This window comes from Hemiscyllium ocellatum, chromosome 28, assembly GCF_020745735.1.
Source record: "Hemiscyllium ocellatum isolate sHemOce1 chromosome 28, sHemOce1.pat.X.cur, whole genome shotgun sequence".
Lineage (NCBI taxonomy): Eukaryota > Metazoa > Chordata > Chondrichthyes > Orectolobiformes > Hemiscylliidae > Hemiscyllium > Hemiscyllium ocellatum.
This window is the reverse complement of record NC_083428.1, coordinates 21,193,895-21,252,120: the sequence shown is the minus strand read 5'-3', so window position 1 is coordinate 21,252,120 and position 58,226 is coordinate 21,193,895. Positions and strand designations below refer to the sequence as shown.

Genomic DNA, 58,226 nt, shown 5'->3' with positions numbered 1-58,226 from the left:
TGAGTTGACTTGATTTATTATTGTCACATGTACCTAGCTAGTGAAAAGTTTTGTTTTGCGTACAGTACAGGCAGTGCATTAGGGTAATAGAACAAAACAAGGAATATAATACAGAGCACGTGCGCAATGAGCAAGATATACATTTAAGTTTAAAAGATCCATTCAGAAGTGGAGATAATAGTGGGGGAAAGGCTGTTCTTGAATCTTTTGATATTTACATTTAAACTTTTGTACCTTCTGCTTGTTGGAAGATGTTGGAAGAGACTGAACTAGGGTTGGAGGAGTCTTTGATTATGTTAGCTGCCTTTCTGAGGCAGTGAGAAGCACAGATGAACTCAACAGGTGGAAAGTTGGCTCGCATGATGGACTAGGCTGTGTTCACAACTCTTTGTAGTTTGTTAGGGTGCTGGGCAGAGCAGTTGCCATACCAAGTTGTGATGCATCTGGATAAAATATTTTCTGTGGTGCATCTATAAAAATTGGTAAGAGTCTTGATGGACATGCCAAAGTTCCTTAGCCTCTTGAGAAAATAGTGGTACTGTTGTGTTCTCCTGACAGGAGCATCAATGTGGATGGATGAGGACAGATTGGTGATCACACTTTTAGGAACTTGATGCTCGTGACCATATGCTGTTCTCTTAGCTGACCCAATTTTATGTCTCATTACCTTTAGTTTCTAGCTCTAGCTAGTTTGCAATTTCTGTTCTACTAGCATTTGACTGAAACCTCACCTCGAATTGACCTTTAATTCTTCCAAGGAATGGGCTTTCAGTGTGTCCTAAGTTATGTCATTCTCCTCTATGAATGCAATAACATTAACTGTGGACAGCTTTGTATTTTTAAATTGTAGAAACTCTCAAAAACGTTTTGTGGGATTACTTTCTCATAATGTTTTTAACAAATAATTTGTTTCTCCACTCTGCTGCTAGTGTTTGCATGTAGAAAAAGAAAAATGACACAAACATGCACACATTAATGTTCTAAAGCAGAGGTTGCCCCCCCACCTCTGAGAACCAAATCCAAAACACCGGAGAAGCACCTTGCCCTATAATCTGTAAAAAGGATGTGAAAAGTGGTATAACCTACCTTTCAGAAACTTCTAGTAGTTTAATAAAATAAACCCTTGACACTCACTTTAAAATCAACAAGTAACATTTATCTAACTCTAACAGTGAACAAATTAACTAAAATATTAACAAACCGAATAAATCCCTTCTGACTACTAACTATTCCCAAATAAAGCAAGATTCGAATGGTATGCAGTTCTAATAAAGACAAGTCCCACTCATATATATAAAATTTAGTCGCTCAAAATTACAGCCAGGTTGTGTCTCTTCTGGAATGTTCTGTGCCTTCTTCGTCAATTCTTCTGTTAGGAATACTTCTCCATCTGCCGCTTTCTCTAAGACATAGATAAGACAGCGATTCTCTCGAGAGCTGAGGGCTGTTAATGCTGGCAGATGGCAGCTAGGTCTGGGGTCTTTTCCAACAGCCCCCTTCTTTCATACCCTTGATAGCATAACAATATGTGTTAAAATCAGATTGGTCCTATGTTATTAAAACCATCAGATTTAAATTTAATAGGTTTCGGTATCAAAGTTGATTGGCTAAATTCAAAAGCCCGTCGAGTTGGTAAAAACTGCAGCTTGGTCTGCTAACTGTACAGCCTTTCAAAACAAATGTTTCAGTTTGGGCTCTCTCTGTGTGTGCAAACTTTCAAACTGCTACTCAAACATCCAATTCAAATCTCTAAGCACTGAAAAAGTGCCATCCTTTAAAGGCACCATGCAATGCTTTTTCCATTTTACAAACACCAAATTCTAATGTTCTGCCGCCAATCTACACTACCCAACTTCGCAACACTAGCAATGAGCCTGAAAAGGAGGGAAGATATCTAATGCAGGCAGGAAGGTAAAGGTAATTGGAGTTTAAAGTTCTTAAATCTTAAGTTCAGAGAATACCCAAATCCTGACATTCAGCTGTATTTCCTTTCTTCAGCAGTGACAATATTTGCAGGTATCAAGTTCTCAGCGAATGGCTTTTTTACTCTTTCTTTTCCCCTTGGGTTTTTTTCATAAATTAATACATTAAAGTTGTTGTGGTTCTGTTCGTCGAGCTGGGAATTTGTGTTGCAGACATTTTGCCCCCTGTCTAGGTGACATCCTCAGTACTTGGGAGCATCCTATGAAGGGCTTCTGTGATCTTTCCTCCGGCATTTGTAGTGGTTTGAATCTACCGCTTCCAGTTGTCAGTTCCAGCTGTCCGCTGCAGTGGCTGGTATATTGGGTCCAGGACGATGTGCTTATTGATTGAGTCTGTAGATGATACCCTGGTTGGTACCTGGGACTTCGATGTTGTGGCCATTACAGAGACGTGGGTAGAACAGGGACAAGAATGGCTGTTGCACGTTCCAGGGTTCAAATGTTTTAGTAGGATCAGACATGGGGGTAAAAAAGGGGGAGGCGTGGCATTACTTGTCAAAGACAGTATCACAGCAGTGGAATGGACGATGGAAGAGGACTTGCCATCTGAGGTAGTTTGGGCTGAGGTTAGAAATAGGAAAGGTGAGGTCACCCTGTTAGGCGTTTTCTACAGGCCTCCTAATAGTCCTAGAGAAGTAGAGGATAATATTGCAAGGATGATTCAGGAAAAGAGTGAAGGTAGCAGGGTGGTTGTTATGGGGGACTTTAACTTCCCAGATATTGACTGGGAAAGCTATAGCTCGAGTTCATTAGATGGGTCGGTGTTTGTACAATGTGTGCAGGAGGGTTTCCTGACACAATATGTCGACAGGCCAACAAGAGGGGAGGCTATATTGGATTTGGTTCTAGGTAATGAACCAGGCCAGGTGTTAGACTTGGAGGTAGGTGAGCACTTCGGGGACAGTGACCACAACTCGGTGACTTTTATTTTAGTGATGGAGAGGGATAATCGTGCGCTGCAGGGCAAGAGCTATAGCTGGGGGCAGGGAAATTATGATGCAGTGAGGCATGACTTAGGTTGTGTGGATTGGAAAAACAGGCTTCAAGAGAAGAACACTAATGAGATGTGGGGATTGTTCAAGGAGCAGCTACTGCGTGTCCTCGATAGGTATGTACCAGTCAGGCATGGTGTAAAGGGCCTTGTGAGGCAGCCGTGGTTTAGTAAGGAATTGGAGTCCCTTGTGAAAGGGAAGAAGGCGGCATATGTAAAGATGAGGCGTGAAGGTTCAGTAGGGGCGATTGAGAGTTATAAGGTAGCCAGGAAGGAGCTAAAGAGGGAGCTAAGAGAAGCGAGAAGGGGACATGAAAAGTCTTTAGCTGGTAGGATTAGGGAAAACCCAAAGGCTTTCTATAGGTATGTCAAGAATAAAAGGATGACTAGGGTAGGTATCGGTCCAGTCAAGGATAGTAGTGGGAAGTTGTGTGTGGAGGCGGAGGAGATTGGAGAGACATTAAATCAGTACTTTTCATCAGTATTCACTCAGGAACAGGACACTGTTGCTGATGTGAATATGGAATCACAAATAATTAGAATGGATGCCCTGGAAATATGCAGGGAAGAGGTTTTGGGAATATTGGAAAGGATGAATATAGATAAGTCTCCTGGGCCTGATGGCATTTACCCCAGGATCCTATGGGAAGCTAGGGAGGAGATAGCAGAGCCATTGGCCTGGATTTTTATGTCGTCATTGTCAACGGGAATAGTACCAGAGGACTGGAGGATAGCGAATGTGGTCCCATTGTTCAAGAAAGGGAGTAGGGATAGCCCTAGTAACTATAGGCCAGTGAGTCTGACTTCAGTGGTGGGCAAAGTCTTAGAGAGAATGGTAAGGGATAAGATTTATGAACATCTGGGTAGGAATAACGTGATCAGGGATAGCCAGCATGGTTTTGTGAAGGGCAGGTCGTGCCTCACAAACCTTGTTGAGTTCTTTGAGAAGGTGACTAAGGAAGTGGATGAGGGTAAAGCAGTAGATGTTGTGTATATGGATTTTAGTAAGGCGTTCGATAAGGTTCCCCATGGTAGGCTAATGCTAAAACTTCGGAGGTATGGCATTGAGGATACATTAGAGGTTTGGATTAGGAATTGGCTGGCTGGAAGGAGACAGAGGGTAGTAGTTGATGGATTATGTTCATCTTGGAGCGCAGTTACTAGCGGTGTACCACAAGGATCTGTTTTGGGACCATTGCTTTTTGTTATCTTTATAAATGATCTAGAGGAAGGACTTGAAAACTGCGTAAGCAAGTTTGCGGATGACACAAAAGTCGGTGGAGTTGTGGATAGTGAGGAAGGAAGTGGTAGGTTACAGCGGGATATAGATAAGTTGCAGAGCTGGGCGGAAATGTGGCAAATGGAATTCAATGTAGCTAAGTGCGAAGTCGTTCACTTTGGTAGGAATAACAAGATGATGGATTACTGGGCTAATGGTAGGCTACTTGGTAGTGTGGATGAGCAGAGGGATCTTGGTGTCTATGTACACAGATCTCTGAAAGTTGCCACCCAGGTAAATAGTGCTGTGAGGAAGGCATATGGTGTACTGGGCTTTATTGGCAGAGGAATTGAGTTCCGGAGTCCTGAGGTCATGTTGCAGTTGTATAAGACTCTGGTGCGGCCTCATCTGGAGTATTGTGTGCAGTTTTGGTCGCCATACTATAGGAAGGATGTGGAAGCTTTAGAACGAGTGCAGAGGAGGTTTACCAGGATGTTGCCTGGAATGGTAGGAAAATCTTATGAGGAAAGGCTGAGGCACTTGGGGCTGTTCTCATTGGAGAAGAGAAGGTTTAGGGGAGATCTGATAGAAGTGTATAAGATGATTAGGGGTTTAGATAGGGTAGATACTAAGAACCTTTTACCGATGATGGAGTCAGGTGTTACTAGGGGACATAGCTTTAAATTAAGGGGTGGTAGGTATAGGACAGATGTTAGGGGTAGATTCTTCACACAGCGGGTTGTGAGTTCATGGAATGCCCTGCCCGTATCAGTGGTGAACTCTCCTTCTTTATGTTCATTTAAGCGGGCATTGGATAGGCATTTGGAAGTTATTGGGCTAGTATAGGTTAGGTAGGACTCGGTCGGCGCAACATCGAGGGCCGAAGGGCCTGTACTGCGCTGTATCCTTCTATGTTCTATGAGTGCCATGCCTCTAGGAATTCCCTGGCTGTTCTCTGTTTGGCTTGTCCTATAATAGTAGTGTTGTCCCAGTCGAATTCATGTTGTTTGTCATCTGTGTGTGTGGCTACGAAGGTCGTGTTTTGTTTCGTGGCTAGCTGGAACTGACAACCGGAAGCGGCAGAGACAAACCACTATAAATGCCGGAGGAAAGATCACATCACAGAAGCGCTTCACAGGAGGCTCCCAAGCACTGAGGATGTCACCTAGACAGGGGGCGAAACGTCTGCAACACAAATTCACAGCATGGCGAACATAAACACAACAACGAGCACCCGAGCTACAAATCTTCTCACAGATTTTGAATACATTAAAGTTCTGGTTCAGCAGTAAAAATCAAAGTCAGTGAATATTTTAAATAATTGCAAGAGTTGTACGAGTCAAATGAAACTTGAATGTAAAAAAAACCAGGCCCACACTTAAAAATGTTGAAAAATGTCTTTAATGAAAGATGAAGTACAGCAAAGTACTATACACTAGAAAGAAATATGGCTACACAAAATTAAACACAAAATTACTTTCCGTAAAAATTGCATTACGTTGAAAACACAAAATTCTTTGAAAAAAGGTCAGTTAGTAGGAGGAGGAGGAGGAACACGTGGTGGTGGGAGGGGTGTAGGCGCTGCAGATACTGGCACAGAATCACTGGGCAGTGGAGGCCTAATCATAGATGGAACTGTATTAGGGGGAGGACCCTGTGGGGCTGGTGGGAGGCCTTGTGGAGTTGGCGGAGGGGGAAGACCTTGAGGAGTTGGTGGAGGGGGAAGACCTTGAGGAGTTGGTGGAGGGGGGAGACCTTGAGGAGTTGGTGGAGGGGGGAGACCTTGAGGAGTTGGTGGAGGGGGGAGACCCTGAGGAGTTGGTGGAGGGGGAAGACCTTGAGGAGTTGGCGGAGGGGGAAGACCTTGAGGAGTTGGCGGAGGGGGAAGACCCTGAGGAGTTGGCGGCGGGGGGAGACCCTGAGGAGTTGGTGGAGGGGGGAGACCTTGAGGAGTTGGCGGAGGGGGAAGACCTTGAGGAGTTGGTGGAGGGGGAAGACCTTGAGGAGTTGGCGGAGGGGGAAGACCTTGAGGAGTTGGCGGAGGGGGAAGACCTTGAGGAGTTGGCGGAGGGGGAAGACCCTGAGGAGTTGGCGGCGGGGGGAGACCCTGAGGAGTTGGTGGAGGGGGGAGACCTTGAGGAGTTGGCGGAGGGGGGAGACCTTGAGGAGTTGGCGGAGGGGGGAGACCCTGAGGAGTTGGTGGAGGACCTTGCGGAGTTGGTGGGAGGCCCTGTGGGGTCGGAGGAGGACCTTGCGGAGTTGGAGGAGGACCCTGCGGAGTCGGAGGAGGACCTTGTGGTGTTGGTGGTGGTCCCTGTGGAGTTGGTGGTGGTCCCTGTGGAGCCGGAGGAAGCTGTGGTGGACCAGGCGGCACTGGGCCTGATGGTGGCATCGGTGGCATGGGCATGCCTGCTGGTCTCGGAGGTGGCAGAGCATCTGGTGGCATGGGGGCTCTTGGTGGTATACCATTCATGAGTGGTGGTGGTGGTGGTCTGTTCTTTATCCCAGGTGGTCCAATTGGCAAGGTCGGTGGTTGCAATGGTTTTTCCATCTTGAAATGGAACTGAAGAAAAAACTAGGAAGAAACAGCAGGAGGTCAAACAGTTCTGAAGAAAAATCAGATTGGACTCAAAGCATAGATGCTGCCAGGCCTACTGAGTTCCTCCAACACACACTGTTTTTATTTAAGGTCAAACTAATCATGTCACATTACCTTTGTACAAACATCCTGAAGCCAGATTTTGCCAGTGATCAAATAAATTTGTGAACATTTGGCTATTAATATGTAAATGTGTTATCTTTAACCACATTTTCCATAGAAATGAATGTGTCAAGCATGTTGTTAAAACTTTAACATACCTCAAGATGGCAATATATATCACTTTTAAGATTACAATAGAATCCTTGCACATTTCATCCCCAAATAGACACGCAGCAAAGGGTTGATCAGGATGTGATGGAATCAAGCTCATTTCATTTCTCACTCTTATGCCTCGAGCCACCACGCATGGCCTCAGTGAAGATTTTTAAAAATCTATTCTAAGTGTACGCTATGTTTTACTTTAAATTCACAATGCTTAGCTATTGATTTGGCAGGATTCATAAAACCATTGAGCACAGCAGATGACAATTTTCACCATCGTGTATGACCAACATTTTGACGGGTTACCAATTAGATCCAACATTTCATGCTTTTTCCCCACAGCCTTGCATACTTTTTCCCTTTAAATAGCTAGGTAAATTTGTTTTTTAAGTTATTGATGAATCTGCTTCCAATACTCATGTTTCTATTTCTGATATTTTTCCTCACCCTCATTGGTGGCCATTATTTCTCAGCCATTTGGCACTTAAGTCTTGGCCGAATTGACATCTTGCAAAGTCTTTTGATTCTTTAATGGTCATAAGGACTTTTGTCCGGCTATCTCTCGGTTAACAATCCTTCGTTTTTAAAACATAAAATCGGTTACCAGCAATTTTCTGGTCTCACTTTAGGCTCCCTCCCTACATAATAGGTGGCAGCTCAGAAACATACAATAGGTGCCAGGATTCAGAATATGACTCTTTTTTGTTATAGAGGAATCTATTCAATTATGTTCTAATGTGTTGATACAAGTAACAATAGATAGGGTTAAAAGCCAAGGTCTTTTTCCCATGATTTGGGGAATCCAAAACAAGAGAGCCTAAGTATAAGGTGAGAGGGGAAAGATTTAAAAAGGGACCCAAGAGGCAATGTTTTCATGCAAAGGGTGGTGCGTGTACAGAATGAATTATCGGAGACAGTGGTGTTGTCGGATACAATTATGACATTTAAAAAGCATCTGGATAGGTATATGAATAGGAAGGATTTCGAGGGATATGGGTCAAATGCTGGCAAATAGGACTAGATTAATTTAGAATATCTGGTCATCACAGATGAATTGAATCAAAGGGTCTGTTTCCATGCTGTACAGCTCTATGACACTCCATAACTCAATGACACCATTTCCTGCCAATGCACTTAACAGCAAATCAGTGCACTGGCATCATCATTGGTTCCCTCATCTCATTTGTACAGGAAGTTGGTGCCATTGATACCTATTGGTACTATGTCTTATTCAACACTCTGCTCTCTGCTTCACTCACTGCCACATACTCTCCCTTGCTTGTTGCTTCACTTAGAATGGAGGAGGATAGTAAGTGAAGCAATGAGTGTTCAAGGACTGGGAACAGGGCAGTGATCTAACAGATGTCGAAAACATTTTTTTTGTTGCACGCAGCAACCTATGGTCTCACTGCAATACTTAGCACTGAATGAGTGGGGAATGTAAAATTGCGATGGCATTCTTGAATTAGATGTACCAAACACATTCTCCACCTAAACTTATTTTGTGTGGATAGTGAGTGGTATCGATTTTTGAGAAGCTTTAAAGCTCAGGCTGATAAGTATGTAAGCTGGCTCGTTGAGCTTGAAGATTTGTTTTCAAACATTTCATAACCAAACTGGGTAACACCATCAGTGAGAGTGTCTGTTGAAGCGCTGGTGGTATGTCCCGCTTCTATTTATAGGTCTTGTTTCCTTAAGATGGGTGATGTCATTTCCAGTACTTCCGGTAGATAGGATTTAAATCAACATGTTTATTGATAGAGTCTGGTCATATCTCTAAGAATTCTCGTACATGTCTTTGTTCCGTCTGTCCTCGAATGTGTGTGTTGTCCCAGTCAAAGCGATGTCCTTCTTTGTCTGTACTTATGGAAACTAGTGAGAGTAGATCGTGTCTTTTAGTGGCCAGTTGGTGTTCATGAGTCCTGGTGGTAAGTTTGTCTGATGTAGTGTTTTTTTACAGTTCTTGCATGGTATCTTGTAAATGACGTTTAGTTTTGCTGGTGGTTTCTAATGGATCTTTTAGGTTCATTAGTCACTGTTTAAGTGTATTGGTAGGTTTGTGAGTTCTATACTGTGTTGTTGTGTGATCTCTTGCAGGGATTTTAAAGGATTCTGTTATCCGGAGATCTTAAAAAAAAAATACAACTGCATTGCTGAACAGGAGCAAGATATAGTGAAAGAATGAACACATTGTCTATTTTCTGTTTGATTGATGTACAGTAAAAAAATAAGAAACTTTCAATTACCTGTTTTGTTTCTCTATTCCAGTGGGTCCAAAACTTCCCTTCAACTTTATCAATTTCTCTACTTGGTACCTAAATGCAATTAAAGATGTGAACAGCTATTTAGTTATTTGAATAAATTCAATCTACAATAGATAATTCAGAATTCCATCTATTTCCCTTAATAATCTGGACAAAACACGCAGAGTCCAAGATGTGCTTAACATTCACTTAAAACATGCATTTCATTTTATTGTTGAAAACAAGAAATCTGATCAAGCACTATTTAAAAATTCATTCCATTTGTTCAGAAGTCCACAAGAAATATTGTTTTATTTCTTCCTCAGCTTCCCTCTTTCCACTTTGTAAAAGGTTTCCATCAATAACACAAAAAAATTCCCCATTTGTTTTCTTTTCTCTCGCTAACCATCTATGATTGCCAATACTTCTGTCTCAGAGTAACATCATAAATACAAGCAGATCCAAGTGATTCCTGTTACAATGCACAATTTAACGGTCTAATTGTTATATGCAAGCCGGGAGTTGGTTAGTTTGGTTAGCTGGACAGCTGGTTTGCAATACAAAGTGACACCAACAACCCGGGTTCATTTCCAAAACTGGCTGATTTGGAAGGTCACACTTTCTCAACTTCACCGTTCACTGCACAGGGACGCTGACCTCAGGTTAAACTACCACCAATTGTTTCTCTCTAATCAGAGACCTATGGTCCTCTGGAATTATGGCAACTTTTCCTATATGTAACCAAACTAGTACCAGTATTTTATTTTACACCAACTTTACTATATGTTCTTGACATAAAACAGCATGCTTTTTTAATTCAAAACCACCTCACTCAAATTAGATAATAATATAGCTTCTAAATCTCATATTTCTAGTGTGTAATTTAAATCAACAAGGTAATCAAATAATTCAGATTTTCATTGCAAGAAGCTCAGTTTGGATGATCAGGAATGGCACGTGTGTGGAAACAGCATTAAGTTATTTTGCCTGTCACAAAGCTGGTCCTTTTTTCTAAAAGCTGTTCCTCTTCTCAAGGATACTGTGTCCTTGGTCTTTTTTAGAGGGGTCTTAAAACAGTCCGGGCTCAGAATCAACTGGCTTGGTACAGAGATGAAAAGGTTTACTGAGAGGCGTTTTTGTTTATACGTAAGCAGATGAGACTTTAGGCCAAAGGTTTTATGTTTTTGAAGTGACCTGTATAATGAAAGGGGAGTGGTCAGTCCTAAAAGCTGAAGTCTTGTTTGAGTCAGTTCAGCAGTGGGGTGTGCAGAACAGGCTGCTAAACTCTCTCTTCTGCTGTACTTCTAACTTCAACCTGTAAGCCTTTGTTTAATTTTTACTCTATATATAAGGGGTTTGTTTATTGAGACTGTTGTGTATTTTCAGAACAGCATAATCAAGTCTAGTTTGGATTGACTGAGTTCTGTGGGTCTGTTCTTTGTGATTCGTTCTGTAATTTTGTGAATCAATTTTAGTCTGATTTAAAATCCGGTAGTCAACCTAACTAACTTACTCCGGGTAATTTTCAGGTATACTTGCCAAAACAAGTAACAAAGTTTGGGCTGCCTGGTTAAGAATGTTTTGAGTGGTGTGGCTTAGTCCATAATACGCTTCTCATAGAAAACAAACTTATCTGTCTCTCCAAGTTGTCCAACAATCCATGAGCATACAGTACCTTAAAAGAAATGGTTTCATATGGCTCTGCTGCAAACAATAGATACTGCCAACGTCTATCTGGTGGTTCAATTCGTTGCTCATATGCAGACATAAACCGATGGCGTGGAATTACACCTTCAGCAATTTCAGGATAATCAATCTAAGAGATAAAAATGATTATTTTTAACAAATAAACAATTGTACTAAAAATACGTTCAGCTAGCATAAGCTACTATATACGTTGATGTGGAAAACAAAGTTGGCTACTTAGCCTGGTATGTGCTTAGGATTAACATCAAATACCCCAGCAATAGTATGGGGAAAACACATTTTGATATATTGTTGATGATATATTAGATTCTTCCTTGCAGGTCATAACAGTTACAAGTTTAAACTGTTCCTGTTGGTTGCCTCTATGAACTATAGACAAAACACATTGCAGATATGTGTGGTTCAACTTCTACCACAACATTTTAATGAGTACTTGGATCAGACCATTCAAAGTGCTTTGGTTTGATCAACATACCTACCTTCCTGTAAAATTCACTATTAAATATCCCATGGAACTGAAAGTAGCAAAGGGAATAATTTTTTTTTGGCTGAGATAGTGTCAAAGAAGTTTGGAAAGTCTTCTTGGGTGATGAAAGCAAAACTGAAAAATGTGTTGCTGGAAAAGCGCAGCAGGTCAGGCAGCATGCAAGGAGCAGGAGAATCGACGTTTCGGGCATAAGCAAAAGGCATGATAAATTATATGCCAAGTCAGAAGTCTTCATCCGACCAGATAGCTGTTGCTTGCCATGTTTCAAGATACATTACAGTAGAAACTGCTTTTGATACTGAAGATTTGAGCATGTTTTAACTGCCTGGTTTATATTGAATACATTTGTTCAGTGCTATATAGCAGAAAATATAACCTAAAAGTGTACATTATTCTCCCAATGAGAAACAAGGAAATTACTACCAGCAGTTCAGGTAGTCTAGAAGTTGGGAAGATGAAAGTTATATGCTGGTTCACAGGAAGACCAAAGATATAGCTTAAATGCTGAACCCAATACAATGTCTAGTGTTAAAACTCCAAAATGTAAAGGTTTGCCAAGGAGGTGGTAACATAGTGGTAATGTCAATGAACTGGTAATCCAACGTCCCTGACTAATGTCATGGTCATTGGTTCAAATCCAGCCGTTATAATCGATACAGAGAGCACAAGTATAAGTTACCTGAAAAAGAAGACTCTGTTGTCCCACTTCTGCATCCCTCTGTTTGGTCACTACAAAAAGAATGGTTAAAACCTTGATAGTTTAGTCAGTAATTTTAAAATAAAGTCCTCTAAGACAGAGCACAGCAATTTTCTTCTCCACTTGTTGCGATAAACAGTGAGGTAATTTATATTGTAAACTTCTGGATGAATCTTAACTATTGTGTCTTGTTTAGATGCAACACAAAATACATACGATGAGTTCTCCCCAAATATCAAAAATTATCAGTTGTATCAGAATTTTCAGATTGAACATAAGAACTAGGAGCAGGAATAGATAATTCAGCCCCTCAAGTCTGTCCCATTGTTCTGCAAGATCATGGCTATCTGCCGCAAGCTTCAACTCCTTGCCCACGCTAGCTCATCCTCGTTCTCAACTCCTCGATACTTCAATAATCTATCCACCTCCTTTCCAAATACTTTCAGTCACCTAGCCCCCATAATCTCTCTGGGGTAGAAAATTCCACACATCCTCTACTTTGGAAGAAGAAATTTCCTCATATCTCAGTTATAGATGAATGTTTCCTTATTCAGTAACTATTTATCTTAGGCTGAGATTCCCCCATTAGTGAAGACATCATCTCAGCATCTACTTTGTTTAAACTCTCAGAATCTTATACGTTTCAATAAGACAGAGTCATAGAGATATACAGCAAGGAAACTGACCCTTCGTTCCAACTCATCCATGCCGACCAGATATCCCAACCCAATCTAGTCCCACCTGCCAGCACCTGGCCCATATCCCCCCAAACCCTTCCTATTTATATACCCATCCAAATGCCTCTTAAATGTTACAATTGTACCAGCCTCCACCACTTCCTCTGGCAGCTCATTCCATACACGTACCACCCTCTGCGTGAAAAGGTTGCCCCTTAGGTCCCTTTTATATCTTTCCCCTCTCACCATAAACCTATGCCCTCTAGCTCTAGACTCCCCCACTCCAGGGAAAAGACTTTGCCTATTTACCCTATCCATGCCCCTCAATTTTGTAAACCTCTATAAGGTCACCCCTCAGCCTCCGACACTCCAGGGAAAACAGCCCCAGCCTGTTCAGCCTCTCTCTGTAGCTCAGATCCTCCAACCCTGACAACATTCTTGTAAGTCTTTTCTGAACCTTTCAAGTTTCACAATAGGAAGGAGACCAGAATTGCATGCAGTATTCTAACAGTGGCCTAACCAATGTTCTGTACAGCCACAACATGACCTCCAAACTCCAGTACTCAATACGCTGACCAATAAAGGAAAGCATACCAAACGCCTTTTTTGCTATTCTCTCTACCTGCGACTCCACTTTCAAGGAGCTATGAACCTGCACTCCAAGGTCTTTTTGTTCAGCAACACTCCCTAGGACCTTACCATTAAGTGTATAAGTTCTTCACACCTAATTTCTATAAACTCCAATAAATAAAACCTAATCTGTTTATTTATTCTTGTTAAATAAGCCCCTTCATCCCAGGAGTTGGTCCAGTGAATTTATTTGAACTAAAAATTTCTTAAAAATGGGGACCAAAACTGTACCCAGTACTCTAAATGCAGCCTCACAAACACTATGCAGTCATAACAAAACTTCCATATTTTAAACTCCAATTCTCTCGTAATAAAGGCTAAGTTCTGTTTGCCATCTTATTTACCTGCATGCTAACTTTTCATGTTTCATGCACAAGAACACCCAAATCCCTCTGTGCTGCACTTTTTTGGAGTCTGTCTCCATTTAAACAATTTGATTCTGAATTGAGAAGGTGGTGCTGGAAAAGTACAGCAAGTCAGGTAGCGTCCAAGGAACAGGAGTTTCAGGCATAAGCCCTTCATCATTCCTGCTGTGCTTTTCCAGCACCTCACTCTCGACTTTGATCTCCAGCATCTGCAGTCCTCACTTTCTCCTTGTCTTTTGATTATGTCTACATTAAATTCATTTGCCAAGTTTTTACCCATTCACTCAACCTACCTGTATTGTCTTGTAGACTCCTTATGCGCTCATTGCAACATGCCCCCACACGAAGTTTTGCATCATTATCAAATTTGGATATAATACACTCTGCCCTTCCTCCAAGTCATTAGTATAGATAGTAAATAATTGAGGCCGTAAGATTTATCCTTGTGGCACTCTTCTAGTTATGTCTTTCCAACATAAAAAGATCTGTTAATCCCAACTCTTTCTTCTATGTGTTAACAAAACCTTCAATACATGCTAATAAATTATCCACAAGACTCCGAGTCCAATCTTGTGCAATCACCTTTTATGTGGCACTTTATGAAATGCCTTCTAGAAATCGAAATACATTACATACATTCCTCTTTATCAAGGGCAATGTTACATCATAAAGGAACTTCAGCAAATTTGTCAAACATAATTTTCCTTTCACAAAACCACAAGACTGTTTGACTCCATTATGCTTTTCTAAATTTCGTGCTATTTCTTCCCTAATAATGGACTCGAGCAATTCCCCAATGATACATGTTAGTCCAACTACTTCCCATTTCCCTTCCTTCTTGAACAGGGGCACCACACTGGCAGATTTCCAATCTGGTAGAACCCTCCCAGAATCCAGTGAGTACTTGAATATTTTGACCAATGCTTCCACTCCCGCTATAGCAACTTCCTTTATGATCCTTGGATGCAGGCCATCAGGTCCTGACAAATTGTCTGACTTCAGTCCCATTAGGCTGGCAAATACTTTGTCGCTTGTGATAGAGCCTTTTACAAGACTGTTCCTCTAATTAGCACCTTGTTAATCTTTGGCATTTTATAGTGTCCTCCAACATGAAAATGTTAATGTGTCAAGATGCAAAGTGTTTGTTTAAATTATCTGACATTTCCCTGCTTTTCATCATCAATTCCTCAGTTACATTCTCCAAGGGTCCCATACTCATTTTTGCTACTTTCTTTTTATACATGTATAGAAGCTCTTGCTGCTTTTATTTACACATTTCTTGTGAATTTACTTAGATATAATTTTTTTTCCTTGTTATTAGATTTTTAGATATCTGCTGCTGGTTTCTAAAAGATTCCAAAGTCTCTGGCCTCAGTTTATGCCACTTATTAAGCCTTAGTATTTGATTGAATATGATCCATAAACATGGGTGTTCATTCTCCTCATTAAGTCCTTCATTTTGATAAGAATTACATTTTTTTCTGAGCATAATAAAATTGCTGCTTATACTTTTTGCCACTACTCAACTTCTGACCCTCCCTTAGATTATTCTTCCATCCTGCTTTGTTCCTCTGCAAATTGCCCTTAATTAAGTTAAAGATGCTGGTTTGAGACCCAAGTCCCTTTCCCTCAAACTGAATTTGAAATATATGTTATTTCATTACTCCCAAGAACATGCTTAACTATGAGATCACTTATTACTCTTGCTTCCTTACACATTCGGGATCTAAAACAGCCCGTTTCCAAGTAGATTCTTCAACATACTAACCCAAGAAACAATCCCTGATGCACTCTATAAATTTGTCTTCTTTGTTACTTTTGTCCACTTAATTTGTCCAATCAATGTACAGATTAAAAATCACCCATCACAACTGGGTGCCCTTCATACATGCTACCATTATGTCCTGATTTATATTTTGTCAGACAGTGAGGCAGCGCTTCAAGGACCTATAGATATTCCCAGCCACGATTTCTTTCACTTGCTGTTCCTTACTTCCTTACAAACTAAGTCCATTGATTGAACATGGAGAATGCATACCGCACATCTAGTGGGTATTAAAAATGGCAATTTCTTAAGTATATTTCAATAGACTTGACTGACCAGCAGGAGGCACAATTTAAAAGGCATGAGGGCACCTTTGAATGAGTAACTCTCAAATTATTAAATTGAGTGGTAATTCACAGTTTCATTATTCTTTAACAGTTCACTCTGCATATTTATTAAAAATTTCAAATAACTATTTTCAATACTTCATATTCATAAACCATGGAACGCTTAGCCAAATACAAAAGTTCATAATTAACTGACAATAAAACCCAACATATTTTTGTGAAAGTAACATGTATATTGCTACACCAGCCCACTGTGACACAACTCAAGGTTCGAAAAATACCTTTATAACCTGGCCGCCCAATTTTCACAAACTTTTTCACTTCCACTTTAACCTTTTCTGGGGCAGGCTGTGCTGGTGACTCCTTTGCTTCTTTTGCTGCTCGTCGTGCCCTGTATTCAAAACACAGCATGGAACATTTGTAGGAAATCTCAGTATTTGATGACTACCCCTAACAATAACTTATGATGCATCTCTTGGAAGAGTAGGTACGTGATCCATTCCTGTATATTTGGCAAAATCGTATAATTGGTGCTCAAGTGCACTGTGATTGACAGATCCTGATATCAAGTAGGCCAGGCCATTTATGCATCCCACCTAAGTATCTGCCTGAATGGAAACTCACTATGAATTAAGCATGCAACTCTGAATAATTATTTCAAAAAAAGCTATAATCAAGTGATCACTCAAGTTTTGATATTTTAAGCAGTAGTTTGGGTGTCCATAAATTATTCAACTAAATGTTCAATTTATCAATTTGAAGGTACTTCACATGCTTTAAAAAGCTGATAATTCCTTTGGATGAGTTAGTTCATTGCAAAGTAAATCTGAACTCTGAACTGATGGATATCTGAGCATGCAGATTTTTTAAAAAAATTCTTTCAAGGAATCTGAGCATTATTGGTAAATCAGTATTTGCTGCCCATCCTCAAGTGCAATTATATAGAACATAGAACATAGAAGAATACAGCGCAGTACAGGCCCTTCGGCCCTCGATGTTGCGCCGACCGAATCCTACCTAACCTATACTAGCCCAATAACTTCCAAATGCCTATCCAATGCCCGCTTAAATGACCATAAAGAAGGAGAGTTCACCACTGATACGGGCAGGGCATTCCATGAACTCACAACCCGCTGTGTGAAGAATCTACCCCTAACATCTGTCCTATACCTACCACCCCTTAATTTAAAGCTATGTCCCCTAGTAACACCTGACTCCATCATCGGTAAAAGGTTCTTAGTATCTACCCTATCTAAACCCCTAATCATCTTATACACTTCTATCAGATCTCCCCTAAACCTTCTCTTCTCCAATGAGAACAGCCCCAAGTGCCTCAGCCTTTCCTCATAAGATTTTCCTACCATTCCAGGCAACATCCTGGTAAACCTCCTCTGCACTCGTTCTAAAGCTTCCACATCCTTCCTATAGTATGGCGACCAAAACTGCACACAATACTCCAGATGAGGCCTCACCAGAGTCTTATACAACTGCAACATGACCTCAGGACTCCGGAACTCAATTCCTCTGCCAATAAAGCCCAGTACACCATATGCCTTCCTCACAGCACTATTTACCTGGGTGGCAACTTTCAGAGATCTGTGTACATGGACACCAAGATCCCTTTGCTCATCCACACTACCAAGTAGCCTACCATTAGCCCAGTAATCCATCATCTTGTTATTCCTACCAAAGTGAACGACTTCGCACTTAGCTACATTGAATTCCATTTGCCACATTTCCGCCCAGTTCTGCAACTTATCTATATCCCGCTGTAACCTACCACTTCCTTCCTCACTATCCACAACTCCACCGACTTTTGTGTCATCCGCAAACTTGCTTACCCAGCTTTCAAGTCCTTCCTCTAGATCATTTATAAAGATAACAAAAAGCAATGGTCCCAAAACAGATCCTTGTGGTACACCGCTAGTAACTGCGCTCCAAGATGAACATAATCCATCAACTACTACCCTCTGTCTCCTTCCAGCCAGCCAATTCCTAATCCAAACCTCTAATGTATCCTCAATGCCATACCTCCGAAGTTTTAGCATTAGCCTACCATGGGGAACCTTATCGAACGCCTTACTAAAATCCATATACACAACATCTACTGCTTTACCCTCATCCACTTCCTTAGTCACCTTCTCAAAGAACTCAATAAGGTTTGTGAGGCACGACCTGCCCTTCACAAAACCATGCTGGCTATCCCTGATCACGTTATTCCTACCCAGATGTTCATAAATCTTATCCCTTACCATTCTCTCTAAGACTTTGCCCACCACTGAAGTCAGACTCACTGGCCTATAGTTACTAGGGCTATCCCTACTCCCTTTCTTGAACAATGGGACCACATTCGCTATCCTCCAGTCTTCTGGTACTATTCCCGTTGACAATGACGACATAAAAATCCAGGCCAATGGCTCTGCTATCTCCTCCCTAGCTTCCCATAGGATCCTGGGGTAAATGCCATCAGGCCCAGGAGACTTATCTATATTCATCCTTTCCATTGGAGAAGTAATTATTGTCTTGCACTATCTGTCTGATATAGATGCACCAACAATGCTGTTAAGGAAGGTTTAAATATTGCCTCCTGTATAATGGATTATTTATTTTTCTGAGCATGCGACTAATTAATCTACAGACAAACAATTAGGTTCAAAACTACAATCATTTTAACTGAGAACTGTGGCCTTCATAAGACAATGTGATAGATGACGGCTTAGCAAGACAATGGGATGTAGACTTCTCAAATTCCTCCATGATGCCTCAAATTCAAAACTCTTGACATTAGCTACTTTGTAATAGGATGAGTCAAGCAGAAGCCAAGCACTATTCCACTGGGAGGGAGGAACAAAGTCACCCTAAGCCTATTTAATCCAATTTTCCACTGACCTATAAAGCTTAAGGAATGAAAACAAGTCTTTTTTACCTCAAATTTTACATTTAAAACCCTATATCAATGATTTTTTAAAAAAAATCTATTTACCATTACAGCAACATTCAAATGCAATAAATGTTTTGATGCAGGATAACAGCTACAATATAACCAGAAAATCTCAACTAATGACTCTGAACTGCATATTTTACAGTTTATGTTTTTCTAATGAAACTAGCCTTTTTTTCAAAAAAAACTCAAAAGCCTGACCACAGAATAATTGCAAAAACACATTTTTTACATTTAACATAATTCTACACTTACAGATTAGTCTGATGTTTTTTCCCTTGTGTGTGTGCCAAATAGCTCCCCTATAGAAGAAAAATTCAAATTAAGTTAAAACAGTATTTTAAAGTAAATGCAATTAAGGGATAGACAATTTGAGTAAATTAACTGAATGAGCCTCAACATTGGCAAAGTAGAAGACAGCTCCAAGAGTACAACACTTTATTTGACAGCAAGCCTGATTTTTTAAAAATGTGGCTGACAGCACAGGGAGGAAGTACAAGGAGGAAGATCAGATGACAATCAGTTAAGCACTGCATTTTCTTATGAATACTTGATCTAATTTGAGTCCCATTGGATAGGTCAATAAACCTCCCGCTTTAAATGTTTTAAGGATGAGAATATCATTTGCATTTGAATTGTCACAACGTGATTTCCATATAAAACAATAATCTTGTCTATAAAGCAGTATTTAGACTCACCCAAACCAGTGTTAACAGCTAGTGTGGAAAACAGAAGTGTCCAGCTTAGGATACAGCAGAGAAGATTTTATATAAACCCATTTGAATATTCACGTGTTCAATGACAAATCATTCTACTATCAGGCATTACTTTCATCTTGATGAAAAGAAATTCAGTCCAACCATATAAAAATGAATTAAGTGACTTTACAAGATGTGTTGCAAAATATTATGGGAAGATATATTTACGAAGTCAGATAGTTTAAATATGATTACACTAATTATAAAAAGATGTTACAACTAATGAATGCTTCATCAAACTATTCACTGAAAAATGAATCATATCAGCTCAAAGACAGCACCCGAAGTCAGAAATGCAATACTAGCTTGAGATTTATTCAAGCTAAAGTTTATTGTAAAAGGTTTTTTTCGTGTTTATCTGTATTCTTGCTCATGGGAGGGGTGTGCCATTGGCAAGTCCAGTATTACTTGTCCACCCCCAAGTGACCTTGAAAAAGTGATAATGGTGAGTCAGCCTCTTGTACCACTGCAGTCTATATGATTATAGCTACAGCCTTAACACTCTGTTATTGAACAAGTTCCTAATTTTTAGAGACATGGGGAGAATGTGCATTTACATAGAGGGAGAGCTGCAGGTGATGATGTTCCCATGCACTAATTTGTTTGCTTTTCAAGTGTTATAACTTTGAAGATGCTACCAAAGCATTCTTGGAGAATTGCTGCAGTGCACCTTCTAAAAGGTACACACTGCTGCCATGGTGTGCCACTACAGGATGGGTTAAAAGTTTAAGGTGGTGGATGGTGAAGTAATGAGTTGTTTTGTCCTCCTTTGTTCAACTATGATAATTACAGTAACATTTCTAAGCAAATAAGTTAACAATGCCAGACTAACAACAGCACAAGAATAATTTTGCAACATTCTTGTCCATCTGAACATCAGGTTGGCTGACCTCTGGTCTGACCCAGTTTTTCATTCTTCTAATGTGCATAAAGTGAGTACCATAACCTGTGTAACAAAGAGAGAGTGAAAGGGAAGAGAAGACTGCCAGAACCTTCTGCGGTATTTTTCACAATGCCTTACAGCTGCCAACAGAAATAAACATTGTACTGCCTTGTACTGCCATCTGAAGACAAACTAACCTCCCTCTCCCAGCACAGATTTTACACTCTTGTGTTGACAAAAAAAAACTTACCTCATTGTTGTGAAGTGTTAGACAAAGTTTACATTCATAAGAACCCAAATGATTTTTCATAAAATAGGGATCCTAGAAGATTAGAAAGAGTAACAATTAAATTTCAAAATGTTGAGAGATTACAAGGAATTTACTGGACTTTAATCAGAAATTAACCTTATTTATGTCAATCGTTTCCAAAGCTAACTGTCTCAATCGTTCTCTTCGATCTCGATTGCTTTCTGAAGAAGAAGCAACCCCTCCACTGCCAGTTTTCCCTCCTGGTCGATGTTGAAAATCCATAGTTATTTGGTGAACGGTATCCTTTTACAAAATCTGAAAGAATTTAAAAACAAAAATACACATATATATTAATAGTCAGTTTTACTTTCCGTACAAAAAATTATTATTTGCTACACAAAATGGCAACTTTATAAGAAATGAGTTTAAAGTTTTGCATGAATGATTCAATGTCTCAGATGATTGCACATCGCAGGAAATGACACACTGGATACCTCTGATTTCCTGAGATCCATGTGAGCATTGCCCAGCAGTTAGAGTGACAAATTGTGTAATTTCTTGTACACTCATTTTTACAATAAAGTTCTAGTACAGTCTAAAGGTTTCAATTTATGTTCTGGTAGTTATTAGCTTAAAACAACATCTTAAATAAGGTGTACATATTAATGCGAAAACTCAACTTCATGAGCAGGAAAAAATATTCATAGCAAATATTTCATATGTAAATATAACATTTATATATAACACTTCTCTGTTGTAGTTCAAGATAAACAAACTCTTCACATTTGGGATCAGCTTTTAAATCCAACCAGTGTGTTTGTTGATGCCAACTGCCTGCCTATTAGGGCTGCAAGAGAAATCAATTTGGCCAGTTACAAATAGTTCCTGGTAGCGAAGTAGCATTTCTGCAGATTGTTATCTTTTCTTCACTTTCATATTTTACGAATTTGGTTCATCAGTGCCGAGAGTTCAATACAATCCTGAAACCATAATTTTAAGTTCCACATAAGGCTTAACAATTGGAAACCAACACCAACATCAAAGCTTGGGCCGTAAGGTATGAAGAGGCTGGTCTGGGTTAAAACCTAGCATCCACAACAAATGCATTGTAAAATTAGGCCACTTGAATGTAAACTGAAGGTTTGCTCACATCTGCAAAACTCTGGCACCAGTTCTAAATCCTGCACTGAAGATCAAGTTAGTCTGATGAATCCTAAGCTCACCATTAAAATCCATATTTCACCTTTCTTCTTTCACATTGCCAATTAACACTGTTACTTCACACTGAAAAAGTTCATTGATGTGTTAAGCATCTCCAGAGATTTACTTCCCACAAGCTTTTCATCAGCTTTAGCTAATCATCTCTGTCCATCACGATGTCAATCTTGACCAAATTGAATTGATTTCTTGAGCCGGTTACACAGTTTCAAGGGCCTTACCCCAGTTGTCTAATCCATGTAAAGCTTCTCTTTAATTTATGAAATCTGTAACCCTACACTCCAAGCGCTGCCAACCATTTCTTTAAACTGGTATTACTGCTGTTCCTAACACATCCATTGAAATTGTTTAATACACATCCTTCAAATTTTCTTATTTCTCTACTTGCCTCCTAAAGGCTGTTGAAAATGAACTGTTCAACAGCACTACTTGTCTTCTATTGCCCAATTCTCCCCCTTGTGAAATGTTGAGATGGTCACCAATCTTATTAATCTAAATAGTAGTTGGAGTGAAGTTGAAGAAATAGAAACCTGGTATAATTCCAATTAGAATGACTCTGGAGAAGGGATACTGCTTTGGAATAAAACAGCAATTACTTTCATAGCTTCCTTCTTGGTGATCATACATTATTAAAGATTTACCAGGAAGTTTCCAGGACTGGAAGATTTTTTTAAAAATTCATTTTGTGGGATGTGGGTGTCGCTGGCTGGCCAGCATTTACTGCCCGTTCCTAGTTGCCCTTGAGAAGGTGGTGGTGAGCTGTCTTCTTGAACCGACGCAGGCTACCTGCTGTGGGTTGACCCACAATGCCTTTAAGGGACAGAATTACAGGATTTTGACCCAGAGGCTGTGAAGGAATGGTGAGATATACCCAAGTCAGGATGGTGAGTGGCTTGAGGTTGTTGGTGTTCCCATGTATCTGCTGCCCTTGTCCTTCTAGATATAAGTGCATGGGTTTGGAAGGCACTGTTTAGGATCTTTGGTGAATTTCTGCAGTGTGTCTTGTAGATTGTGCACCCGGCTGCTACTGAGGAGTATTTGGACGGAGGGAGTAGATACTTGAGGATTTAGTGCCAATCAAGTGGCCTGATTCGTCCTAGACAGTGTTGTTGTTGGCTGTACTCATCCAGGCAAGTGGGGAGTAATCCATCTGTGGCTTGTAGATTAGATTCCCTACTATGTTAAAACAGACCCTTCAGCCCAACAAGCCCACCGACCCTCCAAAGAGTAACCCATATCCCTCTGGTTAATGCACAGCCAATTCATCTGACCTGCACATCCTCCGACTGTCGGAGGAAACCGGAGCACCCAGAGGAAATGCAGACACAGGGAGCATTGAATTCCCGAGGCTGGAATTGAACCTGGGTCACTGGCGCTGTGAGGCAGCAGTGCTAACCACTGAGCCACCGTGCTGCCCCAACAATGACAGACTTTGGGGAATCAGGTGTTGAGTTACTCACCACAGTATTCCTAGCCTCTGACCTGCCCTTGTAGACACTATTCTTATGTGGCGAGTCCAGTTGAGTTTCTGGTCAATTAAAGCTCCCAGGATGCTGTTAGTGAGGGAGTGATTGTTAACACCATTGAATGACAAGGAGCAGAGGTTAGATTGTATTTCATTGGTCATGGTCATAGCCTGCCATTTGTGTGGAGTGAATGTTACTTGCCAGCTGTCAACCCAAGCCTGGAAACTATCCAGATCTTTTTGTTTTTGAAGATTGACTGTTTCAGTATCTGAGGAGTTGCAAATGGTCCAGAACATGGTGCAATTATTGGCAAACGTCCCTATTTCTGACCTAATGATGGAGGGAAGATCATTGATGAAACAGCTGAAGATGATTGGGCATAGGATACTTCTCTGAGGAACTCTTGCAGAGATGTCCTGGAGCTGAGATGACTGACTGCCAACATCAACAACCATCTTCCTATGTTTTTGAGTTATAAGGAGAGGCAGAATAGGATGGGACTCTCTTCACTGGAGGATAAGAGGTTGAAGGAGCGGCCTCAGAGGTTTACAAAATGATGAGGGGCATAGGTAAGGTGAATAACCAGGTTCTTTTTCCTAGGATGGGGGACTTCAAAACTAGGGGGCATATTTTTAAGATGAGACAAGAAAGATTTAACAGGGACCTGAGGGGCAACTTTTTCCACACAGAGGGCAGTTCATATGTGGAATGAACTGCCAAGGGAAGTGGTAGATGCAGGTAGTTACATTTAAGAGGCATTTGGACAGGTACACAAATAGGAAAGGTTGAGAGAGATATGGGCCAAGCGCAGGCAAGTGGGACTAGTTTAGTTTAGGAAACTTGGAAGGCATGAACAGGTTGGACTAAAGGGTCTGTTTTCCAATCAGCTTGGTGATGGACATTGAAGTCTCCCATACAGACTGCCCTTGTCTCCCTCATTCCTTCCTCCAAATGCTTTTCAACATGGAGAATTCCTGATTCATCAAATAAGGAGCTGGCAGACAGTAATCAGCAAGTGATTTCCTTGCCCTTGTTTGACCTGATAACATGACACTTCGTAGGTCTTCAGTGGAGGGGCGTTGAGGAGTCATAGGGCAACATCCCCTCAAGTGTATACCACTGTGCTGGCAAATGTGCTGGGACAGTGATGGTTACAGGGCTATTAATAGACAGACAACAGAGAGCAGGAATTAACAGATCATTCTCAGGGGGGGCAGGCTGTTACATAATGGGCAGTGCTAGGTTGATCTCTGTTCATAAACTATATAAATAATTTTGACCCAGGCACCAATTGTCATATTTCAAAATTTGCTGATGACACCAGTTTGGTAGCGACATACATTGTGGGATAGATGAAGGGAGGTTTCAAGAGGAATTTAGACAGACTTAGTAAATTGGCTCGAATATGCAGGTGGAATATAATGTGAGTAAATGTGAAGTCGTTTGCTTTGATTGAGGTTAAAAAAAACACATAAAAGTAGACTATTTCTTAAATGGTGATAAGTTGGGAACTGAGGATGTCCAAAGTTAGCATTCAGGTTCAACAAATAATTAGGAAGGCAAATAGTATGTTAGCACTCCAACGTAAGGGGAGTTGAAGACAGGAATAAAAATATCTTGCTGCAGTTGAATCAAGCCTTGCTCAGACCTCTCCTGGAGTACAGTGTACTGTTTGATTCCCATATCTAAGAAAGGGATATACTTTCCATAACAGAGGCAAATGGAGATTCACCATTTTAATCCCTGGGGTAGTGTAATTTTTTTATGATGAATTGAAGAAATTAGATTTGCATTTGCTAAAATTTCAAAAAATGACGGATGAACTCATTAAAACTTACACAATGCTTACAGGATGCAACAAGGTAGGTAAGCTGTTTCTCCTAGCTGGTATGTTTAAAACCAGAAGACATAATTTAAGGAGGGTCAAGCAAGTTCAGATTGAGGTGCATAGGAATTTTGTCACTCGGAGGGTAATGAATCATTGGTATTCTCTACCCAAGGGCTCTGGAAGTTAAAAACCATTGAGCATATTCAAGACAGAAATTAATTATATCAATCAATATGGATATAGTGCAGGAAAGTGGTGTTGAAGAAAACGAATGGTGATGCAGGCATGACTAGTTACACGGCCTATTCCTGTTCAAATGTAAAAGGTGCTGTTGTTGAACACATCCTGGTTTAATGCTTCATCCAAAGGATGATACCTCTAAAGAAAATGCTGGAATCTCAAAATTCAGATAAATATTGGTGCAGATTACATGCTCAGCTACTGGACCACAGGCTAAATTTACAACTTTCCAAATCGGAGACAAGCATTACTGTTGACCCAAAGTGATACTACCGGAAATGAGGCCAGAATCAGCTGTTCCCAACAGCAAACCAAGCTTGTTTATGGTAAAACCATCTTGGAAAACTGAGGGGGGAAGAGAGAAGAAGAGAGAGAAGAAGGGAGAGAAGAAGAGAAGAAGAGAGAGAAGAAAAGAAGAGAGAGAGAGAAGAAGAGAGAGAGAGAAGAAGAGAGAGAGAGAAGAAGAGAGAGACATATTTTAGCAAAGGTTCAGAACATCAGCTAAGTTCATTCTGGAGAAATTTCTAACTCATCAACATCAGATAAATAGAGGCAGCATCGAATCAAGGAAATGGCAGGGAAGCAAATATTGGCCATTGTTTGCACACCTGGGTAGAATGGAACAGTAACAACAGCTGAATTTGCTGACAGGGAATATGTACTTTAAAAACTGGCAAAAGATCAACATTCAAAGAACACACATGGCATACGAACAAAAAGATAAATATTTGAGATGATTTGCTGAATGTGTCAATACAAGCCATTGATTTCAGAAGAGCTACAGAATAGAACAGATGCAGCCAGCACGGTAATCAATCGTGTGAAATGTCGTTAAAGCTGAACAAAACTTGTAGTCGAAGAAAAGGAGATTCTCTCTCCAGACAAGTGTTTGGAAGCATATATAATTAATAAAAACATTTCTCCTTACATAATTCATATATACACACAGCACAAACATTTTCCTCCACTTTTACACTAAGTTTGTGAGAAGATTTGTAGCTCGGGTGCTCGTTGCTGTGGTTCGGTTCGCCGAGCTGGGAATTTGTGTTGCAGACGTTTCGTCCCCTGTCTAGGTGACATCCTCAGTGCTTGGGAGCCTCCTGTGAAGCGCTTCTGTGATGTTTCCTCCGGCATTTATAATGGTTTGTCTCTGCCGCTACTGGTTGTCAGTTGCTGTCCGCTACAGTGGCCGATATATTGGGTCCAGGTCGATGTGTTTGTTGATAAATCTGTGGATGAGTGCCATGCCTCTTGGAATTTCCTGGCTGTTCTCTGTTTGGCTTATCCTATAATGGTAGTGTTGTCCCAGTCAAACTCAAGTTACTTGTCATCCGCGTGTGAGGTTACTAAGGATTGCTGGTCGTGTCGTTTCGTGGCTAGTTGGTGTTCATGGATACGGATCGTTAGCTGTCTTCCTGTTTGTCCTATGTAGTGTTTTGTGCAGTCCTTGCATGGGATTTTGTACACACCATTGGTTTTGCTTATGCTGGGTATCGGGTCCTTTGTCCTGGTGAGTTGTTGTCTGAGAGTGGCTGTTGGTTTGTGTGCTATTATGAGTCCTAGAGTCTGGCTGTCAGTTCAGAAATGTTCTTGATGTATGGTAACGTGGCTAGTCCTTTGGGTTGTGGCACATCCTCATTCCGTTATCTTTCCTTTAGGCATCTGTTGATGAAATTGCGGGGGTATCTGTTTTTGGCGAATACATTGTATAGGTGTTCTTCTTCCTCCTCTTTTTGCAGTTCTGGTGTACTGCAGTGTGTCATGGCCCTTCTGAACAGTGTCTTGATACAACTTCTTTGGTGTGTGTTGGTTGTGTTGTGGTTGCTTTCATAGTTCAGGACTTGGTTTGTGTGTATGGCTTTCCAGTATATCTTTGTGGTGAATTCTCTGTTCGGTGTTCTCTGTACCATCACGTCTCGGAATGGGAGTTGGTTGTCCTTTTCTTCCTCTCTAGTGAATCTGATTCATGCGAGTGTGGCGTTGATGATCCGGTGTGTGTTTTCAATGATTACAATTCCGGTGTTGACTGTATAGAGTGTTTGGATCCGCTGATCAGGTGTTTCAGTTTCTGTTGTAGTTCTTTAGCCAGTTTGTGTGATGGTGCCCTTGGTAGCGATCCGATGGGTCTGAGTGGGATGTCTGGTTTGTGCACTTTAGGTAGTCCATAGAATCTGGGGGTGTTGTTGCTTTCAGGTTTCATTCTCTATAGGTCAAACCTGGTTATCTGTCCGTTTTTTTGCAGGTTCCTCACTATTTTGTTTATCTTATTGGTGAGCTGTGGGGTGGGGTCAAACTCTCTCTTTTGGTAGGTGTTGGTATCTGATCAGCGGATTCAGACACTCTATACAGTCAACACAGGAATTCTTGGACATCAGAAATATACATGTAGACAAGGAAGAAACTGTGGTCTCATTCGATGTAACGACACTGTTCACCTCTATCGACAAAACCCTAGCCAGAGTAACAATAGCCAACCTGTTGGACATACAGAACAGACAACAAGACGGGGAACCTATCAACAAAGACGGCATACTGAAACTACTGGACCTGTGCCTCACAACACACTTCACATTCAACAACCAAATATATGAACAAATCAACTGCACAACCATGGGCTCACCCATCTCTGGACTCATAGCAGAAGCGGTAATGCAAAGATTAGAACAAACAGTCTTACCGCAAATTCAACTCAAACTCTGGGTCAGATATGTAGATGACACCTTTGTAATCATCAAAGACACAGAAATAGAAAACACACTGGATCATCAACGCCACAGGAATCAGATTAACTAAAGAGGAAGAAAAGGATAACCAACTCCCATTCCTAGACGTGATGGTACAGAGAACACCGAATGGAGAATTCACCACAAAGGTATACAGGAAAGCCACACATAGACCAAGTCCTGAACTACGAAAGCAACCACCCCAACACACACAAAAGAATTGCATCAAGACACTGTTCAAAAGGGCCACAACACACTGCAGCACACCAGAACTGCGAAAAGAGGAAGAAGAACACCTATACAATGTATTCGCCAAAAACAGATAACCCTGCAATTTCATCAACAGATGCTTAAGTGAAAGACAACAGATGCTTAAGGGAATGAGGATACCCAAAGGACTAGCCACACTACCATACATCAAGAACATTTCTGAACTGACAGCCAGATTACTATGACCAATAGGACTCATTACAGCACACAAACCAACAGCCATTCTCAGACAACAACTCACCAGGACAAAGGACCCGATACCCAGCACGAGCAAAACCAACGTAGTGTACAAAATCCCATGCAAGGATTGCACAAAACACTACATAGGACAAACAGGAAGACAGCTAACAATCCGTATCCATGAACACCAACTAGCCACGAAACGACACGACCAGCAATCCTTAGTAACCTCACACGCGGATGATAAGCAACATGAGTTTGACTGGGATAACACTACTATTATAGGATAAGCCAAACAGAGAACAGCCAGGGAATTCCTAGAGGCATGGCACTCATCCACAGATTCCATCAACAAACACATCGACCTGGACCCAATATACCGACCACTGCAGCGGACAGCTGGAACTGACAACCAGTAGCGGCAGAGACAAACTACTATAAATGCCAGAGGAAACATCACAGAAGCGCTTCACAGGAGGGTCCCAAGCACTGAGGATGTCACCTAGACAGGGGATGAAACGTCTGCAACATAAATTCCCAGCTCGGCAAACAGAACCACAACAACTTTTACACTAAATGCAGGAAACAGGAGTAGACCATCCAGCTATTAAGCTTGCACCACCATGTAATAGAAATGCCATTGATTTTCTGCCTTAACTTCATATTTCCTATAACAGGATTCTATGAGACACCAACAATCCATCAATCTCAACCCTGAATATACTTAGTAACAGATCATCCACAATCCTCGTATAAACTAAATACTTACCTATCATCCTGAGATTACATCACTTGATTTTACATTTAACAGCCAATGGAAACAGCTTATCCACATTCACCCTGTCATGTCATAGAAGTTTCAATGGGTTCAACCCTAGTTCTTCAAAACTCAAAGGAATACAGACCTAATCTCCTCATTCTCTGATAAAACAAACATGTTATCCTAGGGACTAACGTGGCAAATCGCCATCATGCTCCCTCTCCAACAAATACATCTCTTCAGAAGGGTTCTGTGGCATAGTGGTAACCATCCCTACATCTGACTCAGAAGAGAAAATGCTGGAAAATCTCAGCAGGTTTGGCATCATCTGTAAGGAGAGAAAAGAGCTAATGTTTTGAGTCTAACTGACCCTTTGTCAAAGCTCAGCTTTGTACCCTTACATCCCCATCTCAATGAATTCCAGGCTCGACATGATGCTGAGCTCTTCTCCTGTCGCCTTTGCCTTCGTGCTCACTTCTTTGGACAAGAGTCCTCCCCCCGCTCCACAGGTCCTTTCACATCCCTCCAACATTCCACCTCTAATTGGACACCCCTGCCAGGACAACTTCCTGCCCTTGATCTTTTCATTGACAATTGTCAACGGGACATTGGCCGCCTTAATTTCTCTGCCCTTCTTACCCATTCCAACCTCTCTCCATCCGAACTTTCTGCCCTTTGCTCCCTTAGGTCCAACCCCAACCTTGTCATCAAACCTGCTGACAAACAGGGTGCTGCTGTCATCTGGCACACTGACCTCTACCTCACAGAGGCTGAGCATCAACTCTCAGATTCCTCCTCCTACCTCCCCCAGAGCATGACCACACCACTGACATCAAGCCATTGTCTCCAACACCGTGACTGACTCCATTTCCTCCAGATGCCTCCCCCCCACGGCTTCCAACCTCAGTCTCCCAACCCCGTACAGCCTGTTTCTACCTACTCCCCAAAATCCACAAGAAGGACTGTCCCAGCAGGCCCATTGTGTCAGCATGCTCCTGCCCCACTGAACTTATTTCCTCCTACCTTGACTCCATCCTCATTCCTCTGGTTCTCCCTCCCCACTTTAATCCAGGATTCCTCTGATGCCTTGCAACACATTGACAGTTTCCAATTCGCAGACCCTAACCACCTTCTATTCACCATGGATGTGCAATCTCTTTACACCTCCATCTCACACCAAGATGGTTTGAAATCTCTTCGCTTCTTTCTCGAAAAGAGGCCCGAATAATCTCCATCCACCACCACTCTCCTCTGCCTGGCTGAACTTGTTTTCTCTCTCTCAACAACTTCTCCTTCAACTCATCCCATTTTCTCCAAATCTAATGTGTAGCAATGGGTACCCACATGGGTCCCAGCTATGCCTGCCTTTTCATGGGGTATGTGGAACATTTCTTGTTCCAGGCCTACCCGGGTCCCCTCCCACAACTGCTTTGATGACTATTTTGGTGCGGCTTCCTGCTTTCGTCCTGACCTGGAAAAATTCATAAACTTCGCTTCCAGTTTCCATCCCTCCATCACCTTCACCTGGTCCATCTCCGACACTTGCCTTCCTTTCCTTGACCTTTCTGTCTCAATTTCTGACAGCTTTGACGATGGGTCAGTTAGACTCAAAATGTCAGCTCTTTTCTCTCCTTACAGATGCTTCCAGACCTGCTGAGATTTTCCAGCATTTTCTCTTTTGGCTTCAGATTCCAGCATCTGCAGTAATTTGCTTTTATCTGACTCTCTGATTCTCTAAAAGGTATACCATAATATTTCTGAACAAGTTGATCAAAAAAGTATGTATTCCGTGCTCAGGCACGCAGTATTCTATGACAAAATTCTAAAGATTCACAACCTAACCCATCAAGTATGTTGTAGAAGCTTCTCCTCTACTCGGTATTAGGTGGTCGGTGCTGAAAATGTGTTGCTGGAAAAGCACAGCAGGTCAGGCAGCATCCCAGGAGCAGGAGAATCGACGTTTCGGGCATAAGCCCTTCTTCAGGTGGTCGATCCTTTATCCTGCACCACCTTTCTCCTCCCCCACCAACCAACAAGCCAAGGAGAAAGAACTTCTCAGTTGCAAAATAGCCTGGTTTCAACCAGATCAGGCATTTCATGTATTAACTAATTCTCAGCAAAGATTACTCCAACCGCTCCACCTTTATCATTAAACAAACAAGCAGGCACAAGGGAAAATGCTGCAGCAAACAGCCAAGATCACAGGCCTCAGGCTCCCTGACCAGCTCAGAGTTGGCCACAATGGCGCGGTTAACAACAAACAGCGGTCCTGGAGTTAGGGGGGAAAGAACACTCATCGTGAACGAAGACACGCTACACTTGACCCACCAAGCTCCGGCCACCAGAAACCGTCTAACCAGCAGCACCAACACAGCTCCCTGAATGCGCCTCCAGCAGCCACCAAGCGGAAGAAGATCGAGGCCCACCGGAAGCCACGATCATCAATAACTCTATGAACAAAGACACTGGCGGCGGCCAAGTAAAACGGAAGAAGATCGCAGAGAACCGGAAGTGAGGTTTTCAATAACTTTATTGACAGCAAGAAGCGGCGGAGCTCGAGGGAAGTGGAACGTTGGGGCGAGGCGCGGTTTTTGTTCTGTCTCCAGCTTGGTGTCCGTTGGTCGTGGACGAGTCTTCCCCTCCCCCCGCGCAGCTTAAAGTCCTGATTTACCGCCCGCCTGGGTGTTTTATTGACTTTTAGATATGACGCAGACCTTATCGCTGTTTAACACCAACGGCGCGTCCCTCCTCCTTCGCCTCCAGCGGTAACACTGACCAGGTGGGGCAGCTGGTCCAGGGAGGGAGCTGCTTTGTTATTTAAGTTTTAACATCCACCTTGGTGAGGGAGGGGGGTGATTATTGAAGGGGAGAGGCCTGCCCGCTAGCTGCCATGCGATACAATGAGAAGGAGCTTCTGTGTCTCTCCAAGCAGCCCGCCGAGAAGGCGGCCGAGCTCACCATGAAGGGCCCGAAGCGCAACGACGGTAAGGAACATTCCCAGCTGCTCCAGGATTTGGTCGGTGCAAGAGCTTTCAGCTGCTAAATAGGGACGGTGAAACTAGCGCTAAGTGTTACCTGAAAACCGACATCTCTTCCTGTGTGACCCGATGATGACAGCGAGTGAGTGCAATGTACAAGAGTTGACTCTGCCCGTTTCCAGTTCATAATTTCGTTGCAAGCGCTACTATCAGAAAATAGTGATTATAGAGTCATAGAGATGTACAGCATGGAAACAGACCCTTCAGTCCAACCTGTCCATGCCGACCAGATATCCCAACCCAATCTAGTCCCACCTGCCAGCACCTGGCCCATATCCCTCCAAACCCTTTCTATACATATACCCATCCAAATGCCTCTTGAATGTTGCAATTGGACCAGCCTCCACCACTTCCTCTGGCAGCTCATTCCATACACGTACCACCCTCTGCGTGAAAAAGTTGCCCCTTAGATCTCTTTTATATCTTTCCCCTCTCACCCTAAGCCTATGCCCTTTAGTTCTGGACTCCCTGACCCCAGGGAAAAGACTTTGTCTATTAATCCTATCCATGCCCCTCATAATTTTGTAAACCTCTATAAGGTCATCCATCAGCCTCTGACACTCCAGGGAAAACAGCCCCAGCCTGTTCAGCCTCACCCTATAGCTCAAAATCTCCAACCCTGTGCACAGCATATTGTATTCTCTTATATATCAATGTTTACAGTTGATGGAGGGGATAGTACAGAACCTAAAACGGGCTAATTTCAGTAAATGCCAATTTATATAAAATGCAACTATTATAAGTGTTTATAAGCCCCCACCTTGGGAAGGGGAAAAACACATAAATCAAGCAGGAAGTTACGGAGAGGAGTTTTTAAAAATAAAAACCTTTTGTGTAGTGAGTGGGAGAAAGGAGATGGGAGAGAACTGAAAACAAGATCATTGGAGGTAAAGGGCAGATGCTGAACAGGTTGGAAACAACAACACAAGTTGCCCTGGAGGAATGGGAGTAATGGTAATTAGATTGTAGGTGAATTTGAAAATATGGATATTAACAAGATATGGGTGTTAATGTGAGTAGAGATGATGGTCAAACTGGATATTGTTGTGGGATAAGTATTAATAGCAGTGTTTTGAGTAAGCTGAAGTTAATGTTGAGCAACTGGTCTGAAGGGACTTGTGTGAATGAAGGTTTGAGTGGCCAATGATCCAATGTGGGAGTGGAAACATATGGGCATGATTTTTGTAATACACCAATATGATTTCGAATCCAGATTGATAACCATCTGATTCTAAAACAGTGGCTAGGGAGAAGTTGAACAGGTCTAAATTGTAAATACAAAGGTAAAAATACTGACTATACTCAGTATATCAGGAGCATCTCTGGTGAGAGAGTGTTAATGTTTCAGATTTGGAAATATTAGTTGTAACAGGTTTTACGCTGTGGAGGAGTAGAAGTAACCATTTGGCCTTTCCTTTTTCTTTTTATTAAATTATACATGATCTGATTGTGATTTGAATTTTCTACTTTGCTCTCTGAGCCCCACAATCCTCTACTCCCTTGTTTATCAACAATATTTTGGCTTTGAGTAAATTCCATGACACAACCTTGCCCACCCCCTTGACCTTTGAAAAGGAAAATTCTATAGACTTACAACTGAGGTGGAAAAAAATCCCCTTATCTGTCTTTAAAGAAAGAGTTCTTAAAACTGTTTTCTCTGTGTATACTTGATGCCAAAGAAGGTTGTCATCCTGTATCTATCATGACCTTGTATATATCAAAGTTTAAAAATCACTCAATGCCAGGTTATAGTCCCAACAGGTTTATTTGGTCGTATTAGCTTTCAGAGCGCTGCTCCTTCATCAGTAACTAGTGTTGTGATTTCTTTGACTTTGTTCACCCCTCTCCAATACTGGCACCTCCACATCATGTATATTTCAATAAGGTCCCCTCAGTCTTCTAATTTCCCAATAGGAACTCGCCCAATCCAGCTCAACCTTTTCGTTGTTCGATGAGCCCTTCATCTCAGAAATGCGACAAGTTTTTGAACTGTTCCTTTTCAAATAAGGAGACCAAAACTGTACATGTGTTCAAGATGTGGTTTCACCAAAGTCCTGCTGCAATAAAATGGCTCTGCTTTTGTATTCCATTCCCCTTGTAACAGTCACCATTCTATTTGTCTTCCTAATCATTTGCCGGAGCTGCAAGCTGATTTTTGTTTTGTTTCGCATCGCAGATCTCTCAAACACAGTGTGGCAATCTCTATTTTAAATAGCCACTACTTTATTCATTCTTCCTCTCAACATAGACTAATTCGCATTTTTCTACACTATACTCAATCTAACAAATTTTTGCCCACTGTCAATCTACTTATCTATTACAAGACCCTTCATCTGCTTTTGGCAACTTACCTTCTAGCATATTTTTCATCGGCAATTATCATTGTCAAATGTGTCTGCTGTATATTCACTCCCATCTTCTGAGAGGTGGGGCAGGGAATGAGGAAAACTGTACCATCTGCACTTAGTCCAACCTGCCTTCTCCCTGTTTCACCATCCTAGTTCTCTTCCTCCACTTGATTACATCCTATTCCTATAATGTCTGTTATATTTTTTTCAGTTGTTTTTAAAGATTGCAGCCCTCAAATATTAACTGTTTCCTCTCCACAGATGATGGTTGGTCTATTAAATAGCACCAGCATTTTATTTATTTCAGCATCTGCAATATTCTGCTTTGTGGAAGTTTAAACTTTAATGGAAGACTGGTTAATATTTCAGACATTCATTCTCTCCATAAATGCTGAATGCTAAATAACTAACATTAAAAGCAGTTGTGTTGGGACTAATTGCTCTAGTTTATTGCTTCAGCCTGTTTATCTTAATTTCCAGCTTATGGGTGTTCAAATTATTAGACAGCCAGCCTTCAGGCTGGCTTGTGTTACAGTGATAACAGTTCAGATTACTAGTATGTTTTACATTTTGTAATATCCTTGATTTTTTTTCTGTACCATTTCAAGATTAACAATATCCTTCCTATAGCAGGACAAACAAAATGATATACAGTATTCTAAAAGTGGACTCACCAATGTCTTGCATAGCCGCAACATGACATCCCAACTCCAATGCTCTGACCAGTGAAGGTGAGTGTGCCAAACACCACCTTCACCACCCTATCTACCTGCATTGCCACTTTCCAGGAACTGTGAACCTGCACCCTGAGTGTTCAACAACACTCCCCAGAGCTCTGCCATTAAATTTGTAAGTCCTGCCCTGGTTTACCTTACCAAAGTGTAACACCTTTGGTACACTCACCTTCACTGGTCAGAGCATTGGAGTTGGGATTTCATGTTGCGGCTATGCAAGACATTGGTGAGCCCACTTTTAGAATACTGTATATAATTTTGTTTTCCTGCTATAGGAAGGATATTGTTAATCTTGAAATGGTACAGAAAAAAACAAGGATATTACAAAATGCAAAACACCTTTAATCTAGATTAAACTCCATCTGTCACTTCTTAGCTCATTGGCTCATCGGATGAAGATCTTATTGTACTCTTGGATATTCTTCTTCACCGTGTGCTATAACCACCAATTTTGGTGTCATTCACAAATTTACTAACTATACCTCCTATATTCTCATCCAAATTGTTGATATATATGATGAACAACTGTGGACCCAGAACTTGCAGCACTGGTCACAAGGCTGCAGTCTGAATACATTTGTTTACGTGAAAGGTAGAAGCGGAAAGGTGTAAACCACACCCTGAAACTACCCTCATCATACACTCCCGGAACAGGAACAGCACCAGGTGAACCACTGAGCAAAGTCTACTTTTTTGAAACCGAAAATAAAGCTTCCTTGATGATTTTATGAAAATAAAGACTTTATTACACTGGGGAAAAATAAAAATGAACAGAAAATGGCTCTCTTGACTCCATCCCACCAACCTCTTTTGAACAGGGACCACAAGGGACTAAAATAAAAATAAACTCAAGTAAAATCAAAGTATAGAAACCCTCTGCCACCACCCTCTGTCTCCTACCATGAAGCCAATTTTGTATCCAGTTCGCTGTCTTCCTGCACTGTTTGAGATTTGACCTTAGTAACTAGTCTACTGCTGGGATGGTTTGCATGATAATGAGAGGCTGGTACAATATTCCCTGGAGTATTGGAGTCTGAAGGATGATCGTGTATAGATTTATAGAATCATGAGGGAAATAGATAAGATGAATAGCCAAGGTCTTTTGTAAAGGGTAGGGGAGTCTAAACTTAGGGAGTATAATGTTTAAGAGGAAATAATTAAAAGCGGCCTGAGAGGCAACATCTTCATCTGGTGGTATGTGTATGGACTGAGCTGCTGGTGGAAGTGGGTACAGTTATGAGAAAGAGTGTAGCCTTAAATATGACACACATGCTGTAGAGAGTGTGAGGCAAGTGCTTGTTCAGAGGAATTGGGGACATCCGTTCTTAGTATTCGTGGATCGGTATAAATATTTGTTCACTTGTGGAAAGTGTGGCAGTACTTCCTTCTCAGGCTGGAGGCGCGTATTTCACAATAGGATGTCGGATAAGTAAATTGTTGGTTTATATCAAAGACTCTTAACAAAACTCATACTCAATAGGAAAAGAACTTTTGTAATTTAATAAGCTGAGTGGAATATGCATGTAATAGAACCATCCTGATACATTTTCATGTATACCACACAGAGAAGATTTGAATTTATGAAGCTCAGTTCCATCCTCTTGACTGTCCTGGAATGTGACTGTCTCATTACCCTTACAGGCTAAGAAAATCGGAGGGTCGGTGTGGACTCGATAGGCCATATGGCCAGCTTCCACACTGTAGGGATTCTGATTCTGTGAAAACACAGGCTGAAAGTGGCATAGTAAGGAAGTTGTCTGAGTGAGAGAGAGAAAACATTCTTCTGTAAATTACATTTACTGACTGAAGGGTTCAAGGGACACAGTGTATGTGTGAGAGAGAGAGAGAGACACATGACAAAAGCTGGTGGAAAATTTAACTATTTCTGGTCTGATTTGAGTGAACATGGATTGAATGTTTGTGTGTTCTTCCCTGGACCCCAAGATCTGGGAATGTTATGAATTGAATTTGCATTCTGGGAATCTGAGGTGATTTTAAAAGAAAAGGCTATTTTGTAGGACGATATTAGGCATGTTAGCTGAGCAAGATTACCTCATGACCTTTCAGCATAATTCAGACCAGTCTCTCATTATGATGTATAGCCAAAACAATTGACCATCTGGCCTGGCTTGATCCAGGTTTCCACTTTGATGTGCATATAGCTAAATTAGGCAAGCGTACTCAGACCTGAGTTTCTCTTCCTCTGCAAATGTTTGCCATTTTATTGTAGCTTATCAGATTAAAGACATGTGGCATTTTTGTAATTTTAATCCCCAATTCTGTATAAAGACAGCTTGTTTGCAGCAATAAGGGGAGTAGTCTGAGAGAGCTCTTAGCTGGCACAGCTACTCTGCTAAAGGTTTTAGAACCTTAGCTCAAGCATAGCTTGTAGGCATCTATTACAGTGTAACATTGAGCCATTGGTAAATGTAATCGTTTAAACTGTAAGAGTTTTATGTTCCAGACTACACAGAGTATGATATCCGGGACGAACCAAGATAGGCTACAGGTAGAGTCCTTCCCTAAGCCGTCTCGAATAGGTACTTTAACAATTACGGCAATTAAAAGTCATTTGGGTAGGTACGTGACTAGGAAATGTTTAGAGGATACCGGTCAAATGCAGGCAAGTGGGACTAGTTCAGTTTAGAATATCTGGTTGGTATGGACAAGTTGGACCGATGGGTCTGTTTACCTGCTGTTAGACTGTTATGACTCTGTGTTTAAAAATTAACGTACTTTTCTAAACAACCTGTTCAGAGATGTTATTACACACCTCTGGAGCATGTAGGATTTGAATCCAAGATTCTCAGTTCAGCAGCAGGGACACTTTGGCAGATGAAAGCCCTAAACTCTGATTCTATAATTATAAAACATAATTAATCCAACTGCACCTACCTGGCAAGTATATTAACAAATACAAATAATTGGGATGTTCTCCAACTCAATTAATACTCGGACAGTGCAAGTATAATCAGTAATGACACAATCAGTCCTGTTGGTTTAGCAGAAGTGTTTACAAAAGAAAGTAACATGAGATTCTAATTTAGACTGCCACTTAGCACTTGTTATGCCGGCCGTTTAAATGAGTTCTAGTTCTCATTGGGTTTTCTGTTTATGTTGTCAAATCCATTACTGATAACAAGTATCTGTTATTTTTCTCTCAATATTGGTTGTAATCTAATTTGAGAATTTACCTTTTTTACTTAAAATAGCAACGTTTGCTCATGGTGGGGAGGGAATGACAGTGTGGAGGTTGTGGAGATGGAAAGGCTTCATGCCTTTTTGCATGTATAATTTCCAATTCCTTTGATTTTTTTTTTGTCCCTGTCTTTGCTCTTTGTGACAAGTTTTTGAAGATCATTTAAAAAATATAGTTTAAATGGCATTTAATTTAATTAAATGTTCATTTGGTTTCTTTTATGCAATCCCATTTTTGTTTGTGCTTTTGCATGTAATGGGGCTACTTTGAACCAGCAATATTGGCCCAGTGTTTGTGGTCAGCAGCAAAGAGAAAGCACTCACTTGTAACTTCCTCAGCCACTCAAAAGACTTAGCCAACCTTATGGTGAGTTCCCTCTACTTTAAACTTACCACCATCTGTGGCATCCAGCTAGAGTAGATGCAATAAGGAGACCGATTAGCTGATAAAATCCAACAATTCTCACCAGGCAAAACCGGTAACTAAAAAGTTATTATAGTTCACATTTTAAGTATTTTAAAATAGAAAAGGGAATAATATGTGAGATTAAGGTGAAATAACAAACTTAATTTTTTTTTTGAAAAAATGAATAATTGTTCTGCAGGATGAACATATGCTTGAAAAATTATTTTATGTATGGCTAGGGAGATTATTCAGGAGTAATTATGATCAAGTGTGCTGTTTAACATCTCAGACACACCTCATTTAACAAGGCTTAACATTTTCAATGCTTTACTGTGAAAATATTGTAAAATACTGGAAAAAAGCTATTATTTCCATCAAATCATCTCTAGATTGCATCAGCAATACCATGTCAATGCCTGCATGACAGCTAAATTTTCACATTCAACTGCACATGTATGGATGCCAGAAGTTGCTGTTATTTATTGGCAGTTCGAGGTGACTAATAACCTAGCATGGGTTCAAATCCCACCACAGTAACTGTAGTGGTGACTGTGAAACTAATATCAACTGATTTTTTTGAAAAAAGAACATCTGGTTCACCAAGTTCCTTTTAGGGGAGGAAATCTGTCATCCACACCTGATCTGATCTACATGTTCCTTCAGACATGCTGTGAAGTGGTTGATTCTTTACTGCCCACAAAATGGCCCACCAGACCACTTGGTTCATCAAATAATGGCCGCTTTGTTATTATCACAACTATATATTTTGGGCAGTGCTGATCTTTAAGATCTACTAATGCTCATTTGCTGCCTTCTAAAATACTACAGTTAGCAACTGCATTTTGCTGAATTGAGTTCATCAAAGTATATGAAATGAGTTGGTAATATGAAACATCAAATGGATGCTGAACAGTCCAGGACTATTAGCAAAGAGTCCTTGCTACCCCATATAGTTATGTCTATTTCAAAGATTTAAATAACTTTCATAGGGGCAGGTTTAATGTCATGATGAAGCACAAAATAGTATTTGTCCTCTACCACATCACTAAAGATAAGTTAAATGCTGAATCCAGTCTACACTGGCAGTCGCTTTTGTGACCAGCCTTAACATGTAAGACACAAAAAAAAACTGCAAATCTTCAACATTAAAATGAATGTTTGATACACAGTTGTTTGGTAATGGGGCAATGTGTTGTCAGAAATTTCTTGGCTAGCCTGGTATCTCTACTTGCTTTAAAGTATTGTTTCCAACTAGGAGAAAGTTGATCTTAATGTAGTTTACAAAATTCTTCGGACCACATGGCATTGCATGGAATATACAACACAAACTAAACCAAAGAACCTGTTTATCTACAAGAGTTTTCTCCCCTTCCATTTGCCTCATTTCAATGCAGCTTGTCTTCAGTAATTTCCTTGTGCAAACATCTAAGCCATTTGTTTTGACCACTTTCTATGGTGGCAAGTTCCATTTCTTTTCCTCTACTACCTGTAGAGGAAATCCTTGTTTCCATATTGGCGTTTTTTTAATATCTAGCTTGTTTTTTGTGTTCCCATCAGTGGAAAGATTTTCTCCTTCCCTACCTTTTTGTAACAGAGTTCTGAAACTCTTCAGTCTATTTAATCTTTCTTGACTAATCGTGATTTGGAGGTGTCTCTATTGGACTGGGGTGTACAAAGTTAAAAATCTCTCAACATCGGATTATAGTCCAACAGGTTTACTTGGAAGCACTAACTTTCGGAGTGCTACTCCTTCATCAGGTGATTGATGAAGGAGCCACGCTCCAAAAGCTAGTTCTTCCAAATAAACGTGTTGGACTATAACCTGGTGTTGTGATTTTCAACTTTGACTAATCATAGTCTCTCTTCTGGTACCATTCTTCCCTGAAATTTGTTGCATTTGACTATTGTTTCTTTGATTTTTTTTCATTTAGAGATCAAAAGTTTACACTTCTTTTAATATTGTCTAACCAGGATCTGTGCTATTCTAATACTACTTCACTACTTTTTAATTCTATATCCTATATTTATATCTTGTTGTTTTGCTAGTTACTTTAACTGTTTTGCAAGCTTGCATTTTTGCTTCAAAATTTTGTTCATTTGTGTCCCAGTTCCTTTTACTCTTTTATCTCACCATAATTTGTTATTTTCTATGGCACAAGTGACCTTTTATAGGTTTCTTACTATAGTGCATCATCACATTTAATTTTCATTTTCCACTTTCAGTCTGGTCAAGTTTTTTTAAAATTGTCTCCAATTCTGTTTCTTTCTTTCTTTGGTGTTAGCTACATACTTCATTTGCTAAAGCGAAGGAGATGACAAACTATATTTCATAACTCTGTTAACTAGTCAATCATTAACAGGTGGTTAATTATGCAGGATTGTTGCACTCAATCACTGATCTAGTCCAGGGCCTGTGCACAAGTTGTGAAGCTTCAACCTTCAAAAGGAACGTATCCTGCCTTAAACCTGATTTGGAGATGCCAGTGTTGGATTGGGGTGTACAAAGTTAAAAATCTCACAACGCCAGGTTAAAGTTGGAGCAGCGCCAGTGTGCTTCCAATTAAACCAGTTGGACTTTTAACCTGGTGTTGTGTGATTTTTAATTTTGCCTTTGAGAACTTATTTCAGGTTTTCTGCTTCAGGTTTTTTGTATTAAGTTTAAGTAAGACCCATAAATTCTTCATACAGAAACAGACAGTGGAATAAAAGTGTTTTTTCATTAAACAAAACAAAAACTAAATAACTGCACATGCTGTAAATTGGAAGCAAAAATAGAAATTGCTGTAAAAACTCAAGTCTGGTAGCAACTATGGAGAGAAATCAGAATTAATGTTTCAGGTCCAGTGACCCTTCACCCCTTTGTTTTCTCATTGCTGTTTTTCTTTCCCCTGTAAAAGGGCCCAAATATTTGAAATAGTGAGGAAGGAAATAATATTCCCAAGATAGCCACGGACTGAAACGTAGCATTCTTTATCACAGAGTTAATTTGGTTAGACCTTTGGTTGCAAGACAACACTCAAGCTGGCATCTTTCTGAATAAGCCCAATATGGATAGTACAATTGGAGTACTTAATGAGCATGCATAATGATTACAAAGTTTCTTGCTCAAACTTATGTAGACACTTTTGGCTATGAACTTCAAATATGCAAAGCTTTTAAAATTCCTTTTAACAAAAAGTAGTTTTTTTTTGAATTGCTAGTAAAGATTATTTTTAAATCAGAAGCAGATATTCATAGTCCAACACTCCTCAAGGAGCAATCAAAGGTTGTTAAATGTATCAGAATGAAAATATAGTCTTGGCAAGTTACTGGCGAAATATTTTGTTGTGTTGCCAAAGAAAGCTAACATTCCGGTTCAATTATTTTGCAGTCTAAAAGAATGAAGATTTCAAGCCTCTTTCAGAACTGAGTAACTTCTAGATGAAATGTTGCAATTGGTAAAACCATGTAATTTGTGTTTTATTAATGCAGTCAGTTAGCCACCAAAAAATATTGAATGCCTTGGGGAGAGCACCAGAATGAACTGAGACTCATCATTTTGTATATACTTGCTTGACAATCATGTTTGTGATAATTCTAATTGTTGTGATACATCCTGTCAAATTCCTGAAATTGCTTATAATTGTCAAAAGTCAAGTAGAATTAAAAATTGAAGTTTTACAGGTTGGGCCATTCCTATATCGAGCAAAATTAAAAATCACACAACAGGTTATAGTCCAACAGGTTTAATTGGAAGCACTAGCTTTTGGAGCACTGTTCCTTCACCAGATTATGACCCTGATTATTGTGATTTTTAACTTTGTACACCCCAGTCCAACACCAACATCTCTAAATCATTTTTCAAGGAAATAAGTCAGGTTTGTTTTTAACCCAAATCTAACAGTTAACAATAAAACATAGCAGGAAGAAAAATATTTAATTTTTGTCAGTTGTCAGAGAATCTTTGTTTCTCCTTTTGCACATTTTTGGTTGGGCATTGTGTAAAATCTTATTGTCTGCTCTGTGGGCATTTAGCAAACAGTACAGGCATTCTTTTTGACAAAATCTGCAAAAAAAAAGTCTTTTTCTAAAACTCATAAGTGATTGTAAATACTGAAAAGTTATAAACACTGCCAAAAAAAATCATAAACATGGCAACAAAAAAAATGATTTTGTCTGCAGTGGTTGTGCCACATAAATTCCTTCTCAAAACGAATTTATAGGGAAAGGTGCATTTCCTGCATAATATTAAAACGTAAATACATTTTTTAAAGTGTTGACCTTAATATACAATAAATGACGTTTGAAAAATGTTAATATCTTCTGTCAAGAAGTTTGTGTTCTCCAAAAGTTGCTGTTTTGGGCTGCATTACAGATAAGAATATTAGGTGCAAGAAATTTTCTGGACAGCAAACGGCCTTCTGCTCATACATCTTATGGTCTTACTGTAAATCCATTTAGCTTTATAAAAGCTGCAAAAGTTTTCAAATGTGAACAATTTAGAAACTTTTTTCAAGTGCCTTTTTGAAAGCTGCTGATGCAGGATTTATCCTCTCCTCCCTACTCCCCCAATTGTCCTCCAATATAATACGGAAGCTTTATGTTTCAAGAATATTTTGAATGAATGTCTTTCATATCAACTGAGTCTTAGATTATTGAAAGTCGGTCTAATATATGCACATCTTTGTTTCTCCAGCTGCAAAATGTCGTCTAGTGAAGCTAGTTGTCAACTTTCTTTTCTACTTTAGAATTGATGAAGAGGAGGTAAGGAAGTATCAGAACTTATTTGGTATGCAAATCACAACTCATTCATCAGTTACTGTATGATGTCAAAAATAATATCAAAACCAACTATTTATATGTGCTTTGCTCTAACGTCTTTATTGTGACTTAATAATGTCCTGCCAGAAATCTGGTCAATGTAGGCAGAGTAATATTGGATTATGCATCGTGACTTGTAATCTAAATGCCTAACGATATTTCTATAAAATATTAGTTATAATAAATTACCCATAATAGAAAAGCTGACATGTTGCAGAGGAAATTTACCAGAATGGTGGTATAGATGAAGAAGTGTGAGGGAGAAGGTGACATTGTTCTTATTGGGCCAAATAAGGTTGGAGAGGCATGAGATTCAATATTATGGAGAGTTTTTTCATAAAGTGGATAAGCAGAAACAGTTTCCACAGCCAGGAGAGTTTGTAACTAGAGGATGTGGATTAAGATAATTGGCAAAAATAACCCAGGAGGAAATGGGAATGTATTTCACCATTTGCTATGGTGCATATTATCCAATCGATTTCATTTATTATTGTCATGTGTACCTCAGTACAGTGAGTAGTTTTGTTTGTGAGCAGCACAGGCAGATCAAAGCAAGCAAGGATGTATAGATCATGAGGTGCTTAGACAGAGTAAGGCATTCAGGTTACACTGCACAGAAGGTGCGAGAAGCAAGGTCAACATTAACAAGATCAACTTTGTTTGAATATCATGTGCAGTTGTATTCTATAAAGTTACAATATGAATTTCTAATATATTGCAAGGTATAGCTTCATAATATGTAGAGATTGCAGATCTCCATATCAAAGTCCATAGCATCATTAACACAGACTGAGGAAAACTTACTTTACCATGAATTTATATGGAAAACCAGCTACAAAATAAATACTAAAAGTCTTCCAATATGCATAAACCACACAATGTTATACATTACATTTATGGTTTTTGCATCATGAGTGTTGATAGTTAGGAATGGGTTGTATATAACGTTCTGATTTTAAGTAGTTACTATGTGTTTAGTTAACCATGTTTGTCTGTGCATATATAATTTTGTCACTGGAAGTTGGTGCCACAGAAGGAAGAGAAATGTAGAAATTGTGCGACAATAATATGAAAACCTAGTTAAGACCACATTTAGAATTCTGTTTGGTTCCAGTCATTGCACCTTATTAAGGATGTATTAGTCTTGCGGGCAGTGCAGCCTAGATCTTTTTAAAACAATGTCTGAAATCTGAGGGCTAAATCACAAGAGATGCCATAAACAATAACAAAAAAATCTGGAATTACTGTGGTGCATCAGCTTCTGTGAAGAGAGAAAGAGTTAATACTTTAAATCAAAGATCAAAAGGGTAACTAGGGAGAGAATAGGCCCCCTCAAAGATCAGCACCGCAGCCTTTGTGTGGAGCTGCAGAAAATAGGGGAGATACTGAATGAATATTTTGCATCAGTATTTACTGTGGAAAAGAAAATGGATGATATAGACTGTATGGAAATAGATGGTGACATCTTGCAAAATGTCCAGATTACAGAGGAGGAAGTGCTGGATGTTTTGAAACAGGTAAAGGTGGATAAATCCCCAGGACCTGATCAGGTGTACCAGAGACCTCAGTGAGAAGCTAGAGAAGTGATTGCTGGGCTTCTTGCTGAGATATTTGTATCATCGATAGTCAGAGGTGAGGTGCCGGAAGACTGGAGGTTGGCAAACGTGGTGCCACTGTTTAAGAAAGGTGGTAAGGACAAGCCAGGGAAGTATAGACTGGTGAGCCTGACCTCAGTGGTGGGCAAGTTGTTGGAGGGAATCCTGAGGGACAGGATGTACATGTATTTGGAAAGGCAAGAACTGATTAGGGATAGTCAACATGGCTTTGTGTGTGGAAAATCATGTCTCACAAACTTTGATTGAGTTTTTTGAAGAAGTAACAAAGAGGATTTGATGAGCACAGAGCAGTGGATGTGATCTGTATGGACTTCAGTAAGGCATTTGACAGGGTTCCCCATGGGAGACTGGTTAGCAAGGCTGGATCTCGTGGGAATACAGGGAGAACTAGCCATTTAGGTACAGAACTGGCTCAAAGGTAGAAGACAGAGGGTGGTGGTGGCGGGTTGTTTTTCAGACTGGAGGCCTGTGACCAGTGGAGTGCCACAAGGATCAGTGCTGGGTCCTCTACTTATCATCATTTACATAAATGATTTGGAGCATAAGAGGTACAGTTAGTAAGTTTGCAGATGACACCAAAATTGGAGATGTAGTGGACAGTGGATTACAAGATCTTGACCAGATGGGCCACTGGGCTGAGAAGTGGCAGATGGAGTTTAATTCAGATAAATGCAAGGTACTGTATTTTGGGAAAGCAAATCTTAGTAGGACTTATACACCTTTAGTAGTAAGGTCCGAGGGAGTGTTGCTGAACAAAGAGACCTTGGAGTGCAGGTTCATAGCTCCTTGAAAGTGGAGTCGCAGGTAGATGGGATAGTGAAGAAGGCGTTTGGTATGCTTTCTTATATTGGTCAGAGAATTGAGTACAGGAGTTAGGAGGTCATGTTGTGGCTGTACAGGATGTTGGTTCGGCCACTGTTGGAATATTGCGTGCAATTCTGGTCTCCTTCCTATCAGAAAGATGTTGTGAAACTTGAAAGGGTTCTGAAAAGCTTTACAAGGATGTTGCCAGGGTTGGAGGATTTGAGCTATAGGGAGAGGTTGAACAGGCTCGGCCTGTTTTCCATGGAGTGTCAGAGTCTGAGGGGTGACCTTATAGAGGTTTACAAAATTGAGGGGCCTTAGATTGTGTAAATAGGCAAAGTGTTTTCCCTGGGGTCAGAGAGTCCAGAACTGAAGGGCACAGGTTTAGGGTGAGAGGGGAAAGATATAAAAGAGACCTAAGGGGCAACCTTTTCACGTAGAGGGTGGTATGTGTATGGAATGAGCTGCCAGAGGATGTGGTGGAGGCTGGCAGGTGGGACTAGATTGGGTTGGAATATCTGGTCGGCATGGACAGGTTGGACCGAAGGGTCTGTTTCCATGCTGTACATCTCTATGACTCTATCTTAGACTTTCAAGCCCAAACCAGTTGAGTATTTTGTGCACTTTGTTTTAATTTCAATTTTCTAATCTTTTATTTTCTGTTACATAATAATGGTTAATTTTCCTGTAATTTAGATTAAAGGTGATTTGATTGAAGTTTCCAGGATATTAAAAGGGATAGAGTAAAACAATTTCTGTTGGTGAGACTAGGACTAAAATTGAAATGCATCAGTCTAGTCCTTTCAGGAGTAAAGTTAGGAAACACTTGTACGTGTAAAGGGCAATAGCGCTTTGGAATTCATTTCAACAAATTGTAGTTACGTTAGCTGAATTATTAATTTTAAATCGGCTCAGAATATTTGTTAACAAAGTGTTGAGAAAGAAGGGCAAAGGCAGGTTTGTACGTTGGGTGATAGACCAACCATGATGCAGTTGAATGGTAATAAAATGGTGGATTACCGTAGTTCCGTGCTCTTCGGAAATGCCATTCTTGGCAGCAGTGAACAGCTGATATTGATGGTATTTTTCCAGAGGAAGCAGGGCAATGTTGTTTCATCTAGGGTGGCTCCTCTGAAGGCTGATCACAGATTTTACTGTCACTAAATTCATCATCTCGCTATGTTGCTGCTGTTCCTACCTAATCCTGAACTCTATTCATCTCTTCAAGATGTACCTGAAGATTTGGCCAGCCAGATGCAACTCTAGTGATTTATGTTATGTTTCTAATTTCTGCCCTCTACTCTGATCTGTCCTATTCTAACAATACTAGACCCTCCTGAATATGTTGTTTGTCTGTAACTGCCCTTGCTTCTTGACGAGGCACCCTTTCTGTTAGACACCAAAGTCAACACATACTTTTTCACATCGCCTTCACCATAGCTCATCAAGGAAAATATCTAATCCTCTTGAAATTTTGAGTGTGTTATGTACGTGCAGTTTAGTACGCAGATCACGAAGATCAGGATAAAAACACAATAAAAAAACGAAGGGTGATGCTACCATGTTAAGTAATCAAAGTAACACCTTTTAATACATAGTTTATTTCAGGAATTCGGATATCAGTAGTGATTATCTGTGACAATGTTTCCAGTTTGTGGCCTGGTTTCTGGCTGACAGTTTGCAGAATAGAATATCTATTGTGACTATTTTGACCTGCATTTTAATGAAGGCATTGCTGTTCAGAGTTATGCAGTAGCTTGTTTATCAGCTGGCCTACTGCTGAATGGAAATTGCAATTTTTTAGGGCAAATAGTAACAAAGATATTATTTCGGGAAACAATTTGCCAAGAAATGTTTATCAATGAAGTAGAAGATTTTTTACATTTCTTTTTTTTTCCCTAAAATAGCCTGTTGGTGCCTTATTGCTTGAGCAGTGTAGAATCCAAAAGGAGGAAGACACCGGCTTCTCGCTAGGTAACCTTAACTTTGTTGCTTGTGTTCCATTTATCTGTCAAAAATGAGCACCGCAGCTGAATTGCAATATTATTTGAAATTCTCTTTTTGAATTTTTTTGTTTGCATGAACTTTTCGATAACTTAAAATGTGATTGTATCAGTAGAGATTAAAACTCATTTCCAGACGAGCATCCTGAAGGTGACAGGTCTAGTTTTTTTGTAAAAACTAGTTCAGAAGGTATACAAGACCTTTTCCTTTATCAGTCATGGCATAGGTTATAAGAGCAGAGAGGTTACAATGGACCTTTACAGGAAAATGGTTAGGCCATAGCTATAATACTGTGTGGGGTTCTGGTAACCACACTAGGAAGGATGTGATGCTTGGCATTTGTGCAGAGGAGAGTCAGGATGGTGCCTGCGATGGAGCAGTTTCTAAATGAAGAAAGGTCAGATAAACTTGGGTTGATTTTCATTTTTGGCACAGAAGGCTAAGAGACCTGATTGAGGCGGGTAAGATGGAGCATGGATAGGGTGGATAGAAAGCAGTTGTTCCCCTTAATTGAAGGTCAGTAATAAGGAGGCATAATGTTAAGATGAAAACAGGAGGTTAAGGTATTTGAGAAACAACCTTTTTCACCTGTTACATGGTGGGAATCTGGAGAGCACTACCTGGGGGGATGGTTAGGGCAGGGAGCTTCAAACTTTTAAAAAGTACTTAGATGAGCATTTGAAATTCTATAACAGTGAAGGATATGGGTCAAGTGCTGGTGATTGGGCCTATTGTAGATTTACAGTAGTTTGTGCAGACTTTGACGATGATTCTCTTATTCTGTGACAAATGCCATCAGGCCAAGTAGCTATCCACTGGTGGAACATCCCTCAAATTCAATATAGCATCCTTTACTTATTTTCTAAATGTTTATACTTCCTACTCTAACCTGCTTTTTGTGTCTTTTTCACCAAGATTGTCACTGTTTGGAAGGTTGGAAATGATTTGTGATCCAGGCTTATAATTATAAATAATCCAAACTAATTTCACATACAGCTCCTGAAATAGTAAATAAATGCGACTGTCTTCTATCAGGATGGCCTGAGTTTTGCAACAGTTTGTCAACAATGTACTAATGTCCTAACAATATTCCTACTTAAAATGGAAGTGATTTTTGAAAGAAAATCTTCTGCCTTTTGAGGGTGATGGCGTGATCAGATGTTCAAAACGCCTTCGTTTTTATAAATGTGTTCTTTTTCATCCTTGTCCTTGTATTGATAACTTATCAGTTCAGCTGCCATCTGTTTTCAAGAATCACATTATGTGGAAAAAGAACGTGCAGAACTCTGTGGTGTTAAGGTTCAAGGCTACATTTTTGTTTATTTGGATTATATCTGTCCTACACCACTGTGCATTAGCACAGTTTATGGTTTTGATTAACTACTGATGTTCTTCATTTCTTTGATATCACATTCATTTAAGACGAGTTCATGATGAGCAGTGAGGAATGAAGTTTTCTAAATGTATTAACAAGATTAATCTTTTTTAATAGAATTGGGAAAGGAAGTTGAAATAGAAATTAAGTTTGTGCTCTTACACTTAAAGTTCTGTCAAAAACATGTAAGTTTTATTTAGTTGAAATATATTTTTGAGTCAGCATTTCAACCTAATTTTATTACGTTCTTATCTCCATTGTCACCTTTTCTTCCAAATGTTTGCTGTTTCATTCTAATTCGCACAAATGCATCTGTAATTTTTTAAAATGTCAAATAAAGTAAGATTAAGTATTTTCAGTGTGCTGTTTTTGTGGTAGTTAATCCCTTGTCCTTGAAGAAAGGGATGACAAGTACGTGAAGTCCAGAATGTCTGTTTTATTTACAGAATGCCTGTTTATTCTAAGTAAAGCTGTCATAAAACCTCTGTTATCATGGAACAGAGTTTTTAATGTTTCTTTGTGTTCTTTAATATCAGCAATTTGTGTTCTCTTTCCTGCTTCCTTCTGTTCTGTCCCTCCAGTTCAAATTGACACACTTTTTTACTCTCTGCTCCTAATTCATGTGAGAACTGTCTTCCCTGAGTCCTAAGGTATTTCTAGATTCCTCATTTTCTGTGTCACACTGGGTTGTGACGTTCAGTGTCTTTCTATAGAGTCTGAGACGCCCAAATTTAATTTCTATCAGCAAGGCCCACCTTGATGACTCCTTGCTCTTTTAAATCACCAAAATCCCTTTGAACAGAAAAATGGATTACTAACAACATTCTGCTTCTGTCTTGCCTTTCTTTGCCTGCATCCCACCAAAGCAGCCGCCCCTTGACTGTGTCAAGTTGTGAAAACTGTCATTTGATATTCTGTAGGTTTCTGTTTGGGGTCTTTCCCATGACAACTGGATCGCAGGTATAATCACTCCAGTTCTGCGTATTCTGTTTACTTTTTAAAGGAGATATTTAAAATAAACTATATGGAAAAGTAGTCTATTCTAAGATGTCCTGGACTCTGGCATTTGATACTGGCCTCTTCTGTATTTTGGCCCCCCTTCCACCCTTTTCATTTCAAAAGCTGTATAGAAACCTTCTAGATCTTTAATCTTTTGATTAAGAAATGGCAAAATGGTGGGGGAATTTAATAAAGTTAGTGTGGTTTGGATTGTTTAAAGGAGTGTTAGAGAGGGGAACCCCGATGTCATTAAAAGTGTGATATGATTGACTAAAATGAAAATAATATGAAAGACAGGTTAAAAGAAGATAAAAAGCTATTTCCTGATAGAGTACATCTAAGAATCTTGATTGAGGTCTCTGAATTTGTATTCTGACCTCTATTCAGTGTGGATTGATGGAGGACCGGAGATCAGTGATTCATTTTTCACAAAAAGGAACAGGTCTGTCTTAGGAAGGAAAATTGAGTATGCTTACCGACTTGCTCATATGATTGTGATTGTATGTGGTCCGGTCATGCCTGTTGAACTTGGGGAGAAGTTGAGTTAAAGGATGGTTGGAAGAAATAATGTTTAGGCAAATGTTGCCCAATTCAGCAGAGAAACTGGTTTTGGTCTGTACTAATTACAATAATTAATATCACTATCTGTAACTGAACTAAAGGAGGAAAAAAAACCTGAAGAATCTGAAATAAGCAGCTTTTAAAGTTACTTTATGGAACAGGAATATTCATAATGTTTGAAGTGTAGTCACCGTATCCAAGTTGATTCTGAAATTTGGTTGCAGTATTTGTGGATGAACCAGAAAGAAAATACTCATTTGTATGTGACAATAAAGATGAATGTGAGGAGTGGATTGAAGCTTTGACAAAAGCCAGGTATGTTGACATAATTTTTTCATTTGTTATAACCTTATGGATATTCCAGGTGATGTCATAATGATTCTGGGCATTGATCTATTTTTATGAGAGCCTTCAGTAAAATAACCCACTGGTTCAGTTTCACAAAAGAAGCTTCACATACAATCAGTGTTCTGCTTTGGAGGTTGACTAATTATAAAGGCTTTATCGAATAAAAGTTATGATGCAGCTCTGCTCTGCCTATTGTGGAACTGAACCACGGACAGTACTCTGTTTGACCTCAGCAAGGGTTACAATGGGATCTCTGAACAAGAAGGGAGAAAAGTCAACCATTTTGAATATTGTTGAGTCGGGGAGAGATGAAAACTTGAGTAAATAAAAGATTATTTTAAAAATTTGTATTTTATATTTCATTAGCAAAGTAGTTATGCATAACATTTTCTTAAATTATGGTTTTTGTAACTGCAATTTGTTAAATAATAAATTCCATTTTTTGACAGCGAAATAACAGCTTGGGAATAAAATATGGAATAGAAGTTAATGACTTTTTTTTATCTTGCAGCTATGAGTACATGCGGAACAGTTTAATTTTTTACAGACATGAAATTGAAAAAATAACTGGAAAAGTGAGTGAATGATCTTGAGCTTTCAAAATATGATTTGTTATCAAAATCTAATGACCTCTCAGCACTGAAAACTCAGCACTTGGCAGCACAAGAAATAAGATATCTGAAAAGGAGAGATTTGAAATTCTGCCCCTCTAGTCCATTCCCACTTTACCTTGAATAAAATGAGTATTTGATAATGTGCCATATAAAAGGTTATTAAACAAGATTTATTAGCGTGAATAGAGGATTAAGTAATGGAGGATACAAAGACTGGAGTGAAAGAATTTTCAAGTTGACAGGTTGACTGTTGGAGTGCTGTAAGAAAGATTGCTGGAGCTTTATCGGAATACTGTCTATATTAATGATTGAGAAGAGAATGGAATGTATATAAATTTCCTGGTGATACAAAGCTAACTGGAAATGTAAGCTCTGAGGAGGACTCTTAAATGAGTAGACAAATGTAGATGGAGTTTAATGTGAAGTTATGGGCCGGGTGCTGGCAGGTGGGACTAGATTGAGTTGGGATATCTGGTCAACATGGACTGGTTGGACCGAAGGGTCTGTTTCCATGCTGTACGTCTCTATGTATCTAAGATATTCAGTATGGGGTGGAATAGAAAAGCAGAATATTTTTAAAAGCCTCTTGATGTTCAGGAGAACTTGTGTGTACTTGCACAAGGAGCAAAATGTTGGCTTGCAGAAGAAGATAAATCACTTCTTGTTGGCCTTTCTAGCAAGGGAATCTGATTACAAGATTAAGGAATTCTTACACACTTGTATACGGTTTTAGTGCAGCCACACGAGAATGAACAGTGTAGCATTAGTCTCAGTATTTAAGAAAGGGCATGCTTACATTGCAGTTGGCACAACGAAGCTAATGGAGCATATAGTTCACTCCACCTCTGATTTCTTATGCTGTTTATGCTCATATGCAAAATTTGAATATTAGCTAGTGCACGGATTTTCTTTTTTGAAGGCCTCATATGGTCCTTTTGGATTATACTTGCACTAGCAATTTGTTCCACAATTCCTAGGTGACAGTTCTGTTTACTCTTTTTGGATTTTTTGCTGACTTGGCCAGTGTGAACTCAAGAAATCTGGAAGGTTGGAAAGAGTTGTCCGTGGCAACATTGTCTTAAATGAATAAAGCCCAAATTAGAACAGAAGAATCTAAAGCATCTTGAACGTTTTGATGTTTGCAGCCCAGGGGAAAAAAATTCTGTTCATCTAAGTTGGTACGCTCTCATTGAAACCTCATTTTGGTAAGGAGAGGATGGTCTCGATGCTTCAGTCCTCGGTTTTGTTTCCTCCATACTTGATTTATTAAGCCTGCTCTATCCCCCATTAGGTATATTATGGCTACTCAACCACTTTTCCAGCCTCCTGTTTGTATATGATGGATCTGTAACTTCTTCCTAATATCCAAAGGCCTAAATGTTGTGCACAGAGTATGCAGTATGGCTTTGCTACTTCACGACTGACAGATTTGGCAGCTTTTCATGAAAAATGTAGAATTATAACATGTTCTTTGCTGCTTTACAGTTTTCTCTGTTATTCCTTTGCAAAAAACCCTAAATAACTATACTTTATCCATGTTTTCTTTACATATTTTATATCCTGTGCCACATTAAGAAACAAATATTCAGTCATATTGTGAGTCTATTGTCTCATCCTTTATATAAGGAAATGTCACAGTGCAGAAAATTTCCTCGATAATTAATTCTTCCAAATAAATGAATATGGTGTGATCGAATCCAAATTTGAATCCTTAATCATTGAATTAATAGAGCTCAGTCTGATCAGGACAAGGATAGCACTGTGGATCTTGATGCTTCTGAGTTAGAGACTAAAAATTAGTCTGCTTTTCTAATCAATTGCAATCTAGTCATTCCCCTGGAATGGAATCAGCATGTCTAGATTTAATACAAGAACAAAACAGATTTGGCTTTGATATTTCCCCTTTGCTACAGTTTTCAGCTGGGTAGTCTCTTGATGGGTAAATGAGGAACAGGCATTAGAGCAAGAAACAGCTGCCAGGGCCTGTGGAAGGAAATCTTACGTTAACCTGCTCTTTAATTCATTATGCTTGCTTGCATAATAACCAAAGCTGCCCGCTATAAAGAAGTTTAAGAAAAATGCAGTACAGGACAACCTTGATTATCCAAATGAGGCAGGTAGGGAGTATTTTGTTTGGATAACTGATCAGGGTTCCCATGGCGGCGGCAGTAGCAGCAGTAACCGGGTTCCTGTGGTGACCCTGTTCCTGCTCCCGCCGCCAGCCCAAGCTATTTGCTTTCACTGTGCTTTTATTTAAGTTTAATAACATTTTGTTTGGATAATTCAAAACTCTTGATAATTGATGTTCAGATAACCGAGGTTGTTCTGCATCCTGCAATTACATATTTCTATTTCCTACTCATACTACCTACAGGTGTTTTCTTAAATTTAAAATACTGTAGTGTAACTCCTCAGTTGTACCATCATTTTAGTACTTGTTACTATACTGTTTGCAGGACCCACTGGAGCAGTATGGAATTTCAGAAGAAACTAGATTTCAAACCAGATCCCAGAGGCTGTAGGTAAACGGTGAACAAAATCTTCTGATTAACTGGTTTTAACTGCTTCCCTGGACTTTTTAGTAAACTTATATGAAAGCAGCATACCAAAAAAAGTAAGGCATGTACAACCTTTGAAATATCAAACTGAAAATACATTGTCAGGGACCTTTGTGAAGAATCTGGAACCGGAATTGTAGAGATGTATTTTACTGCAATGTCTTTAGATAAGTGAAAATGATAATTAGTGATTGTAGTTGAAGCTACCACTTATGTAGCATACTGATCTGTTATTTCAAACTTTTGTGCAATGGATCTATTTGTGGAACTTTGATCTCTGGCTAGTATAGACCAGTTATCCCCTGTATAGCTAGTGAGGTTTGCTCACATTTTTTTTGTCGTGTGTGGGCAGCAGAACTTTCTGAAAAAGATTCAGTGGGCACAATAAATTCTTGATACATATCAAGAATATGTAATCAGCTGTTGTAGTTCTGTTTGCCGAGCTGGGAATTTGTGTTGCAAATGTGAAGCCCTCACAGGAGGCTCCCAAGCACTGAGGATGTCACCTAGACAGGAGACGAAACGTTTGCAACACAAATTCCCAGCTCGGCGAACAGAACCACAACAATGAGCACCCGAGCTACAAATCTTCTCCCAAACTTTGAACACCTACGGGCGAGAGACGCTAAGACAAGCTATGTAATCGGCTATTTAAACAATCCAGATTCAGAAATGTAAAATAATTCGGTCAAATTTACCAGTACTAAACTTTATGTTGCTGGTGAGACCAATGCAATAATGCATCATGGCTCTGATGTTTTGTTCTCTTCGGTGGCTTCCTTATGCATTGTAGTAAAGTTAAACAGTGAGATCTAGATCTATTGAATTCATTAAGGAAAATGCTTCGATTTCAAACACCACAGTCAGTATAAACTATTCAAGTATACCTTTATAAAGAAAAGCCTTGCTAACTTATACAATGCAGACCAATTCTCAAAGGAGAGGCTAGTATTTAAACTTGGTTTATCATGCTGTGAGGATCATTTATTCCACAGCATTCTTTTGAGATAATACACATTGACAGTTCCAAGCACCGACATCATCAGATGCCAGTTGTGTGCGCATCCACATCAGTCTCCTTAGTCATGATAATCTGGAAATGCTGGACTTAGTTCCATCTTGGACAAGGATAATGGAGTCTGACTCTGTCTGTGAAGACTGACTGGCAGTAGGCAATATCTACACCGTGTGTGGGCACAAAGCATTGCAATTTCTATCAAACTGCCACAGTGAATAATTATAAAATATAAATACCTGGAAATTGTGGTATTTGGCAGAAGACAAACCAAAAATAGGTGGCAACTGATAGTCAAGCCTACTAAATATATGCCTGTGAAACAGATTAATTCAGAGGTGTTTTATGTTGAACCTTGAATACTAATTACTTAATACAGTAAATCAGATATGTAGAATGCCCTGCTAGGTAGGGCAGTAGTTACAAAAAAAATCTGAACTAATTCCAGAAGCCATCCCTTTAGTGGGGTAATGTGGGCTTGCATGGACAGCTGACCGAGATATATAAATGCCATTGCCATCTCATTGTTTTATAGTAACTTATGCTTTAAAATGTAATTCTGTAAACTAAGTTCAGATGGAGTGGACAAACATTAACCTGTTCTGTCTTTATTTCTTTCTCTTCACAGGTTCTGATGGAACTTGAGTGCTCCTCCAGTATTTTTTAGGTCGTTAACTTTTTTTTAATTTTGCATGGACAGTGGTGTTCTTATGGGATCTGAATGGTTTGAATTGAATGTTATTTATGATTTTTGTATCGTAAGGTCTTGTGGGGAATTAATATTTTAGTAGAACAGAACTTGAGTATTGCTAAAAAATAATCTTGTCAAAGCTTTTGATCTGGTGCTGGTCAGGACAATTCTTAACACTAATTCAAGGAGACAACCAACAGCTATACTACACAAGGAGAGTATTGATGGATAGTCAAGCCGTCCTTTATTTAAATTTAATCAGGTGGGTTGACTGATTTATCAGGGCAGTGCATGCACAAGAACCAGCAAATGGCTGTCACCTGAGTTTAAACAAAGACAGTACATGTACAACCTCTTTCTGAAGAAGAGCTCTGTAGAAATGTGGTTTGCAGTGTGGGACACTTGCATGCACAGGAAGCTACATATGAATACACAGGGCCCAGGTCTTGTGTACATGAACTCAACCTGTTTGAACACCATTATCAACTGTTGTGTGCAATGCCTAGATCAGTTGGAATCAATCTACCTGGCAAGTAATAGCCATAGTTAAAGCTGATTGGTTTAAAATTTATAGTAAATGCTCCTAAAATGTAAATTGATCTCTAGTGGACCACCCTGAATTTTAGAATGAAATTTTATCTCAAGGCTTCACTTCAAATTGATGGCCTAGTTATGAGAGAGAATCAGATTGACAACTCTTCATTGTACGTAATTAACGTGAAGTTCCACTGTCCTGGCAGAAATTACTAAGTGACTGTGACTGTAAATACTTTAAATTTGCATGTATATTAGTGACTTTTTAAATTTTGCTTCTGTACTGCCATAAATGTAGAAGTCTTATTCAAATGGAAGCCCATTAACATAGAATTCCAACATTTGAAAAATAAAACAAAGCTTTCATTTTTATTCATTATGTTTCTCTACTACAACTCAGGATGCAAAACACCACTTAAGTAACTGTAGCTGGAGAAACATGCTACACAGTTTGTGGTGATACTGCAATCTAGACTACACATCTCACCCTAAAGATTGCAATACCTGTATTCTAACACTTACCACAAAAAAAATCAACTTTTCATGAACCAAGTTTGCTTTAATTAATATTCTTTTGAATTGGAGGAAAATAATGCTTCTGTAATTTCCTATTTAATACCATTCCCTACCTTCCCACAACTATTTGGAGGCCGACAAACAACTACACTGATTTCATCATTTAGTCAATGATCAATTTCACCTATACTTAAAAAAAACACTGCAGTATTGTGGACAAGGACCACAAACACTGGCTGTTTGGCTTTCCCACTTCCTGAATGTTCTGGAGTAATATCCTTGACCCTGACACCAGGGACGCTCTATTCCTGCTGGTGTCATATCACTGGATGCAGACGTATGTATATTCCCCTGCTACTCTTTCCTATCCTACTCAATGCAGTTGTTACCTGACGTATCATAGACCTGGCTGTTGCTGCGTTGCCTCGGAGAAACTATCCACCCTTAAAAGTACCCAAAGTGGAAAGTCTGTAATGCATTCCTGCCCTTACTGTGACTGGTCCCTTGTACCTGTGCACCCTACAGCATAACCACCTCGACTATAGCTTTTGAAGTGCTCCACAATAATTCAGGGTGC

At 39.9% G+C, this 58,226-nt stretch overlaps 2 protein-coding genes across 4 annotated transcripts; one reads left to right on the top strand and one right to left on the bottom strand.

Moving 5' to 3' along the window:
• Window positions 1-5,575: 5,575 nt before the first annotated feature.
• On the bottom strand, window positions 5,576-31,948 carry sf3a2 (splicing factor 3a, subunit 2). Its single transcript, XM_060846074.1, has 9 exons — window positions 31,819-31,948; window positions 20,962-21,120; window positions 20,806-20,877; window positions 19,170-19,216; window positions 16,255-16,364; window positions 12,172-12,221; window positions 10,974-11,114; window positions 9,302-9,370; window positions 5,576-6,767 (listed from the first exon to the last, which is right to left on the bottom strand). The coding sequence occupies exons 2-9, from the start codon at window positions 21,085-21,087 to the stop codon at window positions 5,721-5,723; spliced, it is 1,662 nt and encodes a 553-aa protein (XP_060702057.1). The 5' UTR covers window positions 21,088-21,120; window positions 31,819-31,948; the 3' UTR covers window positions 5,576-5,720.
• Window positions 31,949-32,007: 59 nt separating this feature from the next.
• plekhj1 (pleckstrin homology domain containing, family J member 1) lies at window positions 32,008-57,696 on the top strand. Of its 3 annotated transcripts, none has more exons than XM_060846078.1 (7): window positions 32,008-32,474; window positions 43,890-43,957; window positions 48,342-48,408; window positions 51,598-51,688; window positions 52,233-52,296; window positions 54,792-54,864; window positions 56,537-57,696. In XM_060846078.1, the coding sequence occupies exons 1-6, from the start codon at window positions 32,381-32,383 to the stop codon at window positions 54,855-54,857; spliced, it is 450 nt and encodes a 149-aa protein (XP_060702061.1). In that variant the 5' UTR covers window positions 32,008-32,380; the 3' UTR covers window positions 54,858-54,864; window positions 56,537-57,696. The 3 variants fall into 3 exon arrangements, with proteins under 3 accessions (XP_060702061.1, XP_060702058.1, XP_060702059.1); XM_060846075.1 differs by having other exon boundaries at window positions 54,792-54,853; window positions 56,537-57,695; XM_060846076.1 differs by having other exon boundaries at window positions 32,009-32,474; window positions 54,792-54,857; window positions 56,537-57,692.
• Window positions 57,697-58,226: the final 530 nt, after the last annotated feature.

Bases quoted from the DNA above. Each gene is read 5' to 3' on its own strand.
- sf3a2 (XM_060846074.1), bottom strand. From the start codon at position 21,087: ATGGATTTTCAACATCGACCAGGAGGGAAAACTGGCAGTGGAGGGGTT. The intron at 19,217-20,805 runs GTAAGTTTTTTT...TTTCTTCTATAG, and splicing joins TAACACTTCACAACAATGAG to GGGAGCTATTTGGCACACAC. The intron at 11,115-12,171 runs GTAACTTATACT...TTTATCTCTTAG, and splicing joins AACAGAGTCTTCTTTTTCAG to ATTGATTATCCTGAAATTGC.
- plekhj1 (XM_060846075.1), top strand. From the start codon at position 32,381: ATGCGATACAATGAGAAGGAGCTTCTGTGTCTCTCCAAGCAGCCCGCC. The intron at 48,409-51,597 runs GTAACCTTAACT...ATTTGGTTGCAG, and splicing joins AGACACCGGCTTCTCGCTAG to TATTTGTGGATGAACCAGAA. The intron at 51,689-52,232 runs GTATGTTGACAT...TTTATCTTGCAG, and splicing joins GAAGCTTTGACAAAAGCCAG to CTATGAGTACATGCGGAACA.